At 51.4% G+C, this 54,678-nt stretch overlaps 3 protein-coding genes, 1 non-coding gene and 1 pseudogene across 8 annotated transcripts in view; 4 read left to right on the forward strand and 1 right to left on the reverse strand.

Moving 5' to 3' along the window:
* Positions 1-334: 334 nt before the first annotated feature.
* On the forward strand, positions 335-15,454 carry LOC120362703 (sialic acid-binding Ig-like lectin 13; annotated as a pseudogene).
* Positions 14,222-41,472, forward strand: SIGLEC10 (sialic acid binding Ig like lectin 10). Of its 4 annotated transcripts, none has more exons than XM_074386013.1 (11): positions 14,222-14,298; positions 27,607-28,147; positions 28,228-28,608; positions 28,731-29,015; positions 29,294-29,341; positions 29,480-29,749; positions 30,149-30,196; positions 30,329-30,586; positions 31,267-31,357; positions 31,451-31,562; positions 38,022-41,472. In XM_074386013.1, the coding sequence occupies exons 2-11, from the start codon at positions 27,745-27,747 to the stop codon at positions 38,073-38,075; spliced, it is 1,950 nt and encodes a 649-aa protein (XP_074242114.1). In that variant the 5' UTR covers positions 14,222-14,298; positions 27,607-27,744; the 3' UTR covers positions 38,076-41,472. The 4 variants fall into 4 exon arrangements, with proteins under 4 accessions (XP_074242114.1, XP_074242113.1, XP_003944282.3 ...); XM_074386012.1 differs by lacking the exon at positions 38,022-41,472 and adding an exon at positions 33,839-34,493; XM_003944233.4 differs by lacking the exon at positions 38,022-41,472 and adding an exon at positions 33,385-33,837.
* Positions 41,473-43,162: 1,690 nt separating this feature from the next.
* C14H19orf84 (chromosome 14 C19orf84 homolog) lies at positions 43,163-46,299 on the forward strand. The gene is made up of 2 exons (XM_010332126.3): positions 43,163-44,056; positions 45,050-46,299. Exons 1-2 carry the CDS (start codon positions 44,022-44,024, stop codon positions 45,573-45,575), a joined length of 561 nt encoding a protein of 186 aa, XP_010330428.1. The 5' UTR covers positions 43,163-44,021; the 3' UTR covers positions 45,576-46,299.
* Positions 46,300-46,598: 299 nt separating this feature from the next.
* Positions 46,599-54,678, forward strand: part of LIM2 (lens intrinsic membrane protein 2) — an 8,201-nt gene continuing 121 nt past the window's right edge. Inside the window, exons 1-5 of one of the 2 annotated variants that reach the window (XM_003944235.4) lie at positions 46,599-46,653; positions 47,141-47,447; positions 51,919-52,068; positions 54,065-54,199; positions 54,444-54,678. The exon at positions 54,444-54,678 is cut by the window's right edge and continues 121 nt beyond it. In XM_003944235.4, the coding sequence (XP_003944284.1) occupies positions 47,147-47,447; positions 51,919-52,068; positions 54,065-54,199; positions 54,444-54,505 (648 nt within the window). In that variant the 5' untranslated portion in view covers positions 46,599-46,653; positions 47,141-47,146 and the 3' untranslated portion in view covers positions 54,506-54,678. The remainder of the gene's footprint in view (positions 46,654-47,140; positions 47,448-51,918; positions 52,069-54,064; positions 54,200-54,443) is intronic. The other variant, XM_003944234.4, reaches the window with a different exon arrangement.
* LOC120362948 (U6 spliceosomal RNA) lies at positions 51,335-51,441 on the reverse strand. The gene has a single exon (XR_005578730.1). It is a non-coding gene; the product is annotated as a U6 spliceosomal RNA (small nuclear RNA).

Genomic DNA, 54,678 nt, shown 5'->3' on the forward strand with positions numbered 1-54,678 from the left:
GTGTCCGAGGGAGGCTGTGAGAGGACAGGAAGTACGTGGTCTCTGCTCCTTATGTGCTTCCCTCTGGGCAGGTCTCTGAGGTCTCCCTCTTCTCCGTGCAGAGGTGGATGAGCTCTGACCACGTGTAGGTCTGAGGTTTTTCTTCTATGAACTGCCAAGTCCTCCTGCTTCTCCTCAGCCTCCAGTAGACCCTCAAACCTTCCCCTCTGCTCCCTTCCTCTTCCCTCACTATACAGGGAGCCCAGGATCTCTCTGCCTAAGAGCCACTGCCGCCTCCGTGGGTAGGTGAATGGGCCACGGGGAGAGGGACTCTGGGGCTGGACTGAACTGACCCTTGTTCTGCACTGGAGCCCTGGCTCAGGATGTGGTTTTCCAGCTGGAAGTGCAGGAGCATGGGACTGTGCAGGAGTGTCTGTGCACCCTCATGCCTTGCTGATTCTCCTACTTCCACCCTCCCACACCAATAACTCTGTTCATGACTACTGGTTCCAGGAAGGAGCCCAAGAATTCTGGAATGCTCCAGGGGCCACAAACAACCCAAATTGAAAAGTGGCCGGGCGCAGTGGCTCAAGCCTGTAATCCCAGCACTTTGGGAGGCCGAGGCGGGTGGATCACGAGGTCAAGAGATCGAGACCATCCTGGTCAACATGGTGAAACCCCGTCTCTACTAAAAATACAAAAAATTAGCTGGGCATGGTGGTGCGTGCCTGTAATCCCAGCTACTCAGGAGGCTGAGGCGGGAGAATTGCCTGAAGCCAGGAGGCGGAGGTTGCGGTGAGCCGAGATCGCGCCATTGCACTCCGGCCTGGGTAACAAGAGCGAAACTCCGTCTCAAAAAAAAAAAAAAGAAAAGAAAAGTGGAGGAGAGCCTGGGCTTATTTTTCCTCTTCGGGAATCCCCAGAGGAACAACTGCTCCCAGAGTATCATGGATGCCAGGGGAGGTGAGCAGTGGTTCGTATTTCTTTCAGATGGAGAGAGGAGGTACCACATACAGTTTAAAATCTCCCCAGTTCTCTCAGTGTGTGACGGGTGGGAAGCCAGCTCCAGGACTGACCACAGGGGAAAGTCAAAGGGGCTGCAGGGCAGGGCTGGGACGGGGCCCCTGTCCTGGGAGGGAGTTGGGCATGACCCATGTGGGGGCTCAGGGGAGGAGCTAGACCAGAGCCTGAGCTTCCCCCAGGGCTGCACCCTGGACCTACCCTCTTGATCCTCCGTGCCCCGCATCTCCTCAGGAACCCTGACTCATACACCCAACACTCTCATCCTGTAGACCCTCGAGTCCAGCCACCTCTGAAACCTGACTTCATAGGTGTGCTGGGCCTATAAGCAGGGAACACCACCTTGTCATCTCCTGGATGTCAGCTGCCCCCACTTCCCTGAGCCCCAGGACCACCCATTCCTGGTGTGCATAATCACCCCAAGGCTCCAGGACCCTGGCACCAACCTCACTTGTCAGGTGGTTTCCCAGAGCTGGTGTGACTGCAGAGACGCCACACCTTGTAGCTGCACAGGGCCCTTGGTTCCACAAGCCCTGCCTGTGTTTCCAGCACCAGGCCCCTTACTAACAGGAGCTGGGGTGGCCCAGGGCTCCTCTGCCCCGCCGTTCATTAGGGAACTTCCCAAGGAAGGAGACCGAGTCTGTCACACTCTCCCCTTTGTCTCTACCTCCCCCGCCCCCCACCGAAAGGAGGAGATGCTCCTGGTGTGGTTGTGCTCATTCATTAAACATCACCTCCCCCACCTTGGGGAACCCCTCCCCATCTCTCATGCCTCTTGGTTCCTCCGCCTGTCCTTCCTGAGTCCCAGCCCTGGCAGGACCAACCCTTCCAGGAACCTAGAAGCTGTAATGGCCAGGCAGTGCCTGCTTCCCTGGGTGTGAACAGTGGTGTGGGAGGGAAAGGCTGTGGGCAGAGAGCCCGCAGCTGTGGGTTGGGGCCTCCCTGCCGCGTGCAGCCCCCACTGAAGACCCCATCTGGAAAGTAGAATTGGCCACTCCTCAAGAGCCCTGGTAGCCCTGGCAGCGTGAGGCAAAGGTCCTCTTTTGTGCTCAGTTATTTTTCTGATCTTACCCCTAGGCTTCCTTTGGGGCCTCCTCTAGGGCCCTGCGACACCAAGGCTCTGTGACTCTCACCCTAAAGAAGCTCACACTGCAGCTGCTGCTGCCCCTGCTGTGGGCGGAAGAGTGGGCCTCGGGGAGAGGGGCCGTGGGGCTAGGCTGGGCTCACCCTTGTTTCCCCACAGGGGCCCTGGCTCAGGATGTGAGATTGAGGCTGGAAGTGCCAGAGTCGGTGACAGTGCAGGAGGGTCTCTGTGACTGCGCACGGCTCCGTCTTCCACCCCCATGGGTCCCTGTATGACTCTAGCCCTGTCCACGGCTACTGTCCCAGAAAGGAGATGATTTCCATCAGGATCCTCAAGAGGTCAGAAGCAGTCTAGGTGGAAAACAGCAGGAGGAGACCCAGGGTCGATTCCACCTGCTTCAGACCCCAGGCCAGAACCTGCTTCTGGATGTCAGAGACGCACAGAGGGGACATGCAGGGAGATCTATGTGAACTCTAATTACAGAAACGCTCTGTGCATGTGACAGGTAGGGAATGAGGTCAAGAAAGGACGCATGAATGGGGGTTCCCAGGGCAGTGAAGTTGACACATCACATTAACTGTCACACTGCCCAAGGAGGCAGCTCATGCGCAGAGAGAAGCACACAGGTGCACACACTCTGCCTCTCCCTCACACACAGGGTCACTGTCTGTCTCGCTCTGTCAAGACCTTCAATTTAAAGCTTCTATGAACAATTTTAATATCATCCTTTCACTACAGCAGGTAGAAAATATAGCGAGACAAGTAAGGCTTCAACTTTACCTTTTTGTATTCGCTGTGATTCGCGTTTGCTCCTGTTTTGGATATCTAGCACTGCACGTCAAACCACCCAGACAGCGGGGAGTGGACTGAAAGTCGCCTCTGCCACTCAGTGCATAGATCTCTTGTAACTTCAGTGCATAGACTTAGAGCTCATTCTGACCAAAATGTCTTTCTCTGTAAACACCCCTGCTGTGATCAAGGGAGTGCGCTACCGAATTGCAGGGTCAACAGGAACTTCCTGAAATGACAGCTTGGTGAGTTCTTGTTCACTGGGTTGACTTTTTTTTCCCTCATGATCGAAAAATAACTCAGTACACAGAATTTTAATAACCCATGTAATATCCCAAACAACTTCTTAGAAATTGCAAAGTATTCTCAGCTGGGCATGGTGGCTCACGCCTGTATTCCCAGCACTTTGAGAGGCTGAAGTGGGTGAATAGCCTGACTAACATGGTGAAACCTTGTCTCTACTAAAAATACAAAGCCGGGTGTGGTGGTGAACGCCTGTAATCCCAGCTATTCCGGAGGCTAAGGCAGGACAATAGCTTGAACCTGGGAGGCGGAGGTTGCAGTGAGCCGAGATTGTGCCACTGCACTCCAGCCTGGGCGACAGAGCAAGACTCTGTCAAAAAGGAAAGAGAGAAGGAAGGAAGGGAGGGAGGGACGGAGGGAGGGAAGGAGAGAGAGAAGGAGCGAGCCAGGGAGGGAGGGACAGTTATAGATTTATAAAACATTACACTGCTAATTTGGCTGGGTCAACAACAATAAATCAGTACTAAGACCTTGACGCACTCAAGATTTTAAAAATAAAATTAAAACAGGAGAGCAACAAAGGACCACTCAGGAATGACTGTTCTTTGGATCAAGATATTCTCCAGTATGCAATGAATCCATAGCAACCCGAATTGTATAGATTTATAGATTTGTAAATCTGTAAAACACAGCTTGCTGCAAGCACTTCTGGTTTGTGTAGGTCCCATTTGCCCCGTTGGTCCCAAATGAGCTGTTCGTTCCCTTCAGACTCCAAATAAATAAGTGAAAGCCAGTTACCAAGTTCCAGCCTGATGAGAGGCGCCTCATAGGAGAGACCTGGTCTTCCTTTTCTAGGTATCGTCGCCAGTCGCCTGAATCGGTAGCTGAGGGAGGGATTCATCAGGGGAATGGGGGGGACTCCCAAGGACAGACTTCGTGCTTTCCCATGGCAGCCTCTGCTCCCTCGAGGGCTTCTCATTTTTCCGTCTCTCCATCTCTGTCTTGTCCGTTGCATATCGAGTGGATTCAAGTGGCAGACAACCACGGTGAAAGTGAAAAACAGACAGCCCTCCAGGCACAGGAAGGGCAGCAGGGTGACGATTATTGGACGTAGAAGTTTACTGCGTTCAGTCCGCTGTCCTCGGACACAGGTGACAAGCTGAAGTCCACAGAGACTCCGAGCATGGGCTTGGGATGGAGCTGTCTACATCATAGTAAAAAGCACAGAAAATAGGATTCTTTTCTCCTGCACAATGGCTCACCGATGGGCCTTGGTGACCCGTTTTGCAGGCACATCTTTTGCAAGTACGGTGGCGGTGAGCACGCTCTGGCTTTGCGGCCAGTGGGGCTGGTTCCAGTTCTTGGCTTTGCCTCAGAAAAGAATTTGAGTGGCCGGGCGCGGTGGCTCAAGCCTGTAATCCCAGCACTTTGGGAGGCTGAGGCGGGTGGATCACGAGGTCAAGAGATCGAGACCATCCCGGTCAACATAGTGAAACCCCGTCTCTACTAAAAATACAAAAAATTAGCTGGGCATGGTGGCGCGTGCCTGTAATCCCAGCTCCTCAGGAGGCTGAGGCAGGAGAATTGCCTGAACCCAGGAGGCGGAGGTTGCGGTGAGCCAAGATCGTGCCATTGCACTCCAGCCTGGGTAACAAGAGCGAAACTCCATCTCAAAATAAAAAAGAAAAGAATTTGAGAGGGAGTCCAAAGTAAAAGTAGGCAAGAAGGTTAATTAATTGCAAAGTGCAACCGCACTCTGACAGCTGATCAGAGCCGCCACTCAAAGGTGAGACAGCACTGACTGACGCTGGGGAAACCCCCTCAGGGGAGTCTTCCATGATGACTCATGCAGGGGTGGGAAGATGTGGCTCTTAAGCATGTTCTGGGTGGTCTCTTGGGCCCGCATGCACAATGGCTGTACATGCTAGTGCATACGTCGCATGTCTCGTTAGCACCTTTAGTCTCCACCCAGGGGAGACTGTTGGACTGACCTGTGCTCAGCACCCTGGGTGGAGACTATTGTCATGAGCATAAGTCAACCCAAGGTCACCAAGCATGGGTTTCTGCACCTGCGCGAATGTGGGGACTTTCCCTTCTGCCCTTCTACCTCCTCGCTCCGGGATGTTCTGACCGCGAGCCCAGGATCCGGTTTGTGCCCTGTCCGGTGGTTTGTTCTCTCCATTTGGCAAGTTTGTTTCCCTTTACGGGCAGCCGTGACCCGCCTGTCTAACCTGCTTCCGCTTGATACAGCAGCACTTGGGGCAGGTGTAGATCACTTCCTGGGGCTGCAGCTGCACACTCTCCGTGTATTCTTTTGTAGCCTTTCCTTTGGGTACCACCCTGGGGTTAGTGAGCGTGGTCCTCAGCTTGGGACAACCGGCAAACACCACCAAGAGGTTAAGATGTCCTCGCTGACCACAGAGCCCCAGAAGTCTTTGGAAGGCAGCAGCATGACAGACGTCACCACAAAGTCTGCATGGAAGACCAGAAGCCACATGACAACGCAGATAACACCACAGTCATCGCAGTGACCCAGACCCCATCTGCCACATCAGCCTCAGAGAAAGAAGAGAATGACAAAGAGAGGATGACAAAGTCATTATCGTCACTTTCAGTCAGGAGGGGAGGATGCTCAGTGTCCCAGAGCCTGTGTCCTGGTGGCTGCATGGCTGCCGTGACGCGCCCTTGGGTGCAGACGGCAGGTGCATCTGCATAAGGGGGACACTCACAGACACCTGATACTGGCTGTGCAGGAATTCCAGGGAGAGCATATATCAGGACCTGAGACACAATGCTTGGGTGTTTTCGCACCAGATGTGTAAGATCTGCTCCTGAATGATTTCTAAACGTCACTTGAACACTCTGTGCCTTCTCTTCGGGATCTAAGGTGCATGCTGTTGTATGTGATAGGATCTGAGGCCCAGGCGGGGTTGGCCGGCACTGGGGCTCCTCCCTGCCTGCTGCATCACCAAGGCCAGGACGCTTCGTGCAGCCACACTCACGGCTGAGCGAGAGTGGACCCAGACCTCCTCTCTGTCCCCTCCCTGCCACCGGCCAGTCAGAGGGAGGCGGCCGCCAAGCAGATGCTGGAGCCCGGAGTGGCACGGCCCCTGGGAATCTCACCCAATTTTTAAATTCCTGGTCCTGTTTTACGACCAGCTGCTTTTACCCTCAACAGGCTACTCTTTCTTTGCACCATTGAAATATTTCTCGGCAAGGCCATTTTGAATGGCTGCAGGGCATGCTGGTATAATCCCAAAGTCAAGTTTGTATGACCAGTGTCCTTGCTGGAGTTCCAGCTTGTTCCGAAATTCACTGCTAGCAGTATGTACAAAAGTTCTCTGAAAAGGACTTTTGGAGGAAAAAGACTTTCTTCCAGTGATCAGTTTGCAAACCACTGAGGCTCCGCGTCTGGAGGGCAGTGGCGTGATCATGGTTCACTGCAGCCTCAACCCTCCGGGCTCAGACAGTCCTCCCACCTCAGCCTCCCAAATGGCTGGTACCACAAGCGTGTGTTTTTTTTCTGGTAGAGACAGAGTCTGCCTATGTTGCCCAGGCTGATCTCAAACCCGCGGACTCCAGCAGTCCTCCCACTTCAGCCTCCCTAAGTGCTGAGATTGTAGCCTTGAGTCACCGTACCCAGCCAGTTCTTTCCATTAAAAAATATATATATATAGACAGTTTTTCCCAGAAGCATATTATGGGATAGGCATAACTTTCAGAGCAGTTGATGTTCACAGATTGAGCAGAAGGTACAGAGATTCTCCCTATACCAGCTGCCCCCACACAGGCATAGCCCCCCCTATTAGCAGCATCTCCAGCAGAGTGGTACATTTGTCGTATTTGATGAACCCACATGAACACGTGATTAGCACTCAAAGTCCATCGTTTATATCAGGGTTCACTACTTTGTATACACACCAGCATGAACAGCTTTTGCCTCGTCCCATGTGTAGATCCGTAATGAATTGCAGCAGTAGACGCGTGTGAGAAAGAAATGAACCTTGCCCAGAGAAAAATCTGGCCTTCCGGAGCACGCGATCCAAAACCCCGTCTCTTCGGTCAGGAATAGCCTCCAAAGCCCCGGGGGCAGGAGGCTGCCTGGGGAGCACACCCAAGGAGCTCACAATCCATTTCTGGAGCTCAGCTTTGTACCGTCTTATCAAGAGAACAGAACGGCCACAGTCCCTCCCAAAGCAGAGTCTTGCCTGGTGCGGCCAGAGTGGACACTGGTGAACAGCCACTGCGCCCCATTTATCAGGCCTGGAGACCAAGTGAAATGTTAACCTGGAATCTTTGAGGAGCTGTACACAAGGTGGAGGCTCTAACAGTGCCCTTACCCGCATCCTTGGGGCCTTGTCCAAGCAAACCCCAGCGCCTCAAACGCATCACACCACCAGGGGGAGCCATAGAATTGCATAATGCATCAACCCTCATCTTTGTCTGCAACCTCCTGGTAGGGGTAAGAAGTGGATAGAGAAGGTGAGAGGCAGGAGGCCCCAGTCAGCTTCCAGAGAAGATGAGAGTGGAATGGAAAAAAAAAAAAAAATCGCATTAACGGCCGGGCGCGGTGGCTCAAGCCTGTAATCCCAGCACTTTGGGAGGCCGAGGCGGGTGGATCACGAGGTCAACAGATCGAGACTATCCTGGTCAACATGGTGAAACCCCGTCTCTACTAAAAATACAAAAAAAAGTAGCTGGGCATGGTGGCGCGTGCCTGTAATCCCAGCTACTCAGGAGGCTGAGGCAGGAGAATTGCCTGAACCCAGGAGGCGGAGGTTGCGGTGAGCCGAGATCGCACCATTGCACTCCAGCCTGGGTAACAAGAGCGAAACTCCGTCTCAAAAAAAAAAAAATTAGCATTAACAATAGCAATAACATTACGAATAACCTCAGATAATAGCCGTTTCCTGTAGTCGTCATTCCTGTTTGGTGAGATTGTAAATCTTTGTTTTGGGTTTTATTTATTCATTTATTTTCCCAAGGGTGTTTAGCCCTTGTTGCCCGGGCTGGAGTGCAATGGCGAGATCTCGGCTCACTGCAACCTCCGACTCCTGGGTTCAAGCGATTCTGTCGCCTCAGCCTCCCAAGTAGCTGAGATTACAGGTGCCCGCCACCATGGTCAGCTAATTTTTGTGTTTTTAGTAGAGGTGGGGGTTTCCCCATGTTGGCCAGGCTGGTCTCGAACTCCTGACCTCAGGTGATCCAGCCGCCTCAACCTCCCAAAGTGCTGGGATTACAGGCGTGAGCCACCGTGCCTGGCGAGATTGTAAATCTTGACATAGGTTAGTCTCTGAGTGACAGGGTGGAAGTCAGGTGTCAGGAAGCATTTGGGGGTCAAAGAGGATGGAGGAGATTGTTGCAGGGATCCCTGCAGCTCTCTGGGTGAGCAACAGAGGGCGCCCTGACCAGGGCAGGGAATGTTGTTGGATACACGGACATAAGGGGGCATCATGGTGCCGTGGGAAGTCCACCGACTCTGCCTCAGAAGGGAAATTACTTGATCTCTGTGTGCCTCAGTATCCTCATCTGCAAAGTGGGCATCAGCTCCTACCTTTATGAGCCTGAGAACAAAAACCAGGCAGAAGAAATGAACAACCACAGGAACAATAACAAAAAAGGACAAGAGCCAAAAGCAAACAGAGAGATGAGCGCCTCTATCATCAGACCCGGAAATCCAGCCACAGTGAAAGCCAGGTCTACCCCTCAGATTTCCAAAAACAACAGAAATCAAAGCTTTTTTTCATTAAAAGCAAAAAAAAAAAAAAAAAAAAAAAAAAAGCCATAACATTGGATAGAAACAACTATGGTTTTTTTTTTTGTTTTTTTTTTTGGATGGAGTTTCGCTCTTGTTACCCAGGCTGGAGTGCAATGGCGCCATCTCGGCTCACCGCAACCTCCGCCTCCCGGGTTCAGGCAATTCTCCTGCCTCAGCCTCCTGAGTAGCTGGGATTACAGGCACGCGCCACCATGCCCAGCTGATTTTTTTGTATTTTTAGTAGAGACGGGGTTTCACCATATTGACCAGGTTGGTCTCGATCTCTTGACCTCGTGATCCACCCGCCTCGGCCTCCCAAAGTGCTGGGATTACAGGTTTGAGCCACCGCACCCGGCCACAACTATGATTTTTAATTGTGAACATGAATTCTATTCTTGTGGTTCCTGGACATTGCCTGCTGTACGAATTGTGAGAGAGGCAGTGAGAGCTGCTGCAAAGCCCTATAGAGATGGAGATAACACAGCAAATGACCAACGGCTATGAGGGTTAGAAAACCTGTACTGGGCCAGGTACAGTGGCTCACATCTGTAATCCCAGCACTTTGGGAGGTCAAGGCAGGTGGATCATTTGAGCCCAGGAGTTGGAGACCAACCTGGGCAACATGGCGAAACACCATCTCTAAAAAAACAGGAAAAAAAGAGAAAACCTGTCCTGATAAATAATGATGACATCTCCACAGGCAAATCTTTCTCCAGAGAGGGCACATTCCCATCCACTCAATGCTGCTCAGCCTCCTTAAGGAATTGAATGAAGCTGGGCTTGGTGGCTCACACCTGTAATGATTCCGGGTTAACGTTTCATTTGGTCTCCAGGCCTTGAAGGCTCACACTTTGGGAGGCTAAGGTGGAAGGATTACTTGAGGCCAGGAGTTCGAGACCAGCCTGGTCAACATAGCGAAACCCCATCTCTACCAAAAATTCAAAATAATAGTGGGGCGTGGTGGCACATGACAGCAATTCCAGCTACTTGGGAGGCTGAGGCACAAGAATCTCTTGAATCAAGGAGGTTGAGGCTGCAGTAAGTTAAGATCATGCCGCTGCACTCCTGTCTGGGTGACAGAGAGAGATTCTGTCTCGAAAAAAAAGAAAGAAATTGAATGAGCTTTTGCCCAGTGAGGAAAGTTTTCTTGCATGTAAATTCATGTACTCTTCCTTATTCATCAAAAGTTACTTTCTATGCACTTCACATTCTCAGTGACTACAAAGAGAAATTCTTTGTACATATCAAAGCTTGATTAACTCACACGCTATGTTGAACATCCCTGTGTTTCAGCATGGGGTGGTTCCCTGGTCACCTTACCTTTTGAGCTTAAATCTTCCTTGGAAAAATCAGAATAACCTCAAATGAGATCATAATTAACTGCTAATTCCATGTGCAGCCTCATATGTTTTCTCTGTTTCAACTTCAAAGTGTTATTTATTTTAGTTCCAAAATGATGCGTTTCTTCATATTTTCATTTAGAAACAAGGAATAGAATCTAATTGTTGGACAAAAGTCAGAGATGGAAATTCTTGGAAAAAAATCATACCTTTCTTTGTCAATAGGCCCAATGCACCCTCAGAATCATTCTTATCGTGTATATTAAGTGTGGGAATAAATAGGTCAGTGGGGGTTTGAACCTTGAACTTCTGGGGATTTGAACCCAGAAGTTCGAATCCCAGTTAACCTATTTGCTCATAAAAAATGGAGGAAAAAGCTGGACGTGCCTCCTCGTGGCTGTCAGGAAGATGCTGTGGGAGCCTACAGGATGGAGGTGCTGCTCACCTGTCAGCTGCAGCGACGGCATAAGCCACGAGCTGGGGAGACTTCACTTGTATGAGCATTGCTACCCGGAGAATGAAGATGGCTCAGGCACCTGCAGCTCACCACGAAGAGAGCAAGAAACAGCACCCTCAGGGTCACATTGGACATCAATGATGTGCTGGTCTTAACCTGAGTTAGGGAATGTTCCCAGACTCCCCACTGCCTGGGCCAAAAATTAAACAAACAACATTTAAAAAAATAAAACTCTTCTTTTCCAGATTAAGCTGTTGGTTTTCATTTCTGTTTCTTGCAAATAAAAAAAAATGAGACTTGAAAAATGAGCAGAGGCTTTGCTGTAAGAAATTTCTGTATAGATACCTTTTGTTCTGCAGGGTTATTTGTTGATCTAATTCATCGCATTGGAACTCTTATGCACTGCTGATGCGAAAGTAAAACAGTGAAGTTGGTCTAGATAGTAGTAGCCGGGTTCCTCAAAAAAATTTAAAAATAGAACGATCTTATGATCCAGCAATTTCACTTTCAGATATATCTCCCAAAACATCAGAAGCAGAAACTTGAGCACATTTTTACACATCTACGTTCACAGAAGCATGTTCACAATAGCTAAAAGGGAAAAGCAACCCCGGTATTCCTAAAAAGTGAATGAATAAACAATGTGTGTTATATACATACAATCGAATATTACTCAGCCTTAAAATAGAAGAAGAAGCTGGGTCGGGACATGGTGGCTCACGCCTCTAATCCCAGCACTCTGGGAGGGCGAGGCAGGCAGATCACTTCAAGTCAGGAGTTCGAGACCAGCCTGGCCAACATGGTATAAAACCCTGTCTCTACCAAAAATACAAAAATTAGCCAGCATGATGACCTTTGCCTGTAATCCCAGGTACTTGGGAGACTGAGGCAGGAGAATCACTTGGACCTGGGAGGCAGAGGTTGCAGTGAGCCTGGATCATGCCACTGCACTCCAGCCTGTGGAACAGAGTAAGAACCTGTCTCAAAACAAAAACAAAAATTAGCCAGGTGTGGTGGCAGGTGCCTATAATCCAAGCTACTCAAGAGGCCGAGGCAGGAGAATCACCTGAACCCAGGAGGCTGAGGTTGCAGTGAGCCAAGATCACGTCATTGTACTCCAGCCTGGGCAACAAGAGCAAAACTCTGTCTAAAAGGAAAACGAAACAAGGAAACAAACAAAAGAAGAAGGAGAAGCCAGCAGGAGACACTAGCATGCGTTGCAGGGTGGATGAATCTTAAATATACTGTGCGACGTCAGTCACGGCAGGACAAACACTGTATGATTCTACGTATAGGAGCAAATTCACAGACAAAGTAGAACCACGGTTGCCAGGGGCTGTGATCAGGAGGGAATATGGAGTTTTCACCTAATTGGTGCAGTTTGAGTTTGGGAAGTTGAAGAAACTTCCGGAGCTCAATCATGGTGGTTCATAACAATGTGAGTATACTTGGTGCCACTTCTCTGAACACTGAAAAATAGTTAAAATTGTATTTTTTTCTTCTGTATGTTGATTATATAAAGGAATAACTATGTGCCTACATTTCTAATTCTTTTCTAAATTAATATTTACATGGGAACAGGCTGAGGCTTCAGACCCTCGCCACGGCATCTGCAGGGTTTCCCCCCTGCAAATGGTATGCATTTTTTTCTTTGTACGTTAAGGAGCCATTTTATTTATTTTATTCTGTGACCTGTTTATAGTGTCTGCTCAGCTTTCCAGAGTGATTTTGCCTTTTGTTATTTATTCTTGGAGGCTCTCTTCAGTTTGAGAAATGACTGTCGGTAATAGGCATTCCAAATACATATCCCGATATGCCATGTGGCTTTTTTCTTTCTTTCTTACCTTTTCGGAGAAGGAGTCTGTCGCCCAGGCTGGAGTGCAGTGGCACAATCTCAGCTCACTGAAACCTCCACCTCCCAGGTTCTAGTGATTCTCCTGCCTCAGCCTCTCTAGTAGCTGGGATTATAGGCACCCACTACCACAGGTGGTTAATTTTTTTTTTTTTTTTTTTTTTTTTTTTGGTATTTTTAGTACAGACAAGGTTTCACCATGTTGGTTGGCCAGGCTGGTCTCAAACTCCTGATCTCAGGTAATCTGCCTGCCTCAGCCTCCCAAAGTGCTGGGATTACAGGCGTGAGCCATCGCGCCCAGCCCCATGTGGCTTTTTCTTAGCTGTCCATGATTTTTGCAACGTAAAGGGATCCATTTATTCCTGTAGCCACACTTCTTGATCTCTTTTATTGGTGCCAATTAACCCTATGCGGAATTTATTAAAACAAATCTCAAGCAGGTGCAATGACTCACACCTCTAACCAGAGCAATGTGGGAGGTTTTGAGGTTAGGGGCTCCAGACCAGCCAGACCAACAGGGTGAAACCCCATCTCTACCAAAAATACAAAAATTAGCTCTGTGTGGTGGCACACACCTGTAATCCCAGCTACTCAGGAGCCTGAGGCAGGAGAATTGCTTGGACTCAGAAGGTGGAGGTTGCAGTGAGCCAAGATCGTGCCACTGCACTCTAGCCTAGGTGACCGCCCCCCGCCAAAAAAAAAACCCCTGCTTTTCCTCCTGTGTCTTGTGGCTAAATTCCACCTTCCACCCCAGCATGTACACCCTGTCTCCCTCCAGCCCCGCAGGTCTATTTGCATTTTCTGGAAGTGCTTGGGTTTTGGTCATCTTTCCACTTTCTGTTCCTTCTTAATAGAACGTGCTTCCAGCCCTCGTTATCTAGCGACCCCTGCTTGTCCTTCATATTCTACTTCATGTGTGAAGTAGGTGTGCCTCCTTCAGGAAGCCTTCCTGGATCACATAATTTACCTGGTCTCATATACATTGACATCCCCAAGGCTACTGGAGCCTGAGTCACCTCCACCACGTGTCTTGTGGCCTCGTGAGCACCTGTTCCTAGGTCCTGCTACCAACCAGTCTCCGCCTTTCTGGGAGTGAGCGCCTCTCAGAGGCACAGTGACAAGTCAGTAAACCGGTGTTAAGGGAGGAGCTGGATAAAGAACAAGAAAGTTCCGGAAGAATCTGGAAGCTGAGGTGGCAGCGAGAGCACTGAAGAGGATGTGGAATATGGGCCTAAACTGGCGTCTTATCTGAGTGTCCTGTAAAGCCCGAGAGCCTCCCTCGGTGATGTCTGGGACCCAGATCCAGCCAAAAAAGACCCATCAGAGCGGAGACGAATCTAAACCATGCTATATAAAGAAGTTGGGGCCTGAGCCAGGCTCACCCCTCTCCCTCGATCCATCTCAGAGTCTGTTTCTATCAGTCTTTGCTTGTGAGTCTGAATCTGTTCCTCTGTTTGGTCTCCCTAGGTGTCCTCCTTCTGTCAACTTCTTTGTCACTCTGACCCTCTTGTCTCTTTTTCTCCAGCCTCCACAACCCTGAGCAATGGGTCGTCTCTTCAGGTTCTGGAAGGACAGCCCCTGCACCTGGTCTGTGCTGTTGATAGCAGCCCTCCCGCCAAGCTGAGATGCAGGAGAACCTGATCCTGAGTCCCTCACAGCCCAACCCCGGGGTGCTGGAGCTGCCTCAAGTGCACTTCAGGGATGAAGGAGAATTCACCTGCCGAGCTCGAAACGCTCTGGGCTCCCAGCAAGTCTCCCTGAAGCTCTTTCTGCAGAGTGAGTGTCGGGGGCTGCCCACCAGAGCCCCCTCCCTCCCGATGACCTTTCCTCCCAGGTCTCTGAATGAGGAGTCCACTGGGCTCACCAAGAGAGTAGGGCTGTGCTCGGCTCAGCCTCAGCCTCCGCTGTGAGGCCAGGAATGTCTCCGGGGCCAGAGCCTTCTGTTTACTGCTGGTCAGTCTCGGCAGGGGATGAGGTGAGCCCTGGGCTGTTTTCTGACATGCAGGGATGCAGGAAGAACTGGTAGAAGCCATGTCCCGTCGTCAGGAAAGGAACAATAAGGAACTGTGGTTTAGCAAGTGAATCCACCTCGTGTCCCATCTTTGCTGCATGTCCAGGGTGAGAGGTTCCGCCCCTCATCGTGGAGGTCTTGGGATGGAACCTGCTCTCTCCACATCAGTCCCCTCCAGCCCCTTAGCAGGGCACAGGGAAGTGAGTCTGCTGCCCCCTGCCCCCTGATTTGGCCACAATCACAGGCCCTTGTCTCTTCACACAAAGTGAAGTCCCGCAGGAGGAAGGCAGCAAAGGTGTGGAGGCTGCAAATGTTGTCAAAGGTTAATCTCTTAGGTGAATGCTGAGGGCATCTCACCCTCCAACATACTGGACACCTCCCCTTTGATGGCCCCCATGATTGCTCTGCTCAGCATGGTCCACCCTTCTCCCTCCCCAAACCCTCCTCTTTTCCTGGGATCCCCATCCCAATGATGACACAGTGGTCCCGCCTCTTGTCACCGGTAAGTGACTCTCTGGGGCCAGTGGCACAGGCAGTAAAAAGAATTTACCAAGACGGTTATAAGTGTAGAACTGAAGATTTATTAGAGAAAGTATGAAAATACGTTCTAACAGACAGGCCAGCAGGAGGGGAGCTGACTGCAGAGACAAAGGCTTGTCCCAGCAAGCCTTTGCTTGTGCTGGACAGGGACGAGTGGAGTACTGATAATGCCAAGGTTGCAGTGAGGTAACTTGCACTTTTCTATCAGCTGAGGGGCTGGTGATAGCTGGGCACAGAAAAGTTCTGCGGTATTTGTGCAGAGGGGCTGCCTGTCCTGAACCGTGAAGGAAGGCAGGCTTGTAGCTTGTCGGCTTTCTCTCTTTGCCTGCTCCTAACAGCCTGATTCTTTTTCTTCATTAGGGCTCGACTTTTTTTTTTTTTTTTTTTTTTTTTTTTTTTTTTTTTTTTTTTGAGAGAGAGTCTCTCTCTGTCACCAGACTGGAGTGCAGTGGCATGATCTCAGCTCACTGCACCCTCCACCTCCCAGGTTCAAGTGATTCTCCTGCCTCAGCCTCCCGAGTAGCTGGGACTACAGGCACGCACCACCATGCCCTGCTAATTTTTGTATTTTTAGTAGAGACAGGATTTCACCATGTTGGCCAGGATGGTCTCAATATCTTGACCTCGTGATCTGCCCAACTCAGCCTCCCAAAGTGCTGGGATTGCAGGCGTGAGCCACCGTGCCAGGCCAGGGCTCAGCACTTCTAAAGTCAGAACCAGAGTGCGAGAGTCCACCTTGATCTCCCTCCTTCCTCCAAGGCCCATAAATCATTAACTCTTGTCCTTCCTCCTCCTAAGCAGGGTTCATCGTGGAGCCCTTTTCTCTATCCTGACCCTGATCATGCCTCCTTGGGCCTCACCACTTCCATAGTCACTAAAACTCCCTCACCTTTTGCCTCCGTCTCTCCCCAGCACAGACCTCCAGACTCTGCTTCCAGAACCAGGGAGGCAGAGGTTGTGGTGAACTGAGATTGCGCCATTGCACTCTAGCCTGGACAACAAGAGTGAAACTCCATCTAAAAAGAAAAAAAAATCTTGAACTCGAACCCCATCACATCTGTAAAGCCCCTTTGTATTTTTTTTCTTTCTCTTTTTTTTTTTTTTTTTTTTTTTGCAACTCTTGGCCTTTGGCTCTGCAGGGTAAAAGTTCCTTTATCTTGTGCAGCAACATATTAACAGCTTCCAGGTGATGCAGGATTTTTTGCTCCTGAGCTAAGCTAGGTCCAGGTTTTTGTCTCATGGCCAGGAAAAATTAGGGAGGTGGACACTTGAAGAGGGAGTGGAGTAGAATTTATTAAGCTAAAGGAAAGCTCTCAATAAAGAGAGTGTTCCTAGGCCAGGCGCGGTGACTCAAGCCTGTAATCCCAGCACTTTGGGAGGCCGAGGCGGGTGGATCACAAGGTCGAGAGATCGAGACCAACCTGGTCAACATGGTGAAACCCCGTCTCTACTAAAAATACAAAAAATTAGCTGGGCATGGTGGCGCGTGCCTATAATCCCAGCTACTCAGGAGGCTGAGGCAGGAGAATTGCCTGAACCCAGGAGGCGGAGGTTGCGGTGAGCTGAGATCGCGCCATTGTACTCCAGCCTGGGTAACAAGAGCGAAACTCCGTCTCAAAAAAAAAAAAAAAAAAAAAAAGAGTGTTCCTGAAAGCAGGTTCCTGGTTACCCCCTCACAGATGAATAGGTTTTGTTGTTGTTGTTGTTTTGTTTTATTTGTTTTTTTGGGGGGTGGGAGGGAAGGAGTTTTGCTCTTGTTGCCCAGGCTGGAGTGCAGTGACATGATCTCGGCTCACTGCAGCCTCTACCTCCTGGGTTCAAGTGATCCTCATTTCTCAGCCTCCTGAGTAGCTATGACTACAGGCATGAGCCACCACACCCAGCTAATTTTGTATTTTTAGTAGAGATGGGGTTTCACCATGTTGGTCAGGCTGGTCTTGAACTCCTGACCTCATGTGATCCATCCACCTCGGCCTACCAAAGTACTGGCATTACAGGCATGAGCAACCAGCCACACAGGCTTTTACATAAACTGATGGGGCCAGGTTCCCTGTTTGTATAAGGTCAAATTCCTGATGGCTCCATCTCGTTGCCCCAGTGTGTACGTGGGCCCTTCGTCTTCCATGAGATGTTTAGGCAAGTCTCCTGTGCAAGTTTCCTTACCTGCACAAAACGTCTGGTGTAAGTGCCTATGGGGTGGGTCAGGGGTTCTGTGGGGATCCTTCCCTTACTGTCTGCCTAAAGCAAGCTGACTAACTCCTTTCACAGGGATTAGCAAGTGGACATCTTGGGGGCCATTACCCTGTTGACCACTTCATCTAATCAGGTGTGGGCATTGTCATAATATGTATGTAAGTTGTAAGCAAAGAAGACATAAATGGAGTCCAGGAAATGTGGAATGAATTAATGGAATAGGCAACAATGATCCTGTTCCCAGGCCCCTCATGCACTTCCTCCCGCCCTATGAGACCCTGCCTTCCCTTTCAGCAGGGCTTGCCAGCAGCATCCTGTCCATGAGCAGGTGTCTCCCCTCCTATGCTGAATGGGAGACAGACCAGCCCCAGGTGGAGCCATGAGGGTGGAGCCCAGGCTGGGGGTCAGGCTGGGTGCTGCTGAACTGGTGCGGGGGGGCTCCTGGATGAGGCAGCTGAGTGCCCATGGTCTAGACTCTCGGGGTGACATGGGAAGAGTCCCAGTCATAGGATCCTGTTAGAAACAGGAAGCTGTCTCTCTGTTCCTGGGTCACTGCAGCAGCAGCGGGCTGCAAGCAGCAGGTGCAGGAGGGCTCCTCTCAGGTCCGTCTCTGTTCTCTCTCTCTCTCTCTCTCTCTCTCTCTCTCTCTCTCTCTCTCTCTCTCTCTCTCTCTCTCTCAGAGGTGCTCCCTGAACTCCTGCCCGGGGGACTTTGCAGCCTCAGGGAGCCCCATCTGGCCTCCCGGGCTAGCCCCTTCTTTATCTTCCTAGCCGTGCCTCTCCATCCACAGATCATTTCATGGGTTACCCTTGTTTTGGGGAGCAAGGGTCCTGTTGTTCTGTAAGTAACAGTTAAGAAAGTGAAAAGAAAAGTGAACAGAGAGGGAAAATATCTGAAATACACATATCTGACTTGGGTCTTGTATCCAGAAAATATAAAGGACTTTGGCAAGAAAACAATAAGCCAATAAAACCCAGTTGTTTTTTTTTTAAATAGATCAATTCTTTAGCTTATTCTATTTCAATAAATAGCTTATTCTATTTATTGAAATAGAATAAGCTAAAGAATTGATCACATGCTTCACAAAGACAAACAATGTCATTAGCCATGAAATCATGCCCCGCATAATTCCTTAATAGGGAACCAAAATGAAACCAGGAGATGCCCCTGCACCCCGATTACAATGGCACAAAACAATGACATCTCTCTCGGCCACTGAATGGCAGCAGCATTGAGGAAGGGACATTCTTTCTGCCCTGGCTCCTAAAACCAGGTGCTCTTTTGCTTTGCATGAAAACATCCGGCATGACTCTTACTTTGGAGGCATTCTTGAGTTTCTTATGTCCACATGCTAAATATTAAAAAAAAAAAATTCTCATTTCTGTTTCTGTATGCCTAATATGCTACTTTTTTTTTTTTTTTTTTTTTTTTTGAGTTGGAGTCTCACTCTGTCACCCAGGCTGGAGTGCAGTGGCACAATCTCAGCTCACTGCAACCTCCACCTCCCGGGTTCAAGCCATTCTCCTGCCTCAGCCTCCTGAGTAGTTGGGACTACAGGCACCCACCGCCATGCTTGACTAATTTTTTTTTTGTATTTTTAATAGAGATGGGGTTTTATCATATTGGTCAGGTTGGTGTCGAACTCCTGAGTTTGTGATGCGCCCACCTCGGCCTCCCAACTAATATGCTAGTTTATATTGTGAACTATGTACTGGGTTCTAGTGGAGGGAAAAGTTTCCCTGTGCCCTCAGAGGGTGCAATAATTAAGTTTATAAAACAGACAGCAGGCAGATCATCAGGAGAAAAGGGAGCAAGGTCCCTGAAGTTTCTGGGGCTGAGGGTTTCTGTTGCCGCCCACAGAGGGATGAGCTCTAACTGTGTGTGGGTCTGAGGTTCCTCTTCTGTTCAGGGCTGAGGTCCCCAGCTCCTCCCCAGCTCCCCATGAATCCCTGAAGCCCACCTCCCCCACTCCCCTCCCCTTTTCTGCTCACACAGTGAGCCCTGGCCTCAGAGTTGCTGCAGTGGCTACGACTGTCCCTGCAGTGGGCAGGTGAGTGGTCCCGAGGGAGGGGCTGTGGGGCTGGGTGGAGCTGAACCTGTGTCTCCACAGGAGCCCTGACTCAGCATCCAAGATTCCAGCAGGAAATGTCCAGCTTGGTGACAGCACAGGAGGGTCTGAGAGAGTGAGATGCGCGCTGCTCCATCTTCTACCTGACAAACGGTGGGAATGATTATACCCCAGCTATGGCTACTAGCTCAGGAGTGGGGCCCCAGGTCTCTAGCCTCTCTCTGCATGACCCTTTCAGGAAGCTCATATCCTGTCCTACCTCTGCGTGGAAGATGCCCATAAATTTCTGTCTGGTTCAGCCTGTTTTGAGCACAATTCACTCCCCGTTGAGAGGCCCCACCCATGTGAGTCAGCTCAGTCCGTGTCCTGGAAAGCTCTTTACACATCTCTGAATTTCACCTAGGTCTTCCCCGGAGTTGGGGGTTTTGCAACCTTGACTTCCGGAAAAATGTCTGAAATCTCCCACTTCCTTCATTCCCATGGCTGCAGTCCCACCTCAAGTCTCTAACTTTGCTCACCTGGACCCCGGTGACGCCTGGAGGTACAGCAGGTTCCCTCCTGGCCGAGCAGTCTCCAGTCTTGCTCCCTCCAGCCAACCACAATTTGGGCTCCAAAGAGGGGTCTCTCTGTAACCAGATCTTTCCCTGTCCCTTCCCTACTCAGATCCTCCCCTGGCTCCTGTGGCCCAGGAGAAAGCCCAAGTGTGTCACCTGTCTTGGTTCCTCTAAGTGGCCGGAACCACAAGGGTGGGCACCCTCCATGGTTTTGCACACAAAAGCCAGTCATCCTGGGTCATTCTTTGCACGTCCTGATACGGACGAGTCCTCCCCATATTTCCATGCTCCTGTCCCAGGATCATTAAGGTGTCTCCCCACCCCTGCATGCTGGGGGTCTTTGCCCCTACTTGCTCTTGCTTGCAATCCTGGTCTCAGAGAGGCTGTTTCCACTCCTAAGTCTGGGGAGGACACAGCGAGACAGGAGGGCCTCTCAGTCCTGCCCCTCCAGCTCTTTTGGTTTCCCTAGTCCCACAGATTCTGGGCAATGCCCTGTCTCTGCAGATGCAGGAGGGCAGTCCCTGCACGTGGTCTGTGATGCTGACAGCAGCCCCTCTGCCAGGCTGAGCTGGTCCCAGGGCAGCCTGACCCTGAGTCCCCCGACCCCTTGCATCCCCAGGTCCTGGACCTGCCCCAGTTGGTTTTAGGGAATGGAGAATTCACCCACTGGGCTCAGTCCCTGCTGGGCTCCTGCCACATCTCCCTGAGCCTGGCTGTGCAGGGTGAATGTTAACAGAACACCTGCTTCTGTTGGGGGTGGGGCAGCTTAGGCAAGGGAAGAGTGGGCTGAGGACAGTCCCACCTCTGTTTTCCTTCCCCTACCCCAACCCTGTACAGCCTGTTCCTGCTCCCACATTTCTGGAGAGCAGTGGAGCTCCTGGCTTCTGCCCCTCAACCTGCTCAGGGGAACCATAATGGGGGTGGCTTTCTTCTAACCTATGATGTCACCTGGATCCACTGCACAGGGGAGAAGCCTCTCAAGTTGTCCTATAACTTGAGCCCTCAAATCCGTGGGTGGCTTCACCGTCCTGTCCTCCCCAGAGCACACCTTCCACATCACTGGTCTCTCCTCTCAGAACTGTGTTTCCCACACAGGCTCAGGGGCTCCCAAGGGGATAGGATTGCTTGTGGTGACTGAGCTCCCCACGTCACAGCAGAGCTGAGGTCTGGGCTTCAGGGCCCCAGTGGGGGTGAGGGTCCTTCAGACCACGTGTCCTAAGATTCTCACCCTGCACATGACTGGAGCAAGGAGATCCTGGATGCCTTGGTCCCACCTCCTGTGCAGAACAGCCTCTCTCCATCCCTCACCCTTGCTTTCCATACCTCTTCCTTATGGCTCTATAGGAGTGGTTGTGAGGGTAGGTAAGGAAACTAGATTGCTATGCGTTATCACTAATTCGAGCTATAATCCATACAGTATCTTGCTCTCCATGCTTACTTTAATTTGGTTTTGATAGGCCACTAATTCATCCCCATAATATGTTGGTATAAACTCCATATTCTCTGAGATGGAGTCTTGCTCTGTCACTGATGCTGGAGTACAGTGGTGCACCATCAGCTCGCTGCAACGTCTGCCTCCCGTGTTAAAGCAATTCTCCTGCCTCAGCTTCCCGAGTAGCTGGGATTGCAGGTGCCTGCCACCACACCCAGCTAATTTTTTTGTATTTTTAGTAGAGATGGTGTTTCACCATGTTGGCCAGGCTGATCTCGAACTCCTGACCTTGGGTGATCTGCCCGCCTTGGCCTCCCAAAGCGCTGGGATTACAGGTGTGAGCCACAACGCCCGGCCTGGGTTGACCTTTTAAAGGTTCTCTAACTTTCACCCTGTCTTATGATACGTCTAGTATTCTCTTTATTCTAGGGCTGTTTTTATCTTCCTGGCTCTTGTTTTCCATCCACAGTAGAGGATCATTTCATGGATAACTCATATTTTGGGGAGCAAGTGTCCTGCTGTTCTGTAAATAACAGGAAAGTAAAAGAAAAGTTAACAGATTGGGGGAATATCTGAAATGCACATAGGTAGCAGGTGTCAGATCACAGACAGCTTTGGAATTTGACATAAGGAGTTGAATCTTATTTTGGAAAACTAATATTTCAAGTGAGCGTCATGTCACACTCAGACACCAGCAAGTAACTATTATATGTGATAATAAAATGCTGCTCTTGCAAAATGTTTTCTTCACTAGAAATTAGGGTGAATCTGTTGGGTGCGATGGCTCACGCCTGTAATCCCAGCACTTTGGGAGGCCAAGGTGGGCAGATCACCCAAGGTCAGGAGTTCGAGACCAGCCTGGCTGACATGGTGAAACTCCATCTCTAACTAAAAATACAAAAATTAACCCGGCATGGTGGCAGGTACTCGGGAGTCTGAGGCAGGAGAATTGCTTGAACTCGGGAGGCAGAGGTTGCAGTGAGCCGAGATTGCACCACTGCACTCCAGGCTGGGTGACAGAGAGAGAGAGAGAGAGAGAGAGAGAGAGAGAGGAAGAGAGAGAAAGAAAGAGAAAAATACAAGAGAAATTAGGGTGAATCCAAGTTTCTCCTCTAGTGATACTTCACTCCTTCTTGCCCTGCAATGTGCAGTTCTGACTTGAAGGGAAAGGATGGAGACCAGCTAAGAGCCCCTGAAATACACACTGCCCCACCCCAGGCAAAGCAAAGATGCATGACCCGAAAAGCCTTCGGGAGCGCATTTTCTTATGTGGATATCACATGCTTAATGTGCCTGGGTGGAAGTCATTTGAGAATAATGCTGTAAAGTGTGTGTGAATGTTTTGAAGGGTTTTATGTTTTGGGGAGGCTGGGTTTGGGGTCAGGGAAGTGAGTTGACCATGGTGACTTCGGGTTTGTTTTAATTTGATTCTCCTGGAGAAGATTTTGTTCTGAGGTGCAGTAAAAAGTAGCCTTTTTGGAGAGTGCTCTCTGCAAAAGTGTCCCGAGTCTGGGATTTGTTCCCCTGGTAGCCTCCTGCCTGCAGGACCATGGACAGCGCAGGTTCCAGGGTCTGCGGCGCCTGCGCTGGGATTGTAGCACCCTCTGGGGACGGCGTCCTGAACTGCGGCACAGTCCGGGGTGGGAGGAGGAACCCGGGACCAGCTCCGAGCCCAGGGAGCGCAAAGACGCTGGTCAGGGAAGTTCGGGTCCCCCTTCTCCCGGCAAAGCTTTCTGCGCTGGTCAGGGAAGGGTCATATCCCCCTTCTCCCCCGCAAAGACTCCTGGGCTCCCTCGGGGTCTCAGCTGCAGCCACTCCTGGGCTCTCCATCCTCGCCCCTCCCTCCTCAGGACGCGGTCCCCAGGCCACACCTGCGCTCCCTAGGGTGGGATCCTTTCAGGGCCCCCGCCTGTCTCTCCCGCACCTCCCACCGTCCCCGCCCTTCCTCCCAGCGCCCACCTGTGCCCTTATGCAGGTCCGGGGTCTGGAGCCTGGTTGGGGCCTTCTGAGTCCCTCCGTGTGGCATTAAGGGTGAAGAGCAGGCGCGCACCACCTGATGAATGAAGGAGAGGCGGGGGCGGATGGCGGGGCTGGGGATCTGGCTTTGGAGGGAAGCAGCTCAGGCGAGAACCATCTCAGGGGAGAAGACAAGCATGAGGCTGACCAGAAATGAGTCCCGGGGCCCCAGGCAGCCTCTCCAGTCCTGCCTGACCGAGGCTGGGAGCAAAAGGAGGGGGTGATGGGGGCTCTGGCCTCGCAGGAGGAGACCACAGAAACCACGGACAGAGGGGGAATGGGAGGGGGCAGCCATGTTGAGAAACCCGTGGGAGGAGGAGACTGTGCCGCCCTCCTGGCTCCTGTCAGCTGGTCCCATGCGTGTGAAATGCTCAAAGGCAGAGGTGGGACTGGGCCCAGATTGGGGCCTTAGGGGTCAGCTTGTTAAGGAACCCCCCCGCCCCCACCAGGACCCAGGCACCCTTGCTCCCCTCACTCCTCCCTGGGAGAGGCCCTTTTCTGAGCTCTGTGGAGAGGAAGGCGGTGATGTACCGCCAATACAAGAGCTCCCCTGGGGGAAGGAGGCTGGTGTCCCCAGAGAAGGCTCAGGTTAAGTCACAGGGAAGCAGGGATCAAAGGGAAGGGCAAGCTAGGTGAGGTGGCTCACACCTGTAATCCCAGCACTTTGGGAGGCTGAGGCAGATGGATCACCTGAGGTCATGAGTTCAAAACCAGCCAGGACAACACGGTGAAACCCCGTCTCTACTGAAAATACAAAAATTAGCTGGTCATGGCGGCAGGTGCCTGTAATCCCAGCTACTTGGGAGGCTGAGGCAGGGAATTGCTCGAACCTGGGAGGTGGAGGTTGCAGTGAGATCGTGTCACTGCACTCCAGCCTGAGCAACAGAACGACCCTCTCTTTCTAAAAAAAAAAAAAAAAGGAAGGTGAATATTATTAGGGTCTGAATTGTATTCCCCTTCCCCTCACCAAATTTCTGTGTTGAAGTCCCACCCTCCAGTACCTAAGTACTTGCAGACAGAGTAAAGCGATACAGTCATTCTGCTGTATGTGTGGGGGATTGATTCCAGGACCCCTGCCCCTTGGATACCAAATCCATGATGCTCAGCTCCCTCACCCAGTAGTGTTTGTGTGGGACTTCTGCACATCCTCCCATCTCCAGGTTACTTATGATACCTGTTGCAATGTAATACTGTGTAAATAGCTGTTACACTTTTTTTTTTTAATTCGTGCTGTTTTTTGTGGTTACGTTGGCTTTTGTCGGTTTTGTATTTGAATGCCTTGATGGGCAGGTGGTTGAATCCCAGCATGTGGGACCCGTGCATACTGAGGGCCAACTGAAATGAGGTCACTCATTTGGACTAGAGTGGGCCTAGTTCAATATGGCATGAGTTCTTGTAAGTTCTTATCAGAGCAGGAGCTGAGGAAACAGACACCCAGAGAGGGACGACCATGTGAGGACACAGGGAGGAATGGCATCTAGAAGCCAGGCAGAGGTCTCGGAAGGAAGCACGCCTTGGTTTTGGACATCTAGCCCAGAAGTGTGAGGAGGTCAGTGTTAAGGATTGTTTCAGCCCTTCTGTCTGTGGCACGCTGTGACAGCAGCTCAAGCGACTAATACAGTGGATGAGGCCATGGTACACACCTGTAATCCCAGCACTTTGGGAGGCTGAGGCAGGAGGATCACTGGAGCCCAGGAGTTGGAGACCAGCCTGGCCAACATGGTGAAACTCTGTCTCTACAGAAACTACAAAAATTAGCTGGGTGTGGTGGTGCATGCCTGTAGTCCCAGCTAGTTGGGTGGACGAGGTGGGAGGATCACTTGAGCCCTTAGGATTGAGGCTGCAGTGAGCCATGATCACACCACTGCACTCCAGCCTGGGCAACAGGGCAAGACCTTATGTCAAAACCAAAAACAAAAATGTCATGGACGAAAGAACCAAGACAGGGCAAGGGCTGGGTTGCCTCTTCCAGGAGGCCTCTCCTGACTTCCCTCCACCAGGAAGAGCTGACCGCTCCATCCCCAGCCCAGGTCCCATCTTAAATGTCTGTCCAGCATCTGGGTCATTTAAGGGGCCCTTCTATGCTTTCCTGTTTCTAGAAATCTTCATTTACCAACCTGGGGTCCTGGAGGTGACCCACCATGGAGTATTCACCTCAAAGTCCCTCGAAAGCTCAGCACCTGGTACCCAAGGTGCATGGAGGTTGAAGGAGGAGTTCTGTGTCTCTGTGTGACCCACACAGCGTCATGTCAGGAACAGCTCAGTGAATGGACAACATCTTGTAGAGTTTACACCACTCATTGCAAAGTCCTGCTTCCCTAATCTGTTTCCCACACCCCGCCCCCGACTCCCGCCTTTCCTCAAACTTCTCGCATCAGCATTACTTTTGGGCATATGTGTTCTAATCCCGATGGATGTTCCAGTTGAATGACAGAGGAGGAAGGGAGACTGGGAAGTGGACTGAGGCCTGGTGGGGGCCGGAGGATGCTTCTGGGGAGCAACGATCAAGAGCTCACCAGGAAGCATGAAGTGTGGGAAGAAAGTTGCCCAGGTGCCAAGGCAAGAGACTGAAGGCACAATCTGTCCCAGTATAATCGATAACGGATTACTTAGTTTTAGCAATGATACCAAATATATTTAGAAACAATCACATAATCAATTATATAATCAATCTTATTAAATCATTATTCTTTATTAATCTTTGCTTTAGTATTATAGCATAGAATCATTTTAGTCTTATAAGAACAACCAGGTGAAATACAATTAGGAACAGAAGGGACATTGTGAGAAGTGATCAGGAGGTGAGAGTGAGAACCCTGTGGTAGAGCCAGCACCTGGGAAGGCACCCATTACTTAGCAGGCCATGAAGGGGAGTTTCCCTTTCACTGGGGGAGTTCAGAGAGCACTCTGCTCTGCGCGGCTCTCGAGGAAGGCCTGACATTAGCCAGGCCGGCCTGCAGACATCCAGTGGCTTAAATGCCTCTCCGTGGTGCTGTGGTCCGACAGTCACCATCCTTGTCCACTTTCATGTTCCACTTTCTCACCCGGAGCTCTTTTTAAGTTCTTAGAAGGTGTGAGAAGAATAGCGGACTCCTAAAAGCCTTTGATCTTTCTGACAAGTGCATAGAAAGATGCTGAAGCGTGTGCCTCCCCTCCTTGCAGCGGCCGCCTGAAAGGGAAGGCCCCCTGTTCTGTAAGCATGTGATTTGTTTGACCCTGTCAATCACGTCAGATGATTCACTCTCCTTACCCTGCCCCCTGCCTTGTATACATTCAATATCAACATGTCCCAGCATTCGGGGCCACTACTGGACTCTACGCCTAGGTAGTAGTGGTCCCCCGGGCCCAGCTGAATTCTCTTATCCCTGATTCTTGTGTCTTTCTTTCCTGTGATCTATTGTCTCTGCACGCAAAAAAACACCCACTGGACCCTGTGGGGCTGGAGCCTGCAATGAAGGGCTGAGGCTGATACCACCCTAGGGTGGCCAGGTTTAGAAAAAAAGAAATTTCAACATGCTCAGTTAAATTGGAATCTTTTTTTTTTTTTTTTTTTTTGAGACGGAGTTCCGCTCTTGTTACCCAGGCTGGAGTGCAATGGCGCGATCTCGGCTCACCGCAACCTCCGCCTCCTGGGCTCAGGCAATTCTCCTGCCTCAGCCTCCTGAGTAGCTGGGATTACAGGCACACGCCACCACGCCCAGCTAGTTTTTTTGTATTTTTAGTAGAGATGGGGTTTCACCATGTTGACCAGGATGGTCTCGATCTCTCGACCTCGTGATCCACCCGCCTCGGCCTCCCAAAGTACTGGGATTACAGGCTTGAGCCACCGTGCCCAGCTAAATTGGAATCTTAAGCCAGGTGAGTTGGCTCACACCTGGAATCCCAGCATTTTGGGAGGCCAAGGCAGACAGATCACTTGACATCAGGAGTTTGAAACCATCCTGGCCAACATGGTGAAACCCTGTCTCTACTAAAAATACAAAAATTAGCTCGGTGTGGTGGCGGGCGCCTGTAACCCCAGGTACTGGAGAGGCTGAGGCAGGAGAATCATTTGAGTCCAGGAGGCAGAGGTTGCAGTGAGCAGAGATCATGCCACTTCTCATACCAGCCTGGGCTACAGAGTAAGGCTCTGTCTCAAAAAATAATTTGAATTTCAGATAAACAAATTTATATTGCTTTTTGGTATAAGTATATCCCATGCAGCATTCAGGACATATTTATACTAAAAAGTAAAAATAAAAATTTAATTTATCTTTTCTGTGAAATTCAGCTTTCACCAGACATCTTGCATTTTATCTGACAAGACCAGCCCCCTCCAGCAACTGTCCCTTGCCCTGTACCCACCGTCTCCACCACCAGTTACCCAGACAAGGGGAGCTCACTGTGGACTTTCACTTCTGCTTTTTCAATGACCCATGGCCCAGAGGGAGAGCCCCCACCCTACTGCTCTACCCACAGCCAGGCCCCCAGGCCAGACATAAGCCTGCCCTCCCCTCCTGCACTGGGAGCTCTGGAAGGACCAGCTCAACAAGCCCAAGGTCAGGCTGGGCCCCCAGGAGACCCAGAAGACAAGCGGGCAAGGTGGACAGGGGAATACCGAGGAAGGGAAAGGAGTCCTGTGACCTCAGGATCTGAAACTCATTTCACGCATCAAGCCCCAGGGCTCAGCTTCCGCCCTCGGCTCCCCACTTCTGCCAAGAGCCCTGAGCCATTCACAGCACCACCAGAAAATAGGCCTGTCTCAGGCAGGTCCTGTGCCTCTTATGCCGAGATGCTACTGCCGCTGCTGCTGCTGTCCTCACTGCTGGGCGGTGAGTGGGCTGAGGGCCAGAAAGGACCCTGGGGCAGAGCTAGGCCTGGGGTTGCAGGTTGAGCCTCTGTCTCCCCACAGGGCCCCAGGCTATGGATGGGAGCTTCTCAATCCAAGTGCAGAGGTCGGTGACAGTGCCAGAGGGCCTGTGTGTCTCTGTGCCTTGCAACCTCTCCTACCCGCGAAGGGACTGGACAGAGTCTACCCCAGCTTATGGCTACTGGTTCCGAGAAAGGGCTGAGACAAGCAAGGATGCTCCTGTGGCCACAAACAACCCGAATCGAGAGGTGGACATGAGCACACGGGACCGATTCCAGCTCACAGGGGACCCCGGCAGGGGGAGCTGCTCCTTGGTGATCAGAGACGCACAGATGCAGGACATGGGAGTGTACTTGTTTCGGGTGGAGAGAGGAAGCTACGTGAAATTCAACTTCTTGAACGCGTTCCATCTAAACGTAATAGGTATGGAATGGGGTGGGAACTCCTGCCTCTCACACTGGGGAGGGACCCTGGGCATGGGCTGAGCAGAGAGGACTCTCGGGGACCCCTGCAGCACTAGCACCCCCACCCTGTCTCTGTCCCAGCCCTGACTCAGAAGCCTGATGTCTACATCCCCGAGACCCTGGAGCCTGGGCGGCCAGTGACGGTCATCTGTGTGTTTAACTGGGCCTTCGAGAACTGTCCACTCCCTTCTTTCTCCTGGACGGGGGCTGCCCTCTCCTCCAGAAGAACCAGACCAAGCAGCCCCCACTTCTCAGTGCTCAGCTTCACGCCCAGACCCCAGGACCACGACACCGACCTCACCTGCCATGTGGACTTCTCCAGAACGGGTGTGAGCGCACAGAGGACCGTCCAACTCCGCGTGGCCTGTGAGTGTGGCCTCGGACTGTGGGGCCTGCAGACAGACCCCGGGGGTGGGGAGGTGGAGCCCAGCGGGGCAGTGAGCGGCTCCCAGCTCAGGAGGGTCCAGGGAGAGGAAGCCCTGGGAAGGGATGGGAATGGCGTCTGGTCCTGTCCACACGCGTGAGCCCCGGTGCTGGCTGTCACTTGTCTTCTGGGATAGTCTCACTTTATTTTCCCCGGGGGAACTTTTTTGATTGTGGAACTAACTGTCCCTCCCTGAAGCCAGCTCACAATCTTGTTGCAGACGCCCCCAGAGACGTTGTTATCAGCATTTCCCGTGACAACACGCCAGGTACTGAGGGCCATCAGGCTGGGGCTGGGCCAGTCCTCTTTAGGGGATGAAAAAGCTTCAGGGGATGAGAGGATGTGCTCCTCCCTGTACCCCTTCTCTCTCTCTCTCCCTCCCTCTCTTTTTTTTCTCTCTTTCCAGCCCTGGAGCCCCAGCCCCAGGGAAATGTCCCACACCTGGAAGCCCAGAAAGGCCAGTTCCTGAGGCTCCTCTGTGCTGCTGACAGCCAGCCCCCCGCCACGCTGAGCTGGGTGCTGCAGGACAGAGTCCTCTCCTGGTCCCACCCCTGGGGCCCCAGAACCCTGGGGCTGGAGCTTCCCCGGGTGAAGGCCGGGGATTCAGGCCGCTACACCTGCCGAGCGGAGAACAGGCTTGGCTCCCAGCAGCGAGCCCTGGACCTCTCTGTGCAGTGTGAGTGCCCAGCAGGGGCCCGGAGTCCATCTGGGAGGGCAGGACGGGTGGGGACACAGGGGCTGGATCCAAGTGCAGAGGTCAGTGACGGTGCCTGAGGGCCTGTGTGTCTCTATCCTGCTCTTTCTCCTACTCCCAAAAGGACTGGACAGAGTCTACCCCAGCTTATGGCTACTGGTTCAAAGAAAGGACTGAGACAAGCAGAGCCAGGGCTCCAGAGCTGAGGGTCCTGGAACCCCAGGCCTAGGGGACCGACCTTCTTACCTGTTAGACTCGTGCAGTTTGTGTCTGGGACTCAGTGGGTGATTCTGCTGTGCCCTTCTATCCCCCACAGGACAGTTCCCTTTGCCCAGAGGGAAGCCCCTGGCCCATCTAGAGCCTGTCCCGTCTCCATTTCAGATCCTCCAGAGAACCTGAGAGTGACGGTTTCCCAAGCAAACAGAACAGGTAGGCAAGGGGACAGAGGAGCCAGGGCCTCTCGGTGCTAAACTGGGGGCCCAGGCGTCTGGAGGGTCCCCACGCAGGAGGGTCCCTGCGCCCCAAGCTGCACCACGTGGATTCTGCCTCTTCCTTCTCTAGTCCTGGAAAACCTTGGAAACGGCACATCCCTCCCGGTCCTGGAGGGCCAAAGCCTGCGCCTGGCCTGTGTCACCCACAGCAGTCCCCCAGCCAGGCTGAGCTGGACCCGGCGGGGACAGACCCTGAGCCCCTCCCCACCCTCAGACCCCTCGGTACTGGAGCTGCCTCGGGTTCAAATGGAGCACGAAGGAGAGTTCACCTGCCACGCTCAGCACCCACTGGGCTCCCAGCACGTCTCTCTCAGCCTCTCCGTGCACTGTGAGTGGGGAAAGCGGGCAGCTGGGTCCCAGGAAGGGGTCCCAGCTGAGTCCTGTCCTCCCTCCCCACAGACCCCCCACAGCTGCTGGGCCCCTCCTGCTCCTGGGAGGCTGAGAGTCTGCACTGCAGCTGCTCCTCCCAGGCCAGCCCGGCCCCCTCTCTGCGCTGGTGGCTTGGAGAGGAGCTGCTGGAGGGGAACAGCAGCCAGGACTCCTTCCGGGTCACCCCCAGCTCAGCCGGGCCCTGGGCCAACAGCTCCCTGAGCCTCCATGGAGGGCTCAGCTCAGGCCTCAGGCTTAGCTGTGAGGCCTGAAATGTCCATGGGGCCCAGAGCAGCTCCATCCTGCAGCTGCCAGGTTAGGGGGCCGCCTGGATGCTGAGATTCTTGGAGAAGCTGAATGGGGCAGAGAGCAGGGTCCTGTGATTGGAGCAGGAGCTGGGAGGGACACAGGAGAGCCGTGGCATCTGTATGTAGACAGGAAGACACAATGGAAAGTCCTGACGCCTGGGCTGGGTCACTCCAGCCTGGGCAACAGAGCGAGACTCCACCTCAGAGTAAACAGAGGAGTTGCAGATTCAGTGTCTACATTGGGCAATGGAAGCCTGAAGGCCGAGTGAGGAGTGGGCTTCGTGAGCCCCATGTGGATGGGAGATGCCCACCTGACTCTCTCCGTGTGCAGATAAGAAGGGACTGGTCTCAAAGGAATTCTTCATCGGAGTGGTTCTGGGAGTCATGAGCGTGGCTCTTCTCCTCTGCCTCTCCCAGATCATGTAGGTTAAAAGGAGGAGTGGCGGGGTCTGGGGTCTGGACCCAGGAAGAGGAGAGGTGCAGCAGTGCACAAACAGGTGGCTTTGTTTCCTCAGCATGAAGATTCCACTGAAGAAACAAACTCAGGCAGAGACCCTGAGGCCCGGGTTCTCTCGGCACAGCACCATCCTGGATTACATCAACGTGGTCCCGAAGGCTGGCCCCCCGGTGAGTGTCTGGGCCATGCTGCCTCTCCTCTAAAGCTCACATCCGCTTTCTGACTTTCGTACCCTTTGTCTTAGGGACATCAAGGTGGGAAAAGCCACCAGCAGTAGCACTGAATTCATATCCTGGCTGGCACTAGCTGAGACCTCAGTCACATCCCTCACCCGCTCTGAGCCTTCATTTCTTCCTGTCTCCTTTGAGAGTTGGATTGAGGATTAAGCTGGGCGCGGTGGCTCACGCCTGCAATCCCAGCACTTTGGGAGACTGAGATGGGCAGATCACAAGGTCAGGAGTTTGAGACCAGCCTGGCCAATATGGTGAAACCCCATCTTTACTAAAAATACAAAAGTTAGCTGGGCGTGGTGGCAGGCGCCTGTAGTCCCAGCTACTCGGGAGGCTGAAGCAGGAGAATTGCTTGAACCCAGTAGGCGGAGGTTACAATGAGCCAAGATCACGCCACCGCACTCCAGCCTGGGCAACAGAGCGAGACTCCGTCTTGAAAAAAAAAAAAAAGAAATAAAAGAGAGAGTTGGTTTGAGGATTAGAACACCTGCACTTTCTCAATATGTAGCCATTATTCCATTATTACCATCACCAATTACTAATTACACTTAACTGCTTAACAATTATTCATATCATCAGGAGACTGTACAGCCTAGAGTCTCAGCAGAGGGGTCTGAAGTCAGCCTGCCTGGGTTCAAATCCTGCTTCCACCACTGTGTGATGAAGCAAGGATCTTAACTTCCCTGTGCCTCAATTTCTTCAGCTGTAACATGGGGATAATACTAGTGGCCACCTCCTAGGATGATGCTAGATGTTAAATATATTGTCCTTGTATAATAAAATATTCAGAATATCACCAGGCCCCTGGGTAATACTCTGTAAATGCTGGAAATTATTAGGAGATAACATCTTATGCTGATGACTCTAAAACTGTATCTCCTGGCTTCTTCCCTGAAGTGCAGGCTGTCTATGCAGCATCCCTATGTGGGTGTCTAATCAGCATTTCTTTTCTTTCTTTTTTTTTTTTTTTTTTTTTTTGAGATGGAGTCTCACTCTGTTGCCCAGGCTGGAGTGCAGTGGCACAATCTCAGCTCACTATAACCTCCACCTCTCAGGTTCAAGCGATTCTCCTGCCTCAGCCTCCTGAGTATCTGGGACTACAGGCATGTATCACCATGCTTGGCTAATTTTTGTAGTTTTGATAGAGATGGGGGTTCGCTATGTTGACCAGGCTGGTCTCGAACTTCCCTGGATGCCCTGTTAAACAGTCATCCCACCCTCCCTTTTGCTGACTTCTGACAGTGCTCAAACTTCTTGATGTCATTTGTCACTTACCAGTTATGGTACTTTTACTAAGTATCCTCTGTTCCTGCTTCCAAGATGGAACGCAAGCTCAGCAAAGCAAGGGCAGGGACTTTGTTTCACTCGGTGCTATAAATCAGTGCCCAAATGGCTGGGCGCAGTGGCTCACGCCTGTAATCCCAACACTTTGGGAGGCCAAGGCAGGGGGATCACAAGGTCAGCAGATTGAGACCATCCTGGCTAACATGATGAAACCCCATTTCTACTAAAAATACAAAAAATTAGCCAGGTGTGGTGGCATGTGCCTGAAGTCCCAGCTGCTCAGGAGGCTGAGGCAGAATCGCTTGAACCTGAAAGGCAGAGGTTGCAGTGAGCCGAGATCACGCCACTGTACTCCAGCCTGGGCAACAGAGTAAGACCCCGCCTCAAAAATAAATAAATAAATAAATGAAATCAGTGCCCAACCTGTGCTCAAATATTTGCTGAATGAATGAATGAAGGATGGTGGTTCGTCCCTCAGGCTCAGAATCGGAATGAGAAGGCCACATCAAGCAGCCCTTCTCGGACACCTCCTCCACCAGGTGCTCCCTGCCCAGAATCAAAGAAGAACCAGAAAAAGCCGTATCTGTTGTTCAGCTGCCCAGAACCCAAATCATCCACTCAAGCACCAGAATCCCAGGAGAGCCGAGAAGAGCTCCATTATGCCACGCTCAACTTTCCAGGCCTCAGACCCAGGCCTGAGACCCAGATGCCCAAGGGCACCCAGGCGGATTATACAGAAGTCAAGTTCCATTGAGGGTCTCTTGGGCTTTAGGACTGGGTCCCCAAGGCTAGGGAAGGATAGGCTAGGGAAGAAGGTAAAGTAATAAAGAATTTGAAGACAACAGAGTGTAAAGTCTCCCTCCCTCTCTCTCTCTATTTCTCTTTCTCTTCATTAAAAAAAAAAAAAAAAAAAAAAAAAAAAAAAAAAAAAGCCTTCAAGTGGGCTGGGTGTGGTGGCTCATGCCTGTAACCCTAGCACTTTGGGAGGCCAAGGCGGATGGATTGCTTGAGTCCAGGAGTTCAAGATCAGCCTGGTCAACATGGTGAAACCCTGTCTCTACAAAAAGTACAAAACATGGCTGGACGTGGTGGTGTGTTCCTGTAGTCCCAGCTGTCAGAGGCATTTGAACCAGGGGAACTCCATCTGGAATAGGAGCTGCGTGAAATGAGGCTGAGATCCACTGGGCTGCATTCCCAGACAGTGAAAGCATTCTAAGTCACAGGATGAGACAGGAGGTCGGCACAAGATCCAGGTCATAAAGACCTTGCTGATAAAACACGCTGCAGTAAAGAAGCCGGCCAAATCCCACCAAAGCCAAGATGGTGACGAGAGTGACCTCTGGTCGTCCTCACTGCTACACTCCCACCAGCACCGTGACAGGTTACAGAGGCCATGGCAAAGTTACATGGCAGGAAGTTACCCTACATGGTCTAAAAAGGGGAGGCTTGAATAATCCACCCCTTGTTTAGCATATCGTCAAGAAATAACCATCAAAATGGGCAACCTGCAGCCCTCGGGGCTGCTCTGTCTATGGAGTAGCCATTATTTTGTTCCTTCACCTTGTTAATAAACTTGCTTTCACTTTATGGCCTCACCCTGAATTCTTTCCTGTGTGAGATCCACGAACCCTCTCTTGGAGTCTGGATCAGGACCCCTTTCCTGTAACACGGCTACTCGGGAGGCTGAGGTAGGAGGGTCACTTGAGCCCGGGAGGCAGAGGCTGCAATGCGCCGAGATCATACCACTGCACTCCAGCCTGAGCAACAGAGTGAGACCCTGTCTCAAAAAAAAAAATCCTCCACAGATAGGGCATCCCATCCCAGACCTGGGCATTTGAAACAGCCTGACAAATCTGTCCTGAGTGGCCTTCTCTGAATATGGTGTTCTGAGAAGACAGGTGAAGATTTGTCTCTGACACTCGCCAACTCCAGCCCAGAGGATTAGATGACTAGACACAGCCGGGCGCGGTGGCTCACACCTGTAATCCCAGCACTTTGGGAGGCCAAGGTGGACGGATCACTTGAGGCTAGGATTTTGAGACCAGACTGGCCAACTTGGTAAAACCCTGTCTCTACTAAAAATGCAAAAATTAGCCGGGCGTGGTGGTACACACCTGTAGCCCCAGCTACTCAGGAGGCTGAGGCAGGAGACTTGCTTGAACCTGGGAGGCAGAGGTTGCAGTGAGCTGAGATCGTGCCACTGCACTCCAGCTTTGGCAACAAAGGGAGACTGTTTAAAAAAAAAAAAAAAAAGGCCAGGCGCGGTGGCTCACGCCTGTAATCCCAGCACTTAGGGAGGCCAAGGCGGGTGGATCACGAGGTCAAGAGATCGAGACCATCCTAGTCAACATGGTGAAACCCCGTCTCTACTAAAAATACAAAAAATTAGCTGGGCATGGTGGCGCGTGCCTGTAATCCCAGCTACTCAGGAGGCTGAGGCAGGAGAATTGCCTGAACCCAGGAGGCGGAGGTGGCGGTGAGCCGAGATCACGCCATTGCACTCCAGCCTGGGTAACGAGAGCGAAACTCCGTCTCAAAAAAAAAAAAAAAAAAAAATCTGCCAACAGGCCTCCTAAGTCACCGTCACCTCTGGCCTGCTGCCTATTCTCATGTCCCCTGCAAGCTAGGAATGTTTTTACATTTTCAATGATTGGGGGGAAAGCTCAAAGACAACGACCCTGGGAAGGAGATGATTTCAGCACGGCACCCAGTCACGTTCATTCCTTTATACGTTGTGGTTATTTTCATGCAGAGTTCAGTCGCCAGCCTGCAAAGCCTAAAATATTGACCACCTGATACGTCTAACATATGTCTGCTAGAAGTCTACAGATGTCTGCTAGATCCTAATAGAGGAAGCAAGTGCAGAGGTCAATAAAGAGTTCAAGAGTAGCCGTGGCAAAAATGACTAGATCTGTGACTAGAAGAAGGTCTTCAGGGTGAGGACTGGAAGAGCAGGAGACCGCGTGTGGGTGGGGTGCCCACCCAGACCCGCAGATCTGAAGAAGCGTAAGCACATGCTGGGATGGAGGAGGCGGGAATGCTTTGGAAACGGAAGGAAGAACAACTAACTTACAACATGCTAAGCATTCTGCGGGCTAAGCATTACTGGTGGCTCACACCAGTAATTCCAGCACTTTGGGAGGCCGAGGTGGGCGGATCACCTGAGGTCAGGCATTTGAGATCAGCCTGGCCAACATGGTGAAACCCTTGCCTCAACTAAAAAAACACAAAAATTAGCCGGATGTGGTGGCACACGCCTGTAATCCCAGCTCCTTGGGAGGCTGAGGCAGAATAACTGCTTGAACCTGGGAGGCGGAGGTTGCAGTAGCCAGGACTGCACCATTGCACTCCAGCCTGGGCGACAGAGCAAGACTCTGTCTCAAAAAAAATAAGAAAGAAATAAAAGAAAAGGAGGCCAGCACGGGAGTTTGGATTGCGCCTGTGAATAGCTACTGCACTCCAGCCTGGGCAACATAGCCAGACCCCGCTAAAAAAAAAAAAAAGAAAAGGAGGCCAGGCATGGTGGCTCATGCCTGTAATCCCAGCACTTTGAGAGGCCGAGGTGGGCAGATCATCTAAGGTCAGGAGTTCGAGACCAGCCTGACCATCATGGAGAAACCCTGTCTCTACTAAAAATACAAAAACTTAGGTGTGGTGGTACATGCTTGTAATCCCAGCTACTCAGGAGGCTGAGGCAGGAGAATCGCTTGAACTGGGGAAGTGGAGGTTGCGGTGAGCCAAGATCGTGCCATTGCACTTTAGCCTGGGCAAGAAGAGCGAAACTCGTTTCATTAAAAAAAAAGAACCAACAGAAAAATTGGCACAGTGTGCTCATGCCTGTAACAATCCTAGGACTTTGGGAGGCAAGGCAGGCAGATCACTTGAGGTCAGGGGCTCCAGACCAGCCTGGCTAACATGGCCAAACCCTGTCTCTACTAAAAATACAAAAATTAGCCAGGTGTGGCGGTGGGCACCTGTAATCCCATCTACTTGGGAGGCTGAGGCAGAAGAATCGCTTGAACCCGGGAGCTAGGCGTTGCAGTGAGCCAAGATCGAACCACTGCACCCCAGCTTGGGTGACAGAGTGAGACTCCATCTCAAACAAACAAAAAAGCAAACAAAAAACAGAAACTGTCCTATTCAACATCTGCTAGGTATCATCTATACAGCAAAGGTCATCTTTATTAAATAAGTGATAACCCCACCTGCAAGTTTCAGCAGTAAAATGGCTCTGCAGAGTTTCTGCCATGGTTTGAATGTTTATGTCCCTCCAAAATCCATGTTGAAATTTAATCCCCAATGCAAATAGTATGAAGAGACAGGGCCTTTAGGACGTGATTAGGTCATGAGGGCTCCTCCCTCATGCATGGGATTAAAGACTTTAAAACAGGCTTCACACAGTGTTGACCCTTTTTTGCCCCTTCCACCTTCCATATAAGAGAGACCCATCTTGGAAGCAGAGATCAGGCCTTCACCAGATACTCAATCTGCTGGTGCCTTGATCTTGGACTTTGCAGCCTCCAGAACCATGAGAAATAATTTTTTTTTATTAGTTAATTCTTATTTTATTTATTTTTGAGACGGAGTTTTGCTCTTGTTGCCCAAACTGGAGTGCAATGACGTGATCTGTGCTCACCACAACCTCCACCTCCCTGATTCAAGTGATTCTCCTACTTCAGCCTCCCAAGTAGCTGGTATTATAGGCATGCGCCAGCACGCCTAGCTAATTTTGTATTTTTAGTAGAGACGGGGTTTCTCCATGTTGGTCAGGTTGGTCTCGAACTCTCAACCTCAAGTGACCCATCTACCTCGGCCTCCCAAAGTTCTGGGATTAAAGGTGTGAGCCACTGCACCCGGCCAAATTTTTTATTAAATATTATCCAGTTTGTGGTATTGGTATAGCAAAATAAATGGACTAAGACAGCCTGACATGAAGATGGTAGCACTCCTGCCCCAATCTCACGAGAGCTGAAGAAATCACTGGCAATGCTCACAATGGACTTTGGAACAGGCAGAGATGAACTCTGCCAAGTAGTAATTCCCACACCCACATCAATAGCCTCCAGCTCCAGAAAAGCACCACATTAATCTCTTCTTTTTTTTTTTTTGAGACAGAGTCCTGCTCTGTTGCCCAGGCTGGAGTGCAGTGGCACAATCTTGGCTCACTGAAACCTCTGCCTCCGGGATTCAAGAGATGCTCCTGCCTCAGCCTCCCGAGTAGCTGGGATTACAGGTATGTGCAACCACATCTGACTAGTTTTTGTATTATTTTAGTAGAGATGGGGTTTCACCATGCTGGCCAGGCTGGTCTTGAACTCCTGACCTTGTGATCCGCCCACCTTGGCCTCCCAAAGTGCCAGGATTTTACAGGCATAAGAAACCACACCTGGCCTTAATTTTTTTGTAGAAATGCAGTCTTACATTGTTGCCCATGCTGATCTCAAATTCCTGGCCTCAAGCAGTTCTCCTGCCTCAGCTACCCAGAAGACAAGGATGGCAGGCATGAGCCACCACACCCAGCCCACATGTATTCCTTGTTTCCCAGACCTCTCTGTGTGGATACCCTATAAGCACCTTAACATGTCCAAAACACGTGCATTATCCTCCCATGCTCTCCTAAATGCTCCCAGCTTGAAAGCCCTTCTTGCCCTTATATCCTTGATCTTAGCTTACCATGCCACCATTGCCCAAACTCGAAATCTTAGGGACAACTTTGACTTGTCCCTCATTCCACATGTTGGCAACTCCCAGCCATTCTTCCACCTAAATATCAGGTGGTGCTGCCTCCTCTGCCCTCCCAGCCCCTGCTAATCCTGATGTTCTATCACTTGGACTGTGTACACATATGTACGTTAAAAGCAGAGATGCCCACGTGCCATGGGGCTTAATGAGAACAAGCTCCATGCTGAGCACTTTATATACACGACCATGTTCGAATGTCATAGCAACTCTGAGAGGAGTGTTATCAGCCAGCCCCGAGTGAAACTGAAGCTCAGAGAGGCTAAGCAAATTATCCAAGGTGACTCAGCTTTTCAGGGGCAAAGTCAGTATGTGACGTCACCGAAGCATGTCAGTTGGACTCCTCGCCCGTGATCTGTACTTTCTTGTCGTTCCTCTCATGACAATGAACAACTAAGGCTTAGGCCAGGCGCAGTTGCTCACGCCTCCTATCCCAGCACTTTGGGAGGCCCAGGTGGGTGGATCACTTGAGTTCAGGAGTTCGAGACCAGTCTGGCCAACATGGTGAAACCCCGTCTCTACTAAAAATGCAGAAATTAGCCAGTCCTGGTGGCGGGCGCCTGTAATCCCAGCTACTGGGGAGGCTGAGGCAGGAGAATCACTTGAACCCGAGAGGCAGAGATTGCAGTAAGCTGAGATTGCAATCCAGCCTGGGTGAAAGAATGAGCGTCAGTCTCCTCAAAAACAAACAAAGGTGACCCCCCAAACCTTGATGCCTCGACGGGGCTGAGAGGGGAGAAGCTGGGTGAGGGCCTCTAAACGTGGGGAGATTTTAGGGAAGGGAGCAAAGATGACCTCCTAGACCTAAAAGAGGAGAGGTCATGAGGTTAGGGGAGGCAGTAGGCGTTCACCTTGCCCTTGGAAGGGTCCCCAAGTGTAAGGGGTTGAATAAATGGGACAGAGCAGGAACCCCAGGATCTCCAAGGAAGAAGGGAGACAGGGAAGGAGGGGGAGTTAAGGAAATCTGTGAGCCCCTGCATAAGGTCGAATCTTGGAACTTTTGAGGGTCTAAAAGTCAGTAGAGATGCGGGGTGGGGAGTGAAAGGAAAGGGCGGGTTCTAAGCGGTGCATGGGTCAACGGGACTCCCCATTGGGCCAAGGAGATGCCGAGAGGGATTCTCCCCTCCATAACACAGTGCCCTCTCTCCATCCAAGCTCCACTCCCCATCTCCAGGCCTGGGCTTGACCACCCGGAACAAGCGCAGACAAAAGCCTCAGCAAAAACGCCTGAAGAAGGCGCGGAAAGGCGCCTGCCCACTAGACGGCGAGAGCGAGGCTGGCGGAGTCCGCAGGGTGGGGATTCAAAAGCGACGCGAGCTCTCTGTCCAATCAGAGCCGAGGATAGTGGCGCTCGCGTGGCGGAACAAGAAGTGGGCAGGTCTCTTAACCAATCGCCGCCGGGTTCCCTCCAAAGCGGAAGTCTCGCTCCCACCACCTTACGCGGAAGTTGATTGGTCGGCTTTCAGAACTAACCTGTCAATTTTGGAAGCTGAGTCCAGGGCATTTCCGTAGCGACATAAGGTCCCGCCTCCTTCCTTCTAGCGCTGCGGGGGCACCGGGGCCGGGGCGCGGGCAGAAAGAGCCTTAAAGGGGGAAGCACGTGGTCAGCAGAGAGGTCAGACCGTTGGTTCCCAAGTGGAGCCAGACCCTGATCTCAGTAATAGGAGACGCAGTAAAAGAACAAGCTAGAACAATCCCATGACGCTGGGCTTGAGCAGTGAGCGCCATCTGCCTCTTTGGGACCTAAAGTAACCGGATGGATAGACCCAGACTTGAAATCCGGAGATCCGGGTTCTCATCCGTCTCCAGGAAAGAAAAGTAAGCCAGCTCTCTTGGCAAAAATTCTATTCCAACCAGTCGGTGCCAGCAACATCCTCCAGCATAGGGCAGTCCTGGTGCTAGGGATTTCTCCTCAAAATGCAATGTTGTGGGCCAGGCACGGTGGCCCACCCCCGTAATCCCAGCACTAAGGCAGCAGGATCACTTGAGGCCAGGAGTTCGAGACCAACCTGGCCAACATGGGGAAACCCCCATCTGTACTAAAAATAGAAAAAGTAGCTGGATGTGGTGGTGTGCGCCTGTAATCCCAGCTACTCGGGAGGCTGAGGCAGGAGAATCGCTTAAGCCAGGGAGGCAGAGGTTGCAGTGAACTGAAATTGCGCTACTGCACTCCAGCCTTGGCGACAGAACGAGACTGTCTCTAAATAAATAAATAAAAATTTAAAAATAGCCTGTAATCTTAGCACTTCGGAAGGCCGAGGTGGGAAGATTGCTTGAGGTCAGGAGTTTTACAACAACCTGGTCAACACTGACAGACCTCTATTAAAATAGAGAAATCATTCTTTTAAATGCGGGTTAAATGAGTTCAGATTATTCATTAAAATAGACCTCCAGTCTGGTCAACATTGCAAAAGCCCGTCTTTACCAAAAATACAAAAATTAGCTGGACGTGGTTGGGGGGGAGGGTGGTTTCTGTAATCCCAGCTACTAAGGGAGCTGAAGCAGAAGAATCACTTGAACCGGGGAGGTGGAGGTTGCAGTGAGCTAGCTGAGATAGTGCCCCTGCACTCTAGCCTAGGTGACAGAGGGACACCCTGTCTCAAATGATAAAATAAAATAACCCCTCCATTTTACAAAGTAACACATTCCCCAACACTCAAGGTTGTGAAAAACAAGGAAGAACTTAGAGAGGGCTGCAGATTAGAGGAGTCTAAGGAGAGAGGATGACTAAAAACAGTGTGGTAGTCCAGATTGGATCCAAGACCAGAAACAAAGGACATTAGTGTAGAAACTGGTCAAATCCAAATAAAGCCTGCAGTTTGCCTAACAGTCCTGTCAGTTTCTTAGTTGTAATGTACCACGACAATGTAAGATGGCAACATTAGGGGAAGCTGAGTCAGGAGTAGATGGGAACTCTCTGTATTATCTTTGTAACTTTTCTGTAAATAGAAAAGTATTCTTGGCCAAGCATGGTGGCTCATGCCTGTAATCCCTTGGCACTTTGGGAGGCCAAAGCAGGAGGATGTTTGGAACCCAGGAGTTTGAGAACAGCCTAAATAAGGCATCCCATGTGGTGGTGTGTGGCTGTGGTCCTAGCTACTCGGGAGGCTGAGGCAGGAGGATGGTTTGGGCCTGGGAGGTTGAGGCTGCAGTGAACCATGATCACGCCACTGTCCTCCAATCTGCCTGGGTGACAGAGGGAGACCCTGTCTCAAAAAAAATACACAAAAGAAGTATTGCAAAGTAAAGCATTTATTTAAAAATGTAAAGACCTATCCCTCTCCATTTAGCTGATTTTCTCCAGTCCCTGAATCACTATGCTTGTTTTACGTTCAGAAGCTGTTCCCTCCCCAGGAATATTCAACTCTCAGTCTTCCCGTAACAGCCTTTCATAACCACCTTATCTACTTTTTTTTTTTTTTTTTTTTTTTTTTGAGATGAAGACTTGCTTTGTAGCCCAGGCTGGAGTGCAATGGTGCGATCTCAGCTCACTACAACCTCTGCTTCCCAGGCTCAAGTAATTCTCCTGCTTCAGTCTCCCAAGTAGCTGGAACTACAGGCACTCGCCACCATGCCCGGCTAATTTTTGTATTTTTATTTATTTTATTTTATTATTACTATTTTTTAGATGGGGTATCACTCCCTTGCCCAGGCTGGAGTGCAGTGGCGCAATCTCAGCTCACTGCAACCTCCGCCTCCCGGGTTCAAGTGATTCTCCTGCCTCAACATCCAGAGTAGCTGGGATTACAGGCATGTGCCACCACCAGCCAGCTAAGTTTTGTATTTTTAGATGGGGTTTCACCATGTTGGCCAGGCTGGTCTCAAACTCCTGACCTCAAGTGATCCACCCACCTCAGCCTCCCAGAATGCTGGGATTACAGGCGTGAACCACCGGGTCCCGCCCCTAACCACCTTATCTACTGTATCTCCCTGCCGTGGTGCCTCTGTACCCACCTTGCCCTAATTTGACATCTTCAGGTACTTATTCTTACAGAATATATGCTACAGATGTCTTGTCTGTCTCCCTTACAAGCATGCAAGTTTCCTGAGGATAGGGACCATATCTATTCTGTCCCCAGTGGGCAGCCTGGAGCCCTGAGCATAGCAGGCATTGAATAACTATTTCTTAAATGAATGCATGTAAGAATTATAGCTTCTCAGCAAAATACTGTCACAACTACCAGCAGTAACAACAAGTCTCATTTGTTCAGACTAATTGTCCAGATTCTGTGTTTACTAATCACACATAATATCACAATAACCTGGACGGTAATATTAGCCCCATTTCTCAGATGGAGAAACTGAGGCATAGTGACTAGAAGGACCTAGAGTCACAAAGCAAGTTAGAGACATGGCACCTCGAATGGCTAAGACCCCAGACCATCTACCATGCCCTCTGCCCTGGGGAGTGTCCACATGTCCAGATTTCCCTGCCTAAAATGTCCCTTGAATCCTAAAGAATGTGTCTTGAGCATATGGTAGGAATAAACACGGGGGGGGGGTGGGCGACAGGAGTCTCAGGACTACTAGATCTGAGAGAGGAAGGGGGCTGGGGACCCAGAGTCTGGGGTCTGAGGGAAGAAGTGCTGGAGGAGCCTGGGCTCCTGGTTCTGAGGGAGGAGGAGCTGGGATCTGGACTCGGGTCTGAGGGAGGAGGAGCTGGGATCTGGACTCGGGTCTGAGGGAGGAGGGGCTGGATCTGGACTCCTGGGTCTGAGGGAGGAGGGGCTGGATCTGGACTCGGGTCTGAGGGAGGAGGGGCTGGATCTGGACTCCTGGGTCTGAGGGAGGAGGGGCTGGATCTGGACTCGGGTCTGAGGGAGGAGGGGCTGGATCTGGACTCGGGTCTGAGGGAGGAGGGGCTGGATCTGGACTCGGGTCTGAGGGAGGAGGGGCTGGATCTGGACTCAGGTCTGAGGGAGGAGGAGCTGGGGTTCTGGACTCGGGTCTGAGGGAGGAGGGGCTGGATCTGGACTCCTGGGTCTGAGGGAGGAGGGGCTGGATCTGGACTCGGGTCTGAGGGAGGAGGAGCTGGATCTGGACTCGGGTCTGAGGGAGGAGGGGCTGGATCTGGACTCGGGTCTGAGGGAGGAGGGGCTGGATCTGGACTCGGGTCTGAGGGAGGAGGGGCTGGGGTTCTGGACTCGGGTCTGAGGAGGCCCTGGAGGCCCGAGGTGGCGGTCTTGAGGAGCTACATCCAGCTTCCGGCCTGCGCTCCTTCTTTCGGGGTCCCGGAGCACTCCGCGAGCCACGCCCCGTTTCGAACCCGGCCAAGCCCCGCCTCTCGCGGCCTGGGCCCCTCCCCAACCTTCCGGAGCCCTGGAACGATCTCGGAGGCGAAGTTGCTGGAAGAGACTTCACAGGCCCCCAGTGGAGATGGAACAGCCAAAGGACGAGGCTGGGCCCGAAGGGTGAGACAAGCGAAGACCTGAGGGGGACAGAGACCCAGAGAGAGGAGGGGACAGAGAAAACCCGGGAGGAATGGCGCACTGAGCAGACTCGCGCCGGGCATCGGAAAAAAAAAAAGGCCCAAGTACCGTCTGGTAGAAACAGAATCTTAGAGGATCTTGGTGAAAGAGTTGAGCGAGATGTTTAGAAACAGGCGGAGGGCTAGAAACGGCTACTCATCAAACAGAAAACGTTTTTCTGTTTATTTTGTTCCCCGCACCCTCCCCCAAGACGGAGTCTTGCACTGTCTTGCACCCAGGCTGGAGGGCAGTGGCCTGATCTTGGCTCACTGCAACCTCCCGGGTTCAAGAGCTTCTTCTGCCTCAGCCTGCCGAGTAGCTGGGATTACAGGCATGTGACACCGGGCCCGGCGGATGTTTGTATTTTGAGTAGAGACAGGGTTTCGCCATCTTGGCCAGGCTGGTCTCAAACTCCTGACTTCAGGTGATCCGCCCACCTCGGCTTCCCGAAGTGTTAGGATTACAGGCGTGAGCCACTGCACCTGGCCCAGACAGACATTTTAAAGAATAAACCAAGAAATGTGAAGACTCCAGGGATCCCCAGAGGGCTAGAGAAATCGTAGCTGTCCACTGTTTGAGCGCTTACCAGACCCAGCCCTGTCATACGCGCCTTTGTTACCACGCAAAGCCATCGGTGGCGATAAACAAGGTTTGGAACAGGAAAACGACTTGTCCAAAGATACACCACCATAAGCGAGGCGACTAGAAATTGGAACTGAGTTGTCTGATGCTGAAGGCAATGGCAGAGCTGTTTGTTTCTCTATAGAGAGACACGGATTAGAAACCAGAAGACAGAAGCGGGTGAGGAAGTCACAGGGGGACACAGGATGGAGAGAGATGGCTACTCTCAGCAGAGGTCCAGAGACAGCCCAGCAGCAAGAAGGAAGGAAGGCAGGAGATGCTGAGTCCCACTGACGTGTCTTTTTGTCGTTCTAGGAATAACCCGTCCCTGCCGTCATCTGGGACTGAGCCATGGACCCCTTCGACTATCTCAGCCCAGCCACCCTGGCTCCTGGGCACCACAGACCCCACACACCTGGGGCTCCCAGAGAGCGTGGCCTCTGTCACCGTGCCCATACGCCTGGACACCCTCTCCTGCCTCCTGCATAGTGCCCTGCTTAGGGTCTACACCCTCCAACAGTCCTTGCCCTCTTGCCCCTGCTATCCCCAGGCAGGCCACACCCAGCCAGGCACAGTCAGGAGGCCTCCAAGGGGACGCGGGGGCTGGGAAGTCAGACACAGGCCAGGCTGGGGCCGGGGCCCGCATCGATGGGGTCCCGGGAGAGCTGAGCAGCCAGAGAGGGGCCGGGCGGCGGGCCTTGGGGCTGGCCCCAGGACCCCGCCAATGACGCTGCCCTCACCACCAACACCACCTGCCCAGGATGGGAAGAAGGAAGCTCAAGGTCCAGAGCCACCCCTGGAAACACCACCGGCTGCTGAGGACTGGGAGACAGAGTACTAGGATCCCGGAGGGTCCAGCACCTGGGATCACAGTCACCCAGGAGGCTTTTCCTGGGGCCCAGAGTGACCTCAGCTCTGTCAGAAGAACCCCAAGAAACATCTTGTTCCCATCCTCCCGTGTCCCCCAAACCATGGTCCCAGGAGTACTTCCTGTGAGCCACTTGGTGAACCTGACCTAAGTCACGTGACTTAGAATCCCAAGCCAGAAGAAAACCCTGAACGCCATGCCAGGCCTGGCTCCTCAATGGCCTCAACCCTATGCCCAGCGCCATCCCCAACCACAGTCACAATCCTTGCCTGATTCTCGACCCCCAGGGCTCCTCCAACCCCGTCCCCTACCCTCTTCCTAAGCCCAAAGCCACTCCTCTCTGCCTCTCTCCCCCACTCTCAACACCCTATTCCCAAGCCCATTCATTCCCATCCCTGCCCCCAATCCCAGCCCCACTTCCACGCCTCAACCCTCACCCACCCTCGTCACCAACCCCTTTCTCCTCAGCCCATGTTTAATGTCCTCTGCAACTACAGCCCCTAAGAGTCCCATCCTCAACCTCAGCCACAGCTCTGTGTCCATCCTCACCTTCCTTCCTGTCCCAGCCCCATGATGCCACCCCACAAAGAAGCCCACTGGTTCAGCACATCCAGACACCTGTGACTCCCCCCACCCCACTGCCTGCTCTTCAGGTAGCAAGCCCTGGTTGAACAATAAACGCTCGATTCTCCCTGTATCTTGTGTGTCTGTGTCTGTGTGGGCATCGCGTTTGCACAGCTCGGCCAAAGCCAGGATTGCTGTGAGCAAGGCTGGTGATAATGTAGTGTGTCCAGGGGAGGGTCACAGAGGTCAGCGAGCAGCGGTTGGGGGCAGGGAACCCCCTAGATGCCTGCTTCAGCGAATTCCATTTGAGGCCTCTGCCACCGCTGCATTTCTGCCTGCTGGAAGCTGCTGGGTCGTGGGACCATTGTGTAGAGAGGCTTAAGGGATTTGGAGAACCTGAAGGGCCCAGAGGCCAGTGCCCAGGCTCAGCTCAGTCTGCACAGAGGGGCTGTGGCAGAAGGAGGCCTCGGCAGGCTCTGCCACTCAGGTAGGCACCAGGCATGGGACCTGTAGCCCCCTCTTCCCCAAGTCCCAGGAGTCCAGAGTCCCAGCTCGCTCTTCTCCCAGGACCCGGTGTCCCACCCGCTATCCCTAGCTCCTTCCTTACTCAGCACCCAGGAATCCAGGCCCCTGGGCCCCCCCTCCCCTAGGACTCGGGAATCTAGGCCTCCAGCCTATTCCTTGCTCAGAACCTGGAAGTCCAGACCCCCGCCCTCTCTTTCCCAGGATGCAAGGCTCCAAGAATCCAGCCCCTCCTCCCTTCGTCTTTTCCGGGATCCCTACCATCCTCCTCCCTCAGACCCAGGAGTCCAGGCCCCCAGTCCCCTCCTCGCCCAGGACCCGGGCATCCAGGTCTCCATCTCTTTCTCCCAGGCACCCGGCATTCCACCCCCCGAGCCCTCCCTTCCCCCAGTTCCTTCCTCCATCGAGTCCCAGGAGTCCAGCTCCAACCCCATCTCTCCCCTTCCCCGCAGATCACCATGTACAGCTTCATGGGTGGTGGCCTGTTCTGTGCCTGGGTGGGGACCATCCTCCTGGTGGTGGCCACGGCAACAGACCACTGGATGCAGTACCGGCTGTCAGGCTCCTTCGCCCACCAGGGCCTGTGGCGGTACTGCCTGGGCAGCAAATGCTACGTGCAGACAGAGAGCATCGGTGAGCCCCCCGGCCAGGGTCCCGGCCGCGCCTGGGTAAAGAGCAGGGCGAACCTCGGGGCCCAAGGACACCTGTATTCCAGATGGAGAACTCTGCGGCTCAAAGAGGGAAAGGGAGCAGTCCAAGGTCACTCAGCATGGCGGGGGGCAGGACTGGGACTTCCGGGTTGCTTTCTAGCTGCTGTTCTAGAGGTGCTGGTTTAGGGGTTGAGTTGGGAGAGGGGGCATTTTTTGACGCCTCGAAGGTGTCATGTACAGCGGTTGGGGTTACTGTCATGGAACAGCATTTTCTAAATATTCTGCTATGGACCAAGAACTACGTTAGGTACCGGGGGATACAGAAGAAATACGGGCCCTGAATTTGCTAAATACTGCATCAAGTATTTTTTCCTGCTTACAGTGTGCCAGACCATAGAGAGAGATACATAGAGATATATAGTATATTGCATGCTACGTAGCATCTATAATACATTAGTAAGTGAATATATACTACATTATGTATAATATATGCAATTTCTATTATTACATATAATGTATAATATATGCACTATATTATGTAATAATATGTAATATAGCCGGGCGCGGTGGCTCAAGCCTGTCATCCCAGCACTTTGGGAGGCCGAGGCGGGCGGATCACGAGGTCAAGAGATCGAGACCATCCTGGTCAACATGGTGAAACCCCGTCTCTACTAAAAATACAAAAAATTAGCTGGGCATGGTGGCGCGTGCCTGTAATCCCAGCTACTCAGGAGGCTGAGGCAGGAGAATTGCCTGAACCCAGGAGGCGGAGGTTGCGGTGAGCCGAGATCGCGCCATTGCACTCCAGCCTGGGTAACAAGAGCGAAACTCCGTCTCAAAAAAAAAAAATAATAATAATAATATGTAATATAGAAAATATTATATTGCACACTTCTTACATATTATGTACATTAACTAATATACAATATAGCATATTATGCATGCACCTATATTATATAATAAATTACTAATACATAATATATTGTATATAATATGCTACATATTATATAATAATGCATATATAATATATTGTATATAACATAATGTAGAATTCATTATATTACACATTCATTAGCTAATAAATAGCATATAATATGCTATGTCCTGTATAATAAATTAATAATGTATATATTATACAATATATTATATAATAAATATATAATGTAGAGCATATTATATTGCACACTTGTTATATGATATGTTAATAAATTTGACCGGGTGTGGTGGCTCACACCTATAATCTCAGCATTCTGGGAGGCCAAGGTGGGCAGATCACCTGAGGTCAGGAGTTTGAAATCAGCCTGGCAAAAAAGGTGAAACCCTGTCTCTACTAAAAACACAAAAATTATCTGGGCATGGTGGTGTGCACCTGTAATCCCAGGAAAATTACAGGAGGCTGAGGCAGGAGAATTGCTTGAACCTGGGAGGCAGAGGTTGTAGTGGGTTCAGTTGGCATCAAGAGAATTGCTTGAACCTGGCCAAGGCAGAGGTTGCAGCGAGCAGAGATCGTGCCACTGCACTCTAACCTGGGACACAGAGTGAGACTCTAACTCAAAATTCATACATATATACGTACATACGTACCAGCAACGAATTCAGAAACTTTAAAAACACCAAGCCGACCAATAAAACCCATCTGCACTTGGGTTTCGTCCCTGGGAAGCAAGTTAAGGCTCCTGCTCTAATTTTGGTGAGTGAATTAAGTGATTACGGTTGGTGAGCAAATTAAGCCAGCTGTTTTGACGAATACCCAAAAATCCATAGGACTGAGGCATGTTCCTGAAGTTTTCACTTTTGTGGTTGTCAAACGGAAGGCCTTCATGGTGGCTCACGCCTGTAATCCCAGCACTTTGGGAGGCCAAGGTGGGGATCACCTGAGTTCAGGAGTTCAAGACCAGCCTGGCCAACATGGTGAAACTCCGTCTCCATTAAAAATACAAAAATTAGCCGGGTATGGTAGTGGGCGCCTGTAATCCTGGCTACTCGGGAGGCTGAGGCAGGGAGCATTGCTTGAACCCAGAAGGCAGAGGTTGCAGTGAGCCGAGATCGCACCATTGCACTCTAGCCTGGACAATAGAGCAAGACTCTGTCAAATGAAAGAAAGCAAGCAAAGATAGAAAGGAAGGAAGGAAGGGAAAGAAAGAATGAACAAAGAAGGAGAAAGAAGGAAAATAAAAAATGGAAGACCTTCAGCAAGCCTCCCTGTCTCCTGCATCCTGGGGAGAGATAAGACAGGTGACTCAGGGCTGTCCTTCAGGGAATTCGCAGTGTGCGGCAGGAGAAATGTAGAAGTGTCACGAGTGAGACAGCCAGAAATGAGAAGGAAGCGTGGAGTCAGACAGACCGGACTCTGAAGCTTGTGGCCCCAGGCAAGACTTTCCACTTCTCCCTGCCTCAGTCTACCCCTCCGGGAAACAGGCATCATACTGCCTCTCTCTCAGGGCTTGCTTGGTGAGATGGGTGGGTGAAGTCTCCCGTGCCTGTCACATCCAGCACAGTGGGGCTCAGCTCTTCCCCTCAACTACTCAAGAGGATGTGTGAGTTTTGAGGTCAAATCTCATGTCTCATTCTTTTTTTTTTTGAGACAGAGTCTCACTCTGTCACCCAGGCTGGGGTGCAATGGCACAATCTCGGCTCATTGCAACCTCCACCTCCTGGGTTCAAGAGATTCTCCTGCCTCAGCCTCCTGAGTAATTGGGATTACATGTGTGTGTCACTGCGCCTGGCTAATTTTTGTATTTTTAGTAGAGATGGGGTTTCACCATCTTGGCCAGGCTGGTCTTGAACTCCCGACCTCGTAATCCACCTGCCTCAGCCATCCAAAGTACTGGGATTACAGGTGTGAGCCACTGTGCCGGCCTCGTGTCTCATGCTTACATACAATCGAACTGCCCTTAGTATTGTTAGGAGATGGAAGGGAGATTATCCATGTAAAGTGCTTAGAATAGCACGGAGGGCATAGTAAGCACTCAATAAATGCCAGGTATTATTATTACTAGTACTGGTAGTAATACTCAATGTATTATATATTATTAATGAATGAATATGTTAATATTTTTTATTTTTTTATTTTTGAGACAGAGTCTGTCTCTGTCATCCAGGCTGGGGTGCAGTGGCACGATCTCGGCTCACTGCAACCTCTGCCTCCCAGGTTCAAGCAATTCTCTCCTGCCTCGGTCTTCAGAGTAGCTGGAATTACAGGCGCTTCCCACCATGCCCAGCTAATTTCTGTATTTTTAGCAGAGACAGGGTTTCACCAATGTATTGCCTGTCAGTCTATCGTCACAGAAAACCTTTCCTGTTCACATTGTCATGTGGTTTCTGTTTCTTGAAGGAACTGTGACGGGTCATTTAAAGGCATAGCTGCTGCTCATACCCAGCTGACTTGTGGTCCTGGTAACATGAAAGTTTGGATTTTTTTTTTCCTGAAAAGAGCTGCAAATCCAGATTTTTAGGTTAAAAACTCCAGATTTTTAAATACCAACAACTGGCCAGGCACGGTGGCTCACTCCTATAATCAATCCAAGCACTTTGGGAGGCTGAGATGGGTGGATCACTTGAGGTCAGGAGTTCAAGACCAGCTTGGCCAACATGGGTTCAAGTGATTCTCCTGCCTCAGCTTCCCTAGTAGCTGGGATTACAAGTGCCTGCCATCACACCTGGCTAATTTTTGTATTTTTAGTAGAGACGAGGTTTCACCATGTTGGCCAGGCTGGTCTTGAATTCCTGACCTCAGGTGATCCACCTTTAGTAGAGAAAGTGGTGAAACCCTTTCTCTACTAAAAACACAAAAAATATCCAGGCATGGTGGCACACACCTATACTCGCAGCTACTCGGGACCTGAGGCAGGAGAATCGCTTGAACTTCGGAGGCGGAGGCTGCGGTGAGCAGAGATTGTGCCACTGCATTTCAGCTTAGGTGACAGAGGGAGACTCAGCCTCTTTTTTTATTTTTATTTATTTATTTATTTATTTTTTTAAATTAAAATTTTTTTAAAAAATATGGAATGCTTCACGAATTTGCGTGTCATCCTTGCGCAGGGGACATGCTAATCGTCTCTGTATCGTTCCAATTTTAGTATATGTGCTGCCCAAGCGAGTACAAGACTCGGTCTCTAAAAAAAAAGAGAGAGAGAGAGAGAGAGAGAAATGTGAGAAAGAATAGTAATTAGCAGGAAAACATAGGGAATCAGCATTCATTCATTCATTCAACAAATATTTCCTGAGGCCAGAATGCAAACCAAATGTATGGTGGGGTGTTTGTGACACACAACCAACCAGCCTGTCCTCAAGGAGCAATCAGGCTGGAGGGAGAGACAGACAGAGTCACAACCCTTAGCTGTGGGTGAAGATAATGACTGAGGGGTGAACAGATCCTTCCTAGAGGAGGGGGTCTTGGCAGCTGGGCTTTGGAGTATGAGTAGGAGTTTGCCAGGTGAAGAAGAGGGCATTTGCAAAGAAGGGAAGGACAAGCTGGGTTAGGAATATAGAAAGGGGCAAGGCATTTTCATCTTAGAGGTAGCAGCAGATCTCACTTAGAGCAGGGGAGGCATGGGAGTGACCATGGGGTGCCCTCACAGCATACTGGAATGCCACCCGGGCCTTCATGATCCTGTCCGCCGTATGCGCCACCTCTGGCATCATCATAGGCATCATGGCCTTCGCTCAGCAGCCTACCTTCTCCCGAATCTCCCGGCCCTTCTCTGCTGGCATCGTGTTTTTTGCCTCAAGTGAGTAAGCCCACCCTCTCCCTACCCCTCTCTTTACTCTCATCTCAAACCCACCCCCGAACACCGTTCTCACCCCTTACTCCTCCTCACACTCAGTCCCACCCCACCCCAATCCCAACCCCACACCCAAAACCAACCTCGCGACTATTCCTAGTTCCAGTCTGTTCCGACACCAGCTGGTGTACTACAGTCCGGTCCTGGCACTATTCACCTAAAATTAGTGTCAGACTCCACAGGTTGAGAGCACAGTCCCTAGCAAGACTGCCCCCACCTCAGATACAAGCTGCCAGTGGGGTCCCTGGGCCACCCATGTTTTTGATCCACTGGCTACAAACTAGGAGGCTCCCAAGACCCACTCAGATTCAAAATGTTGCTGGAATAACTCACAGAATGCAGGAAAGTGCTATACTTACAATGATAGTTTCATTATAGAGGACGCAACTCAGGCCCAGGCAAATGAAGAGACACAGAGGGCAGAGTCCAGGAAAGCCCAAAATGCAGAACCTGCAAGTCCTCTTCCTGTGGAACCAGGGGTCACCCTCCCAGCACATAGATGGTTTCACCAATAGGGAGCTCCACTGAGCTTCAGCATCCAGAGGCTTTTATTGGAGTCTTGTTAAACAGGCATGACTGATTGAATCATTAGCCATTGATTGAACTCAGTTTCCAGCTTCCTTTCTTCCCCGATACCAAGTGGTTCAGAGTCCCAACCCTCTAATGTCATGGTTGGCCTCCTTCCCTCCCTCCCTCCCTCCTTCCTTCCTTTCCCCTTCCTTTCTTCCTTCCTGCCTGCCTTTTCCTTTTTTGAGATGGGGTCTCGATCTGTCACCCAGGCGGAGTGCAGTGCCGTGATCTCAGCTCACTGCAACATCCACCTCTCAGGTTCAAGTGATTCTCCTGTCTCAGCCTCCTGAGTAACTGGGATTACAGGTGGCCACCACCATACCCAGCTAATTTTGGGGTTTCTTTGTTATTTGTTTTTTTTTTTTTTTTTTTTTTTGAGACGGAGTTTCGCTCTTGTTACCCAGGCTGGAGTGCAATGGCGCGATCTCGGCTCACCGAAACCTCCGCCTCCTGGGTTCAGGCAATTCTCCTGTCTCAGCCTCCTGAGTAGCTGGGATTACAGGCACGCACCACCATGCCCAGCTAACTTTTTGTATTTTTTTTAGTAGAGACGAGGTTTCAGCTTGCTGACCAGGATGGTCTTGATCTCTTGACCTCGTGATCCACCCGCCTCGGCCTCCCAAAGTGCTGGGATTACATTTGTTATTTTTAATTGTTTTTTTTTTTTTTTTTACTCACTCAAGTAAGATATTTTGTTATTTTTGAGACAGATTCTCATTCTGTGGCCCAGGCTGGAGTGCAGTGGCATGATCTCAGCTCACTGCAACCTCCACCTCCCGGGTTCAAGCAATTCTCCTGGCTTGGTCTCCCGAATAGCTGGGACTACAGGCGCCTGCCACCACTCAAGGCCAATTTTTGTATTTTTGGTAGAGATGGGGTTTCACCATATTGGCCAGGCTGGTCTCGAATTCCTGACCTTGGGATCCGCCCGATTCAGCCTCCCAGAGTGCTGGGATTACAGGTACTAGCCACTGTGCCGGGCCTGATTGGTCTTTCCGAAGACCACACCCAACGCTGAGTCATCTCATTCATTACATTAATTCAGGTTGGGCCAAAGAGGCTCAAGAATAACAAAGCCGCTGCTATTATTCAGGAAGTTCCAAATATGGAGTCTCCCTCCCGGGAACTGGAGACAATGGCCAGTTATCATACAAAGCAGAACCATGTCCAACCCCATCCCAACCCTATCCCCCAGTCATCTTTACCCCTACTTTCAACTCCACCCCCATCCTCACTCTTATCCCCACCCACAACCTACTTTGGCCCCTTTCCCCACTCTTACTCCCCACCCCCATCGTTAGTTCCCTGCCCGTCTCCAAAACCACACCCAGCCTTAGTCCCCCACCTGTGTCCTCCCGCCCTCTCTCCCCAGCCCTTTTTGTCTTGTTGGCCTTGGGCATCTACACTGGAGTCACCGTCAGCTTCCTGGGCCGCCGCTTTGGGGACTGGCGCTTTTCCTGGTCCTACATCCTGGGCTGGGTGGCAGTGCTCATGACCTTCTTTGCAGGTACTGGGGACATGGGGCAGGAAGGTCAGTGTCCGGGGCAGGGTGGGCAGCAGCTCCAGTAGCAAGATGATAGGGTGTCTTCACCTGGGTCCCACAGCACTGGGTCAGGAGGGAGATTCCAGGCCTCTGGAGTCTGGGGGCTGTGGGTACCCAGGGAGAAAGGGAGTAGAGTGCTGGGCTCTCTTGGGGTGGAAATGGGGCTGGGAGGGGTTTTGGGGGTCAACTGTAACTTCTTTTCATGTAGGGATTTTCTACATGTGCGCCTACCGGATGCATGAATGTCGACGCCTGTCCACACCCCACTAAGCCCAAATGTGTCCTCCAACTTCATCTGGAAGTTAAAGTGAGGCCACTGAAGAGGAGGAGGGGGGTCTAGAGGCCTGAAATCCTGGTTCCTAGGGGAATGAGGGGGGTCAGCTCTGGACTCTGGGTTGGGCGGGAGGCTGACTCCTGGTCCTAAGCTAGAAGGAGGAAGAAAA

Source organism: Saimiri boliviensis, chromosome 14, assembly GCF_048565385.1.
Source record: "Saimiri boliviensis isolate mSaiBol1 chromosome 14, mSaiBol1.pri, whole genome shotgun sequence".
NCBI lineage: Eukaryota > Metazoa > Chordata > Mammalia > Primates > Cebidae > Saimiri > Saimiri boliviensis.

Bases quoted from the DNA above. Each gene is read 5' to 3' on its own strand.
- C14H19orf84 (XM_010332126.3), top strand. From the start codon at position 44,022: ATGGAACAGCCAAAGGACGAGGCTGGGCCCGAAGG. The intron at 44,057-45,049 runs GTGAGACAAGCG...TTGTCGTTCTAG, and splicing joins GACGAGGCTGGGCCCGAAGG to GAATAACCCGTCCCTGCCGT.
- SIGLEC10 (XM_003944233.4), top strand. From the start codon at position 27,745: ATGACCCATGGCCCAGAGGGAGAGCCCCCACCCTACTGCTCTACCCAC. The intron at 29,016-29,293 runs GTGAGTGTGGCC...ATCTTGTTGCAG, and splicing joins CGTCCAACTCCGCGTGGCCT to ACGCCCCCAGAGACGTTGTT. The intron at 31,563-33,384 runs GTGAGTGTCTGG...TTCGTCCCTCAG, and splicing joins TCCCGAAGGCTGGCCCCCCG to GCTCAGAATCGGAATGAGAA.